The sequence below is a fragment of the Toxotes jaculatrix genome, chromosome 14, assembly GCF_017976425.1.
Source record: "Toxotes jaculatrix isolate fToxJac2 chromosome 14, fToxJac2.pri, whole genome shotgun sequence".
In the NCBI taxonomy this organism is placed as follows: Eukaryota; Metazoa; Chordata; class Actinopteri; family Toxotidae; genus Toxotes; species Toxotes jaculatrix.
The window spans coordinates 260,112-331,895 of record NC_054407.1 but is presented as its reverse complement, the minus strand read 5'-3'; the positions used below and the strand labels follow the sequence as shown (position 1 = coordinate 331,895).

General features: G+C 42.7%; 2 protein-coding genes, 2 non-coding genes and 1 pseudogene across 4 annotated transcripts; 2 read left to right on the top strand and 3 right to left on the bottom strand.

Moving 5' to 3' along the window:
• Nucleotides 1–14,422: 14,422 nt before the first annotated feature.
• On the bottom strand, nucleotides 14,423–20,212 carry LOC121193308 (NLR family CARD domain-containing protein 3-like). The gene is made up of 9 exons (XM_041055548.1): nucleotides 19,181–20,212; nucleotides 18,974–19,090; nucleotides 18,543–18,621; nucleotides 18,182–18,383; nucleotides 16,230–18,039; nucleotides 15,947–16,120; nucleotides 15,581–15,754; nucleotides 15,345–15,391; nucleotides 14,423–15,216 (listed from the first exon to the last, which is right to left on the bottom strand). Exons 1-9 carry the CDS (start codon nucleotides 19,267–19,269, stop codon nucleotides 14,657–14,659), a joined length of 3,252 nt encoding a protein of 1,083 aa, XP_040911482.1. The 5' UTR covers nucleotides 19,270–20,212; the 3' UTR covers nucleotides 14,423–14,656.
• A 15,734-nt stretch (nucleotides 20,213–35,946) lies between these two features.
• Nucleotides 35,947–36,098, top strand: LOC121193837 (annotated as a pseudogene).
• Nucleotides 36,099–36,474: 376 nt separating this feature from the next.
• Nucleotides 36,475–36,589, top strand: LOC121193838. The gene has a single exon (XR_005895323.1). It is a non-coding gene; the product is annotated as a U5 spliceosomal RNA (small nuclear RNA).
• Nucleotides 36,590–46,963: 10,374 nt separating this feature from the next.
• On the bottom strand, nucleotides 46,964–47,037 carry trnan-guu. Its single transcript has one exon. It is a non-coding gene; the product is annotated as a tRNA-Asn (tRNA).
• A 3,393-nt stretch (nucleotides 47,038–50,430) lies between these two features.
• LOC121193310 (NACHT, LRR and PYD domains-containing protein 14-like) lies at nucleotides 50,431–71,495 on the bottom strand. The gene is made up of 12 exons (XM_041055550.1): nucleotides 71,466–71,495; nucleotides 71,038–71,190; nucleotides 67,743–67,895; nucleotides 60,911–61,033; nucleotides 58,592–59,920; nucleotides 58,049–58,516; nucleotides 57,072–57,245; nucleotides 55,573–55,749; nucleotides 54,281–54,454; nucleotides 52,161–52,334; nucleotides 51,628–51,801; nucleotides 50,431–50,581 (listed from the first exon to the last, which is right to left on the bottom strand). Exons 2-12 carry the CDS (start codon nucleotides 71,169–71,171, stop codon nucleotides 50,554–50,556), a joined length of 3,108 nt encoding a protein of 1,035 aa, XP_040911484.1. The 5' UTR covers nucleotides 71,172–71,190; nucleotides 71,466–71,495; the 3' UTR covers nucleotides 50,431–50,553.
• Between the last annotated feature and the right edge of the window lie 289 nt (nucleotides 71,496–71,784).

Here is a 71,784-nt window from a genome sequence, read left to right as displayed (position 1 = left end):
TGTGTGGCTGGGGTGATAATTTTTGTATATTATTGGGGATCCCTCACCCCTCTCCTCGAGCTGGCCCCCTGGTAAGCCTCAGCCCTGATAGGGTCTCCCCCCTTTCCCCTCACGTCCCCTGTGTGCGAATGGTGTTTTATAGTATTTTAATACACTGTGTGTGAATGGTGTTTTATAATGTTTAAAGACATACTGAAGTTATTTTGAAATAAAGTATATTGATTATTGCTCTGGAACCACGTCTCTGCCTGTTGTAAAACGAACCTGGGTGCCTTAGAGTTGGTACAGTTGACTAAAACTATTTCCTTGGCCGAAATTCCCAAGGTAGCGTTGTCTGGCTTCGTAGGTTGCTCTTAGTTGGGTGTTGTAGTGATCGACACCATCCGCTATCTGCTACAACCCCATTATCATCTATCTCATCTCCCTCGCTCGCCACACTCAGATCAACAACTTCATTTTCTGTGCAGTAAAGTGGAAAAACACTTTTTTCACTGTTCCAGCACAGTTTAAGTGTTAGTGACCATTCATATCATGACTTGATGTGACTACAACCAACACAATGGAAAATCCTGTTTCTATCTCTAACACTGAAATATCATATTCAGTGTGCAGCTCACACTGTTGGTGGTTGGCGTCTTCAGACTCCCTGAAAGCTGACATACAGTATTAGTTGAAGAAGGTAGTATTTTTATTTTGGATGAAACACATCCAGATGTATCACTGTCCCTGTATAATGTGCTGACTTCAAAAAATTAAATTCCTAAACCATCACTGAAGTTAATTGTGCAGAAGTGACTGTTACATGTCCAGGCTCCACAGTATACCATGGACCTTCTGCACCCCCACACCATGAGCTGATCTCTTAGGTCAGGACTTTCTAAATGTACCTCGGACATGTTTTAAGACTCAGGAAGATTGTGCTTTCCAGTTTGCAGCCTCTAAACTTTGGAATAATCTCCCAGTAAGTCTGAGGCGTGTGGACTCTGTGGACTCTTTCACAAAGCAGATACAAATCCATCTGTTCAGACAGGTTTTTAGGTAACGTAGTATTTTATGTTTACACTTGTGTTCTATATCTGCTCCTCTCTTGTATTTTATCCTCTGTTCTTATTGTTTTATTTATTTGTTTCTCTCTCTTTGACTGTGAAGCAGTGTGTGACTAGATTAGAGCCTTTGTGGAGGCAGAGTGATGAGTTTGTGCTTTAAATGACAACTGGGATTGTGGCCAAAAACTTCTTACCTAAAAATACAAAACGCTGCTTCATCCTTGATAGACTTGATAATGAGCTCACAATGAAACTAATCTCACTTAAGGTCTCAATCATTGTTCTCCTTCAAATCTTATACCAACAGCCTGTAAAAGAAACAGTGTTCTCCTGTTGGCTTTTTAATTAGCTGTTGAATTGAATGTTTTATTAGTGATATGATTGTCAGTTGTTAATGTGAATCACAGTATGTTGCCTCTTAAATACAGTCACAGCAGTGTTTGTCCTTCAGAGCTGTGCAGAGGCTGAACTGGGCTGTGTCTCTTTTGTCAGAGTGAGGTGTAAAGGTGCTGTCATGAGTGTTTGTCTGCTGACTGCTGGTAGAAATGAGTGTAAAGTGTCTTTCTGTCTCCTGTCAGTCCATAATAAGTCCTCCTTCAAGGACTCCAGGACTGGTTTCAGAGGGTTCTTCATCTCTCTCTGCTCTCTGTGCTTTGCACCACCTACATTCCAACTTTGAGAAGAGTTTTTGTCCATCAGATCTTTGTTTTTTCATCAATACAGTAATGTGCTCTTTCCTCACACTCTGGTTTTCCTGTGACTTTGCAGTAGACATTATTTTCTGTGTTCACCTCTTTATTGAAAGTGAGGAGTGATATTCACTATCTCTCCATTGCCACAGACAGTTTTAGTTGTTGTTTCTGCAACAGATCAGCTGCTGCACAGAGAATCATTTTGACTCATGTTTCTTTTAGATCTGGTTCAACTTATCTTGTGCTGTTAGACCTTAAATCCACAGAGTCCTGCTGTATGTTGCTCTCTTCTCTGCATCACACTGAGATAACAGTTACACCTGTCACCTGAATCAAGTAGGAAGCTGATGGTGAAAGTTAAAGCTGACACTATATCATCATGTTCTGGGAGTAGAAGCTGTAAAATAACCAGGCTGGATGGAAGGAGGAAGCATTTTTTTCCCTCCAACATTATTTCATCATTATTTTCAGTTACTGGTATTTTCTCAGTCTGGGTCCAGAAACAAAACTTTCTTTGTTTACTACAATGACTTTAAGGTGATTCTTCATCTGTTTGTAAGTTTGTGTTTTAATTGTATTTCTTTTATTTCTCTCTCTTCTGTTGTGGGGCTCCTGTCTCCTGATCTCCTTCATCCTGGATCTTCTTCTTCAGATCCTAAAACAATGACTTATTTTTATGCTGGTGTGAGAGTTTACATGCAAGTGTGTTTGTTAACTGTGAATCACATTGTGGTTAAGTTTGTGTTTGGGAGATTTCCTCCATGTGTTTATGGATACAGATGAAGGTATCAGGTCATTCCATTATCTGATGATCTCTACCTGTTAAGCCATCCAAAGCAGCTCTGCAGTGTTTCCATCTGTGTTCATGTTGCTGTTTGAGGGTTAAGACTTGGTTTCAGGATTAGAATTAGATTTTGGTTATGGTTAGTTTATGGCTAGGGAATGCATTATGTCAGCAAGTGTCCTCACAAAGACATAAGTACAAGTGTGTGTTTGTGTGTGTGTGTGTTTGTCCTTTGATGCCTTTGATGTTTCCATCTCGGTTCATGTTGATGTAGTGTCAGTTAAACCTTGCTGAAAATCGTTGGTACATGTGCTGAGTTTGACACTGAGGAAACTTGATTTCTATTCAGCCCTAACTCATAATAATAATAATAAGCAATATCTATCTATGTATATGTGTGAGTGTGTGTGTTTGTCCTTTGATGCCTTTGATGTATCAACATTCTACAGTCTGATGTCACAGGCTGCAGTAAGTGGACACACAGCCAGAGACAAGTTCAGAAGTCAAACAGGAGAAGAAACAGTTGGACTGGACAGGACTTGCTCATGATTTAGGAAGAAAGAAGCACTCAGATATTTCTGCACAATTATTGACAAGGAAGGGAGGAGCTACTGCTGTTACAAGGACAAGAGGAAACTACAGGAAAGTCCAGATCACCTCCAAGGTTTTCAGTAAGTCAGTACATGTTAGTAGTTCATGTCAGTGTGTAGAAGTTAATTTTTTGAAATGTTTTGTCCAAATGATATGTTTGTGAAACTGTGACGGCAAGTAATCATACCCATAAGCCCAGTGGTTTGATTGTGTGCTTATCATTCATGGACAATATTGGTTTTTTTTAAAAATGCTGATCATGATTGTGAGATATTCTCATGGTTGCTCAACTTCTTAACTTTATTTTTTTTGGTGTGATGCACTGTAGTTTGTGTTAAAGGAAAGGATTTCTGTAGGAGTCTGTACTGTCTGCAACAAGATCCTTTCTAAAGAAATTCTAATGGAAATGATGGAGTTGGATGTCACAGCACAAAGTGGAGTGTGCTGTGTGTTATTTTAGGAAGTTACGTCAATGTACTGTAGGTCAGGTCTGTGATGTATTATGATACTTGATGGAGGACTTCACTTTAAGTGCTGTGAACAGGAAACAGTTTGATGTGTTGGTAAAATCTTCTTATTTCCAATGTGTGAATCACTTTCATCGTCTCTCAAGATTTGGCCCAAAAACAAAGAAGCACAGTTTAAGACTCAGGAGAAATAATCTCCCAGTCCAATGCAAACTAACCAGCACACACTGTTTCCACTTCTACAATCATCTACTTATTATTGTGCTTTAAAGTTTCAGCCTTCTTACATTTACCTATCACTGAGTCCACTTGTGTCTTATACTGAACGCTAGGTTCAAATCTGCTTTTGGCTTTGAGCCTTGATTTTTAGTTCATTTCCAGTGCAATACAATTATGTCCTGTAGTAAATCTCCAGAATGAGTCGTAGGACTTAAAGCTGGATCAGCTGTTGCATGAAGCCTTTCAGGCTGTGTTCATGTTCACCCTCTTTGGTTAAGGGACAGTAAAACAATCAGTGATTTCCTTCCTGCCTTGAAAACCTTAGTCCTGAAACTGGAATCTAAAATATGTTGATGTGTTTGAGGTGGCATGTGATGCATTTGGATGAGTGTTCATTTGCAGTGTTTTGAGTGTAGAAGGAAAACTGTTGATGAGTGTGGGGACAGAATAAGTTTGGAAGTTTAACTCTGCCACTTTAGACTCTCAGCTCTGATTCTTGTTTTCTGCTCCATGCAGCTCATCTACAGGACTGTATTAAGTAGTTGTTGAAGGATCTTAATTATTAAGCAGTGAAACTATTTCATATGAGGAAATGGTGCATTCATTTTTTTTAATGTTTCCTTTCTTCTGTTTCCTTGTCTTTTGATGATGGTCACTAAGATCCAAATCTTGTAGCTGTTCAGAATTCAGCCTCAGTCAGTGTGAGAGAGCTGATGTGTTTAAAGGTTCATAGACTGAAAAGGTTCTGAGAAGTTGACTGACAAAATTGACAAAATCTGACAAAATCATCTTGACATCTTGAGGAAAAGAAGGATGAAGGAAAAGTTCTCATTGCAGCAGCTGTAGAATTTTATTATTATGACCACAATTACACCATAAGAGCCAGTTTGACTCTGTCATTTACAGGCTCTGTGTTTCCAGTTCACCATTCACCACACAATGATGTACTTTATTTCTTCATGATGACTCTTGAAAGTTTTTGAAGAGAGAGGAGAAAATTTCTTCTGTCATTTTTCCCCTTTTTTTTCTCACAAAACTCGTTTTAAAGATTTTCGTGATTCGAAGAAAAACAAATTTTCTTTGTGGTTGGAGAAAATGACGAACTGTTCCATCATTTATCCAGAAGTTTCTATAGTAATGTGATCATTCAGCTGTCAGCTGTACCATCAGCCTCTGAGGCTGCTCTGCTCTCTGTGTCACACACTGCTACTGTACATGAAGACTGCTGTCAGCTCGGCTCAGCTCCACTCATCACTAACTTCATTTAGAGCAAACAGAGCTCTGCTGTAACAGGAAGCAGCAGAAAGTCAGAGGCTTCGCCGTGAGGAGCGCAGACCTCTCTGTCATGTCAGGTGTTTTCAGGAAGGGACGTCACTTCACAGACCTTCACAACTCGAGTCAGCATCAGACGGACAGACGAACAATAAACATCCACGGTAGCTGGAATTTCCCTCTCAGCTCCGGTGTTTCCTAGTGGAAAACGCCAGGACATGAAATGAAACGATCCCTTGCCTTGAAATCCAAAGAGGAAAGCGACGGCGGGGATCCACACGGTGTGTATCCAGAAGTAAAGCATGGTGTCCTTTAATCAGCTGCAAAAGCTCCGCGCTCTTCCCGACGAAGCTCCGTGTCCAGCGGTTCATTTCCAGAAGAGAAAGCGCTGCAGATGAAGCCGAGCGGAGGAAGAAATCCCAGTGTGAACGCTGCTGATGAACACAAGAGCTGGAGACTCTGTCTCTGCTTCTTCTGCTGCTTTCACACGGACATTAGCGACCCCTACCGGAACTGTTATCCAGAGAGGAAGAGACTGTGTCTGTGTGTGAGTCCTCTGTCTCTGTCTCTGTGTGTATGTTGCTACTAAAGCAGCGTTTCATGGTTCAGGACTGACAGCAGGACTAATGTGAACAAGTCCAACTCATTTCATTCAGCTCCACAACCATGATTTGTCACATGGAGTGAAGTGAAGCCAGTGAAGAGGAGGGGAATGGGAGGAGGAAGCAACACAAAGTGTTTGCTGGTCTCTGATGGGATCTTAGCCAGCAGTTTGTCTCTGTGTTATTCTGTCTCTGCACCGCTAAACATTCATACTCAGGTGGACAGTCACAGTGGACACTGTCCAGAGGAAGTAAAGGGACATTATCACTGTCCATCTGCCTGGTGTGTCTGTGTTTGTGTCCTTCCCTCGTCTTCTTGGCTTCAGCTGTTACAACAGTAATAAGAAACTTGCTTTCTTTTTGTCCCTTCAGCACAAACAATGTGTCTCAAGCTCTTATGACAAACCAAAAAGAAACTTCATTTCAAATAGTTTGAAATTACTAAGTTCATTGAAAAATAACTACTGAAGCTGAACTGTATAAATCTGTGTCTAATGTTTGTGTATTTACCTGTGAACCTCAGTGACTCACTGACCCAAAACACCTGAGGATACAGGGAAGGAAAAAGAGTTTAGAGTTAAACTGAATAGAAGTGAGTAGGTGACTCACAGAGTGAACACACAAACTTAGATGACGTCTACATATAGAGGCACTTTATGGTCTTCACTGACATTTCCCTTGTCTGGTCACGTGTCTTGTGATCTGCTCGTGAACTGACTGCAACGTTCCAGACACATGGCTCTTATTGTAGAAAAAACTTTTGTCAACACTGTAAAACTTATAGAGTTTTAACAAATTCAATGCTTGTGTCTTTTGTATAAGATGTAGTGAGCCAGTGTTTATGGCAGCAGGACTGTGGATGCGGATTGGACTCAAAATGAACTAGACTCCTCACATTCAAAGTAATAAAGGAACATGTCAGCTATTGCAACAGTGAGACTCATTGATGTGTTTTAATAGTCTTTGGACAACAAATGAGCTCAATGACACAGAGGAATAAGTCATATCAGGCTTTGGCTTCACAGGTAATGTGTGTTAGTGAGATCAGTTCATTGTTGGTTTTGGTCTTTTCATAGGAGAAAAAAAAAGCACAACATCATCATCAGCCTTATCCTTTACAGCAAAGCACAGCAGTGGATTTTGCTGAGTAATAAAATGTTGATGTGTAATGATCAGCTGGGCTGTGATGACCAAATAGTTTCATATATTCTGTTTGCATCATTTCACAGTGGTGTTTTAAGGCTGGTTTGACTCTTTATTCCTTATTGAACAACAGGATATTTGATCAAAGCGTTTCCTTGGTGACCTTCTGGAATGTGTGACATGAGTTCTGTTCTAGAATGTTCAGTCTGTGACTCAGCACTCTGAACTCTTCTTCAGACCTCACTCACTCTTCACCTTGAACTCAGTGTGTTCAGTTGTGCAGAGAGGATTACCCGTGTTTTAGTTCTCAGGTCGATCGTCAAACTCTTACTGGAGTTAAACAAACTAACAGAAACTAATGAATAACATTGTCTTCTTTAGTTCAAAGGTGCTGTTTGAAACATCCATCTATAATGGAGCTCTGCAGATCTGCTGGCAGATACAGAGCTACAAGGCTCACATAAGAACTTCTATCCTCCACAGCCCACACTAATATAAAACACCAGCTAAATTATTTGAAGAATTATCTTGACAGGCTCAAAGATGACGTATCTCCTTCATGTTTTTTTTAGATGGCAGTGGTGATGTAGCTCCTAAACCTTCAGCAGAAGAACCAGATCCCAGCTCAGGTCACTGCTGAAGAAACGATCAAGCTCATTTTGGAGGAGAGCAAATGTTGGCTGAGAGAGCGCTGAGTTACAGAAATTCAAACAGACAGTCCACCACTACACCTTTAACTCTGCACATGTCACACCAATCTGTCTGTAGGGAAATAAAGTGCAGGAGTAAAGATAAAGCTTCTGTTGTGTTTCTGTTTGTCCACTTCAGGAGTTTGAACTGGAGGATTTTGATGAGGAGGTTTCCAAACCTCTTCTGATGTTGGTAAGACTAGAATCCCAACAACACTTGAGATAGTTTGGAGTGAATTGTTACATGAGGAGGATTTTAATGTCTAAACATGTAAAAACTGCTCTTTATATCTAATGTCTTGTTTCAGGTGTGGACAGTGAACGTCAGCAATGAGGGACATTGAGGTTGAAGCCTGAATGCTCCTCACGTCCCCAGACGCCTTAGCTCCTAATTTTCAGTGAGTCACATCTGACACACGTTCTTTATTAACAGTGGATCTACAGTGGTTTTAATATCTCTGATATATTCTGAAGGGTTGTGAATTTGAATTTTATTGACTGTAACCCACAGACATCCTAAAGTCATCAGCACAGCTGGAAACTATGATCCTGAGGGAGAGGCAGCAGGAGGCAAGAGGTGGTGATGGAGGTGGATCCCAGAGTCCTGCAGGGATTCTGGGTGCTTCCTCCTCGCTCCCTCTTAAACAGGTCCTCCCAGACCCTCAGCAAACTGTCTGTAGGGGTTGCACAAGCCTCTTTGGATCATGTCTGTGTGGAACAGCAGGCCACCTTCTCCTGCTCCCTCAGGGATGACATGATCCTGTCTATCCTGACAGAGGTCAGACAGACCTACCCACACCATATCCTGATGGACTGGATAAAGAACCTTGCACCAGTGCTGCTGAGCAAAATTGTCGATGTTGCATCAGAACAAATTTGTGGGATGTTTCAGGCCCAGAGCCCCAAAGTGCCGACTCATCTGACACCTGTTGCTGAACCTCCTGCCACCACTGCTGAGGAGAAGCCACCATCCAGTCCAGAGATAAGCTCTGCTTTGGCTCCAGCTCCTGCTACTGCTCTGACCCCTCCTGCCATGTTGTGACCTCCACCAGCTCCTCGGACACTCCTTACTACAAGTCCTCTCATCACTGCCGTCCAGGATGGAGAAGGACCCAAAGTCCACCAGAGAACCAGACTCTGCAAAGGTTCAAGCTTCATCAGCTCGTGTGAGCCCTCCTCTTGAACCTGTGGTCACTGATCACTCAGAAGTCAAAATGACTAAGAGGGACAGAGTAAGGTGCTTCCTCCGTCGGCTCTTTCATCCACTGTGCTGCTGCTTTGTTTCCAGCAACACCAAAACTTAATGCATTAAAAAATAAAAGCAAATTAAAGCATTAGTAAATTGGGGTTGTGTTGCTTCTACAGTTTAAAGTGTGAACACTGTTCTGTGATATGGAATATTTTATTCATTCACAATTTAATGCTCAGAGCTGAATGAATTGCATTTAAATTACAGCACTAAGGTTTTATGTTGTTGTTTTTTCTTCTTAACCACCATCTACTTTGTGTAAATCTACATATATTGGTGCAGAACAATTTGAACTGCAAAACCCAAACTTTTACCCATAATAAGTTAGTAATAATAAATTACCCAGAAACAGACTCTGTCTAAAATGAATGTAAAAAGGGAAGTGGGCAAAATGTTTACTTTTTTAGTGTTTAGAACCTTTTATTTTGTAATTATAGTAATAACACAACTCAAAAATATCCAATTACATGTGAAGGTTCTACATCTGAAGTAAATGAAAAGTATTATCTGAAAAATGTATGACACATTGCTGCATTACTATTACATTACATACAATGTCCTGTTTTAGAAAACAATGCCTTGCTGCAGCATGTATCGCACAATCTGCAGCAGCTTCTCACAACAGGTGAGAGAGAGAAGAGGAAAGAGAAAAGATTTCCATCATCTGCCTGGCAATGGCAGCAATCCAGACTGAGCATAATGGAAAGTCGACAGTCTCAGTTTGGGCTTGGGTTCATGTCAAGTCCAACAATGATGTCCATTTGTGCAGGAAGCTCCTGGTGTGACACTGTGAGTTAGAAGCAGGTGGGTTTTTATTAAAATACTAAGGAAAGGATGAGTTTAAAATACAGACAATGATATCCAGGGATTTAGTCATATAGTACATATGGAGCTGCTTGAATTTAACCTCAATTCTGGAGAGAACAACATGTCTAATGGCATTTCATGAATCACAGTAATAAGATATATGTGTATATATGTGTGTGTGTGTGTGTAACGAAGCGGGAAAAGAAACAAATTATAAAACATTAAGAAACCACTATCAGGGGGCACTCCCTGTAATAACATGCCTGTTGTCCATGTTTGTTTTGGACAGCAGGGGGTTTAGGTTTTTCGTCCAGGTGTGATGTTGTTCTATGGGTCAGAGGGCATTGAAAAAAGACAGGAAGTGCATCTGCATCAGAAAACACAGAACCAAAGAAGAGTCCACAAACAGTCCATAAGGAGTTTGGGTTCCAAAAAGAACCTGTGCTGCCCCTTTAAGAGTGTCAGGGGGTTGTTTAGGTTGCTGCACTGTCTGTTCCTGCAGGTTTACTGTAGTTCCTTTCAGCCTTCATCAAAGTTATCTCCACTCACGTTCATTTTTTTCCTGCTGTACCTAGAAGGGACATAAGTCTTTTCACAGATCTTCCTATGTAAAACATCAAAACCTACCTGAAGACTCTGCAATGTTTTATTGAGAATGTGTTTAACTATCTGCCAAGTTTGAAGTCAGCTGCATTCTTACAAGGGCAGAATGGAACCCAAAAACTGACCCAGGGGCTGATCATGCCAAAGGACCAACAGTCCAAAACAGCATCATCAGCAGGATGAGGAGGAGGAGGAGGAGGAGGAGGAAGGACCTTTTGTAGGTGGATCATGTGCTGCTGGTTGTATAGGAGGAGCTGGGTCATTGGGAGCTTCCTGACACAAGGAACAAAACAGCAGATAAACAAAACACTACACAGACCATGATTAACATTTATAAGTATTTTTCAACATGATTCCTCTAAACTGGTGCAAAGAATAAAGAGCCTCGGTTTGTTTTAATCTTTTGAATCATATAAGCTCTAAATGAAATTTCTGGCTCGATGAGACGAGTTCTAAATTTTGACTTATGAGTAAAAAAACTCTTCCTTCTCTCCTATAATAAGGATAATAAACATCATTCATATTGTTTATTTTATAGTAAGTCTGTAAAAACACTAAGTTAAATCTGATTTAGTTAAAAACACATTAATCATGATTTTAACAAAAAACACAACAAATTGAAACAAGTTCTAAACTTGTAAACAACACACACACACACACACACACACACACACACAGATTGTGTGTGTGTGCCGGCGATCTCATTTGCATATCAACTTTTAAATGCCGGTAAAACTGCAACCACATAAGAGCAATAATGCATGAATTCCCGCAATAGTTCTCGCGATATTTCCCGCGAAAAAGGACGTGACGTCATCTTCCCAGGATTTTGTAGCTTTTTTTTTTTTTTTTTTTGTAACTTTATTTAATATCAAATGTACAAACATATTGGCAAGGATCATTGCACAACATTACAAGATAACAGACAAGCGTTGAAAGAGCATCCGTAGAAAAAGAAACAAAAAACAAAAAGAAAAAAGAAAAGGACGGGGCGGGGGGGTGGGGGGGGGGGGTGCTAAGGGCTTTCATTAAGGTTGAGTTCCTCTACTAATCCATTGTAGAGTTTCACTGCATTCTTCTTCTTCATACATTTTAATGATTTCAAATATTGACGTAGCTCTTTATGAAAGATATAAAATTGGGTTTGGAATTCAAATATTTACAAGAATGATAAATACATTAATAGCTAGATCATGGGATGGTTCATTTACAGATATACCATATAAAATATTAGCTTTTTTTAGAGCAGGGAAACAGGGTAGTTTAGGGAACAACCAATCATACAAATCTTCCCAGAAGGCATTAGAAAATTTACAATTATAAAATAAATGTTCAGTTGATTCTATATCCTCATCACAAAAGCAGCAGTTGTTGTGGTCTAAATTAAAGCGAATTCTTAAAAACTCAGAAGAGGGGTATACTCCATTAAGAATTTTAAAGTGAACTTCCTTTGCTTTTGGTGCAATGGGACACGAGAGTTCATTTGTCACTATGCTAAGGAAATGAGAGGGGTCAGTTGAGAGCGATGCACCGGTTTTGTCTACTCTTTGGTAGAGAGAGAGAGAGAGACATACGACGAAAACAAACAAGAAACAAGAAATTATCGCAGGTTGCAAAATTATTGAGCTCATTTTAATTTATCGTTCAATTGATTTATTGCTTATCGCGACAGGCCTAGAAGAGTGCTGAAGGTCAGTGGCAAGCACAGAGCGGTCGAGGTGCCAGTGCCTTCAGCTGTGAAGGACTATAACAAGTTCATGGGGGAGTGGACCTCTCAGATCAGCTGATTGGCTCCTACACCTCTTGGAGAAAAAGCAGGAAGTGGTACCTGACTGTGCTCCATCATTTTGTTGACATTGCTGTGACAAACAGCTATCTGCTGCACAAAGAGCTGTGTGGCAGACTGGAGCAGCCTTCCAGGAGCAGCTGACTGCGGAGCTTTGTGGAGTGCAATCTCAACCAGTCCGGGAGAGCACAGGACGTCAGCACATCCCTGTTGCCATCTGTGAGGGGGCATCAGGCTCAAAAAAAGCCACACAGGGGCGCAGGAAGTGCAGGCTGTGTGGGAAGTGCACTCAGTTCATGTGTGAGGCATGTGAAGTGCCTCTCTGTGTCATTGTGGACAGGAACTGTCACAAGTCTTTCCACAGCTCTTGAGTGCAGTAAAATGCTGTTGCACTATAAATAGTTTCATTGTATGTTCATGTTATCTTTCTGCAGATTGTGCCTTCCTGTATATATTTATGCCTCATTGTGTATTTTATTTGTGTTCTTCTCCTCCTGTTCTCCTGTTCTGAAATTTTAACACAGTAAAAAAGATTTTCATTTTTGTTGTTTATTGCACTTTATATCGATGACTATTGTCTCATTCAAAGCTATCTATGATCATAAGTAACTTAGAAACTTAGAAAATTGATTGCACTGTTGTAAACAGTTTATTTGGATGTTCATGGTTTCTTTTTTTTTGCAAATTGTGCACAATGAGCATTTTTTTTGTTTTTGTCTTAGTTTATAAATTTGAGTGTATCTCAAAAACTAACCAATGAATACACTCAAAATAAAGTTATTGTGGTTTTTTACATTTCTAATTTTGAGGGATACAGCTAAGACATCTCTGTATTTAGAAAAATATGTGGAGAAAAAAAACTTTTAATTTTTTTTGTGGTTTATTGCAGTTTTGGCACTTTATTCAGTTAGTATGGACATAAATTCATAGATATTCTTAAAATCTGGGATATAAGGGTTGTATTGATGTATACCAGATTAAAATGGCACCACAGCAGGTAAAAATGTAAAATATGTTCTGGCGGATTTGGTTCTATGGCAGGTTGGCTTTTAAAAATGATTACAACCCTGAAACAATGTTCCCCATAAACTGCATTAATAACACAACCAAGGTGCTTAATCAAAAGGTAATGTAATTACTCTGTTTGACTGCTTTGGTGCTGCAAAGATACAGTGTTCATGGAGGTGGAAACCATTAATAGAGACCAAAAACAAAAAATGTACCAGGCTGTAAAGTTGGCTATTTTAACATGGGGATCAATGGAGAATTGCTCACTTCTGGAGCCAGCCCCCAGCGGCAGCTGAGGAACTGCAGCAATATTTTTACTTGATTTTCATTATACTATACTTTTATTTTGTTTTCACTAAACTTATTTATTTTAGATTTTTTTTCTCTTACTATACATTCTGTGCAATTTTCCTCTTTTCTTCATTTCCAACTGGGAGTTGTAAGTAACAGTAAGAATTTCCCTACGGGGATTAATAAAGTTTTCTGATTCTGAACGCGGAAGTGATCCTCACTGCTGAAACCTACAACTGCCCCCTTGTTCACTCCCAGTCCAGGAGCACTGCACTGCAGCACAAGTACACAGGTGAAGTACTCTCAGCTCCATGATTAAATCTCAGGTTAACGTTCTCTCTTACTTTAATGAGGTCTGCAGCTGGATTCAGGTTCTGTGTCGGAACCGGATCAGTCCATCCATCCTCTGCTCCCTCATGACGTCAGAGAAACATAAACACGCAGCAGTTCAACACCAACAGGAAACTGGTGATCAGGTAACACACTGACACCTGGTGGCCACAGGTGAGCAGTATGTGCAGCCTCCACACTGCGAGGCCACAGAGTGAAACAAACCTGAGCGACTGAATGAATGAATGAATGAAGGTGCATGAGTTCACCAACCTGTCACACTGAGCAGGTGAACTCCTCACTGAAGCTCAGCACAGGTACGACATACACCTGCTGCTAATCAGAACTGATGACATCAGCAGGAAGCTGAGGGCTGGTCACAGTTTGAATAATTATCAACCAGACACGCACTGTAAAAAATCTCTGTGAGGAAGAGAGGGCAGTGGGAGTACACTGTGAACATGAAAGCAAAAAAATATGACCAAGGATCACTGTAAACACTGAGCACTGGTGAGAAAAAATAAAAACCAGTGGATGTACTGTAAAATCACCAACCAGTGACCAAGTGAATACACTGTAAAAAAAAAAAAAAGAAAAAAAAGAAAAAAGGAAAAAGTATGAAAAGACAAAAGTCGAGGCTCAGACTCTTCAGTGCAGTCAGGAGTTAGACATCTGAGCTGAAACAACCAACCTGAAAACCTGTGGAGTCATCGAACGCCTTGAGACAGACAGCCACAGGACCATTTTCACTGTCTTTGTCTTTTCAAACTGTGGCAGCATTGTAACTTGAACTGAATCAGTTCAGTCGTCCTCAGATAAAGACAAAAAGACAAAACACTGATATTCACACTGATGCTTTTACTGTGAAAAGATAAAATAAGTAACAGAATCTTAAAAAGTAAAAGTCACCAACATTTGATCCTGTAATAATCACAGCTTCAGTCTGGAAGAGGAAAAGAGTTTAACTAATAAACTGCTTTAATACATGAAAGTGTGTGTGAGAGACTGAGACAGACATGGACAGACTGCTCTATCTGTGAAACAGTTTCTCTAACAGGAGGAGACTCTCTGCTACACTCAACACAGAGACGCTGAGGAACCAGACGACCAGAACCCTAACCCAGGATACAGAGGTTCAGTGAAAGTGGTGTTGAAGGTGTAGAGGTGGATCAGTGAGTCAGAGGAGACTCTGTAGAAGGACAGAGAGCCAGCAGGACAGTCCACATACACTGCTACTCTGTCAGAGACAGAGGATGAGGAGGAGGAGGAGGAGGAGGACAACGAGGACGAAGAGACAGTTGTCACTGTGTTATTGTGCCAAACAGAGTAACCATAAACATCAGGGCAGTACAGACTCCAGGACTGATCGTTCCTTCCAAACAAACAGTCTTTACTGCGTCCTTTCCTTCTGATTCCTCTGTAACTCACTGATAAATAACACTCTCCTCTCCACTCAACCTCCCAGTAACAGCGACCAGTCAGACCATTACTACACAGCAGCTGAGCCCAGTGCTCAAATCTGTCTGGATGATCAGGATATGACTGATCCTCCTCCACACGCGTCGCCTTCCTGTTGTTGTCAGACAGTTTGATCTTTCTGTTTACTGTGTTTGTGTCGATGGTGAGTTCACAGAAATCTGATGGAGAGAAGAAGACACAACACAGCTGCAGTTATTGATCTATCACCTGATCATTGATCGACACTGTGAAGATGGTTGAATGTGAGCTGCTTTGTTTTCAGGAATCAAATGAAAACCACACTTACACTTCCTCAGACCTGGTCTCAACCATCGGACTCCACCAGGCTCCACCCTGAAAGGAGGAGGGGGGTCAGACCAACACGCTCTCTCAGCAAACATGGACATTACATGGCTCTCTCACACACACTCTTTGATTATTCTGCTCATTCAGCAAAGACACAAAAGACCTGGAGGACAAAATGTCTCCAGCTCTTCCTCCTCTATCACACACTGTCTGTGGCTGCAGCAGGTCTCTCCATACCTGAGGGTGTCCAGTCTCCAGTGTGGATCCTTCAGTCCAGCAGCCAGTAGCTTCACTCCTGAGTCTCCTGGATGATTGTAGCTCAGGTCCAGCTCTCTCAGATGGGAGGGGTTGGAGCTCAGAGCTGAGGCCAGAGAAGCACAGCCTTCCTCTGTGATCAGACAGCCTGACAGCCTGCAGACACACATGAGACTGATCCTCATATCCTGGACTGAGATTAGAAGGCTGAATAATAGATTGAATACATTTCAGTGACTGATTAAATTACACAGGGGACAGTTTGTCTGTTTGACATTCAGAAAGCAGAGTAAACCAAAAACATTTTAACTGTGTTGAAGTGTTACCATAAGTGTGCTAAATCCTGACCTGAGAGTCTCCAGGGTACAGTGTGGACTCTTCAGTCCAGCAGACAGAAGCTTCACGCCTGAATCCTGCAGGTCGTTGTCACTCAGGTCCAGGTGTCTCAGACTACAGGACTGGGAGCTGAGAACTGAGGACAGAGCTTCACAGCTTCTCTCTGAGAGGTTACAGCTGCTCAGTCTGAAGAGGTGATGAGAAGGAATTAAAGGAGAGAGGAATTTATTTTCCTACCTGTTTAAAAAACAGTTTTTATACAGTGATGAATAAATCCAACTATGGACACACTTACAGAGCTTTGTTAGAGGCTTTGACAACTGGCAGCAGCCTCAGAAGAGCCTCCTGTGAAGCAGAGTATTTCTTCAGCTCAAACACGTCCAGATCTTTTTCTGATGACAGTAAGATGAAGACCAGAGCGGACCATTGAGCAGGAGACAGTTCATCTGTGGACAGACGTCCTGAACTCAGGGACTGTTGGATCTGCTCCACCAGAGAACGATCATTCAGTTCATTCAGACAGTGGAACAGGTTGATGCTTTGCTCTGCAGAGGGAGTCTCTTCAATCTTCTTCTTGATGTACTGGACTGTTTCCTGACTGGACTGTGAGACACTTCCTGTCTGTGTCAGCAGACCTCGTAGGAGACTCTGATTGGTCTGCAGTGAAAGACCCAGGAGGAAGCGGAGGAACAGGTCCAGGTGTCCATTTGGACTCTGTAAGGCCTCGTCCACAGCCCTCTGGTAGAAGGCTGCAGATTTACCTGTTATCATTGCGAATCTTTGGGAGGTTGTTTTCTTTTTTGACAGCAGATTGACTCCAGAGCTGATGAAGGACAGATGGACATGAAGAGCAGCCAGAAACTCCTGAACACTCAGATGGACGAAGCAGAACACCCTGTCCTGGTACAGTCCTCTCTCCTCTTTAAAGACCTGTGTGAACACTCCTGAGTACACTGAGGCAGATCTGATATCGATGCCACACTCTGTCAGGTCTGACTCATAGAAGATCAGGTTTCCTTTCTGCAGCTGCTCAAAAGCCAGTTTTCCCAGAGACTCCATCATCTTCCTGGTCTCTGGACTCCAGTGTGGATCTGTCTCAGCTCCTCCATCATACTTAACACTTTTCAGTTTGGACTGAACCACCAGGAAGTGGATGTACATCTCAGTCAGGGTCTTGGGCAGCAACCCTACCGCTCTGGTTTCCAACACATCCTCCAGAACTGTAGCAGTGATCCAGCAGAAGACCGGGATGTGGCACATGATGTGGAGGCTTCGTGAAGTCTTGATGTGGGAGATGATCCTTCTGACCTGCTCCTCCTCTCTGAACCTCTTCCTGAAGTAGTCCTCCTTCTGTGGGTCAGTGAACCCTCTGACCTCTGTCACCATGTCAACACACTCAGGAGGGATCTGATTGGCTGCTGCGGGTCGTGTGGTTATCCAGAGGCGAGCAGAGGGAAGCAGTTTCCCCCTGATGAGGTTTGTCAGCAGCACATCCACTGAGGTGGACTCTGTAACATCAGTCAGGATCTCAGTGTTGTGGAAGTCCAGAGGAGGTCGACACTCATCCAGACCGTCAAAGATGAACAGAACCTGGACGTCTTCAAACCTGCAGAGTCCTGCTTCTTTGGTTTCAGGAAAGAAGTGATGAACAAGTTCCACCAAGCTGAACTTTTTCTCTTTCAGCACATTCAGCTCTCTGAACGTGAATGGAAATGTGAAGTGTATGTCCTGGTTAGCTTTGTCTTCAGCCCAGTCCAGAGTGAACTTCTGTGTTAAGACTGTTTTCCCAATGCCAGCCACTCCCTTTGTCATCACTGTTCTGATTGGTCCGTCTCGTCCAGGTGAGGCTTTAAAGATGTCTTCTTGTCTGATGGTAGTTTCTGGTCTGGCTGGTTTCCTGGACGCTGTTTGAATCTGTCTGACCTCATGTTCATCATTGACCTCTCCAGTCCCTCCCTCTGTGATGTAGAGCTCTGTGTAGATCTGATTCAGGAGGGTTGGCTGTCCCGCTTTAGAGATCCCCTCAAACACACACTGGAACTTCTTCTTCAGAGCAGATTTAAGTTTATGTTGACAAACTGCAGCATCATGTCCTGAATGAAAACCTAGTGTAAGACAGAAAATCAGTAAGTTATTTAAAAAGGACACACATGAACATATGTCCTTCCATGTGTTGAGACGTTAGTAAATGTCCCATTTGTCCATCATGTTGAATCTTTAGAGAAATCCTCTTACTGCTGTGCAGACAGTCAGCCAGCTCCTCCAGCTTCATTCTCCTCAGGAAGTTCACTGTGATCTTCACCAAAGCCTCTCTGCTGCTCCTCCTCTGCTCTTCGTCCTCACCGTCCAACACCTCCTCATCCTCCCTCTGACTCTCATCTGGACTCAGAACCTTCTGGATCTCCTTCAGCTCCTTCTTCACAAAAGTCACAATGTTGTCCTCCAGCAGCTGGAACAGAAAACTATATGAATGACACAACCAAAATAAAACCATGGAGCCAAGCATCACATCCATGTTGGACACTCTGACAATCTACTGGTCTAAAAAGTGCAGCATGGACATTATTGTGAACACAACAGATGTTCAAGTTCTTGTCCATGTACAGACCATAAATATGGAGTCCAGCTGTGTTGGATGCTGCTGGGCAGACTGAGCACTGGGAACCTCTGAGCTCTCCTGGTCCACTCTGTGGAGGAATCAGGAAGAATTAGCTCACATTTATGTCTGTCCACACTGAGACACACACAAAGTCAAAGTGTCATAAGTGGATGTGTTCAGCAAATCAGACCTGGACCAGTAAACCTTTACCCTATACTGGTAAAGGTTCACTGGTCCTGCTGATCCCACTCAGAATCAACAGCTCAGGCTGGGTTAGGGTCACTTTGGTTTAGTCCCAACAGCTCTCACCAAGCCTCCATAGAAATCCCCCTCCCTCACACACTGCTGAGGTGCCCTGAAGCAAGGCATCGACAAGCAGCTGCTCCAGTGGAGCTGATCAGGGTTTGCTTGTATCAGACTGGTCATACTGGGCAGCTTACCTCTGATCAGCAGAAGGGCGCTGTCCTTTAAAATCAAATAAAAGATCCTTCGACTCATTACTCTTTAAAGACAGACAGCTGGGTCCAGGTCCAGGTCCAGGTCCAGCAGAGTCTGGTCTGTGAGTGTGAATAATGATGGTGCAGTGATGTGAGTGCTGAGCTCTGACATGGAGAAGAGTCATGGACAGTTAGAGATCCTCATCTCACCTTTGAGCTTCGGCCTGGGTCTCATGGTCCCACCACTGACTGGTTTTACGGGGACAGACTCCCTTGTCTCTGTCCTCACACTGATCCATGCTGCTGAACTCACATCCACATCAGCTCACACACACCTCACTTGGAGAGGAAACACAGATCATTCATCTGCACATCAACTGAAATGACTGAAACTGATCAGCTCTTCTTTCCTGTGTCAGGTCAGTGTCACCTGACTGCAGCCAGAGGAAGCTGCTGTCCTTCTACTGTCGGTCCACCAGGTGGCACTGATTTCATCTACAAAACGACTGTATGAAACAAGCTACAGCTGATTATTCCACACAACAACTGGGACTAAATAAATGTTATTCCAGGGGCGCTCTCAGTCGGGGCCCCTGGCAGTTTCCTGCTTTGTCTAATGGTAAAGTCTGAACCTGTGAACAACCACAGAGATATCATCACCTGCCAGAGCCAAATTCATCGGGTAGAGTTTGTCCTAACGGGACCAGGAGGTCTCTGACTCACTGAACATCTTACAGAGGCCCCATCAGTCCTCTGAGCTCAGTCCCGTGCAGTCCATCTGATGACAGACAAAATCAGAGCTGGTCTCCCACCGCTGTCCGGCCGAGCTCAGGCCTCATTTAGCGGCTCACGCAGCGGGAGAGCAGCGGCTCAGGTCCGCCTCCTCCACAGGCTGATTCAGGCAGGAAAAGCTGCCTCCGGTCATCGGTGAGCGGAGCCACAGACTCACAAAGGCTCCGTGTTCAGCTACTGAGCAGCAGCTCACTCTGCTTCTACTCTGACTCCACCGCTTCTACTGCAAATATCCACACGACCTGGAGGCTTCGAGCTGACTTTACAAAAACAACACAACACACGGTAAAAAAACAACACCACGATAAAAATAGAGAAACAACAAAAACTCGAGCGTCAGATAATTCATGTAACAACAGGTTAACGAATAAAACTGATGGCTTTTACTTTCAGGTGGAGGAAATCAACTGCGCCACAGTTGAAAGAAAGTGAAACTAAACTGGACGAGCAGGAAACTGCGGTCAAGCAGTTTTGGACAGAAAAAAAATGAACCCTTGCTCAAAGTTCAACACTGATGCGTGTATTTGAACAATGATAGGTACTTTGACAGCTAATTACTCTGAAAGTACACAGTGGAAGTACTTCATATGACTTATGGTAGTAGTACAGTAAGTCCTGCATCTAAAAATATCAAAGTCATTGACTACTTATGGACAGAAAAAAATTAACCCTTGCTCGAAGTTCAACACTGATGCATATATTTGAACAATGATAGGCAGTTTGACAGCTGATTACTCTGAAAGTACACAGTGGAAGTACTTCATATGACTTATGGTAGTAGTACAGTAAGTCCTGCATCTAAAAATATCAAAGCCATTGACTACTTATGGACAGAAAAAAATGAACCCTTGCTCAAAGTTGAACACTGATGCATATATTTGAACAATGATAGGCAGTTTGACAGCTGATTACTCTGAAAGTACACAGTGGAAGTACTTCATATGACCTATGGTAGTAGTACGGTAAGTACTGCATCTAAAAATATCATAGTCATCTGCGCCACAAACTTCGGTCAAAGTGAAAGTAAAATTTCAGGAACCGTGGGATACAGTGTTGGGAATTCCGCAGGGGCGTAGCAAACTTTTCAGAAGTGTGGGGGGTATGTCCAGCTGTACCTGGCACTAGGAAACCTCAGTGAACACTGAAAAGTAATACGATGAAATAAATGTAAACAATATCTAATTGACACAGGCTACTGTTGTTTTAACAGAGCACAGAAGCAAAAAGCTGTCATGATTGGTAATTATTTACATTACAGTCTGCATAGAATATTAATCCAACATGTATCTGTAGCAGAGTGGAACATTAAACATAGTAATGTGTTAGAAATGGATATGTTATGATTAGTCAAGTTGTCTAGGCCTGGACCCAAAAGCAGACGAAGAGAGACTTAGCGGTGAAAAACAGTTTATTCTCAAGGTTCAAACTAAATCAAAGAGAAGACAGAGGACAGGAGGAATTCCAGGGCGGCGTGGCGGAGACGGATGAAGCAGTGAGGTTGAGACGCTGGATGGGGAAACCGGTGGAGTCTGCACGAGATGAGAGCACGGTGGTTAGTAGGTTCAGGTAATAATAATCCTCTAGAAAATCAGGTTAAGGCTATACAAGAGCAAATCACTAGGTGCACAGAGTACTAGTCACCACGTGAGATGACGGAACGATCTGGTGAGGGTTGACAGAAAAGCCGAGCCTCTTATACTCTAGTTGGGGAAGTAGATTGCCGCCAGACTGCACACAGGTGAGAGGAATCATCCTGATGAGGAGGAGGGAGGAGGGAGGAGCCACCCTGGAATCCGCACACCCACACAGAACACACACACATACACCAACATGGCCACAGGAAGACAGAAAGGACAAAACAGCAAGCAAACTATGAGGCAGCAGAGCTGCCTCATGACAGGATCATTGTAAACAATAAACAGCAGCAGGTGGGTGGAGCCAGGACCATAGACAGAGAACATGCAGCTCCGGAGCCAGAGATACCTGCAGAAAGGTACAGAGACAGAGAGACCAGAGAGAAACAAACACAGGACTACGGGAGAGAGAGGACACAGAGTTAATGACATGGAATAAAGGTTAATAAATGTGAGAGTGGGTCTGAGGACAGAAAGAGAGAAGAGGTGTGCAGAGGATCATGGGAAGTCCTTAACTGTAACAGTGTCTATAGAAATAATTGTGACCAACTTTAGACATAATAACTAAAACTGTAACTACAACTAATTATAAGCTTTGTCAAATAAAAAGGTTTTAAGTCTAATTTTAAAATTACAGAGTGTGTCTGCTTCCTGAACCCTTCATATTTACTGCTTGTTAATTGTTTAGTTTGCTCAGCTGTTCATTTATTTATAACTAAGTAGTGTGGCCCAGTATAAATAATACAGTCATTGTAATGTTGTAGTTTCACCACAAGAGGGAGTTGGTGGTTTGGAGTCGCTCCTGGTCAGTGGACGTTGACACGTGATTGTGTTGCTCCGGTCATTGTATTTGTATTTAATAATAATTTTTTTTAAAAGTCATGGGAAGTATTCACCCTGACTCTTTTTCCAACTCCTTCCTTCAAACTTTCATTTTCTTCTCCAGTCAAAAAAAAGGAAAAATGAATTAGCCTTATTATGTATATAGGTTTAGTGCATCTTAGTACATAAGTCCCAAAGTGTTTAGCTCAATATTTCAAGCATTTAAAACATTTCTAAATGTAATAATTCTGTTGATTGAGACCAAATTGGCATAACTTCCATGACAGAGGTAAAAGGCTTTAGGAGGGTCTACAGACAATATTCCATCCCAACATGTTCTTCCCACAGTTCATATGTCAGTATAATGACAGAAAGTACACAACAGAAAATACCAATCAAAAGTACAATTGATTTTTTAGTTTTTTCTGACCTAATTTAATTTTTAGTTTATCTAAAGATTTTTCTTGTTTGATAAATTTCCCATTTTCCTTTAAATTAATGTTTAAAATTATAACTTACATTTATTAACTGATGAATAAGTTCAAACTTGCATTAGGTGTTATGTGAGAGCATGTCACACTGACTCCAGCCACTAGAGGTCAGGAGTGCACAGATTTAAAGTGCTCTGATTATGTCAGTTTCTGAGTCTCACAGTCTGAATTAATGTGAGTGATTTACAACCCAAACTTTCACATCTCCTGAGCTCTGGAGCCTGAAACCAGTGGAACACACATTCATTTAGCTGTCAGATGAATAAACTATGCAACATGTATGAATATTACAATGAACATTTCAATATGAAGAGTAGGAAGAATAAGTTTGGATGGAACACTGTCAGAGGGTTTGGGTTTGGGTGGGGTAGACCCTCCTAAAGACCTATTATATTATAAAGTGTTCAGAGGTGAACATGTTACAATACAACTCAATTCATTCATTCATCAGTAGGAGTAGTAGCAGCTTTAATAATACTTTGGTAGTTGTGTCAGAAACAGCAGTGCTAAATATTAAACAGGATCTACAAAACATATTAATAATCTAAATAAATCATCTATTAAATACCTTAAAAACCTGCAACAGTTATAAAGAGTTTGGATTTTTAACAGTAGCAGCTGCTGTGTCAGATGTGATCAAATTATTAACACCTCATAGGCGGAGAAGTAGTTATACTTTATGTGTTTAGTTAATTTCATTTGACTAAATCCTTTTATCAGCCAAAATAATGAAGGTTTTTTTTTTCTAAAATGTAAAATGTATTAACAGTCTTACAGAGGTGGCATTGTTTGGCTTCTTTTTCTACATTGAGTCCATATTTTTATCTCTTTCTGTGGTGAACTTGTCATAATGACTGTGTAGAAGAAGCAAAGAGCTGTAAGAGGCTCTGTAGACACTGTTCCATTGAAATCCTTTTTCTGCTGTAGTGAACACATCACTGACTTCAGAAGATGTGAAAAGTATTATCTAAATAAAGAGCTTAAGCAGAGTCTAGTGGCAATATTCAGTTCTGGTTTTTCATCCATCACTGTGCTCACTTTTTCTCTGAAGTTTCCACAGACAGTTGAACCTGTTCAGCTCGTTGGAGTCTTATCTTCACCTAAACAGGGAGACTCAACTATTCTGAGCATCTAAACCTCGTAGACAGTCAGTCAGATTATCTATCACACACTCAGAGGAAAGATCCAGTGAAGCTGTTTAATTCTCTCTTGTCTCTCTTCTCAGATACACCATCACACACCAGCCTGATTCAGCATCACATGGATGTGGGGGATGCTCAGTATATTAACCACGTTCCTACTGGCTGCTGGTAGGAAAGAGTCAACAGATGGAAGAGGAGAGAGACGACATGTTAGAACATGGGATAGCTGAACCAGTGCTCTGCTGCGTCTGTCCATATCTGATGGTAGATAAGGCTGATGGTCAGATAGATAGATAGATTTATAGATAGATAGATAGACAGATAGATAGATAGACAGACGTCAGCTGGCTGCAGTGTCATGTACTAATAACCTCTTCATTCATTTGTTTTCATTTCCAGGTACAGAAAGGTCCCATTTTCTTCTTTGGTGTCTTGAACAGGTGAGGAATCCCCTGAAGATGAGTTCATGCAGCTCCCACGCTGTCTGTGAGAAGCAGTGTTGGAGCTGGTCTGAGGATGAATGAATGAATGAACTCGCTCAGCTCTCAGACTGCTTCTCACAGACAGAGTGGGAGCTCTTCAAACATGAGGACCTGTCTGAACACACAGAATCTGTTCTGAACTACATCAGGTTCTGTGTGGAAAATGTGACAACAAAAAGACTCATCCAGGACTTCTCCAATCAGAAAGCCTGGATGAACAGCCACATCCGGTCACTCCTCAGAGTCCCCGACTCCGCCTTCAGGTCAGGTGATAGGGCATGGTACAGCACTGCTAGAGCTGACCTGAAGAGGGGGATTGATGCACCACACCTTACTCTTTTACTCTTCATTCTCTAAGTCTTTTTCTTCCAAGTATTCAGGTCTTCTGCTGAGAAGAAATTCACAAAGTCAATCAAATACAGGAGATCAGAGAAGTTGAATCCAGAAAGTTTTATTCCTCAAAAACAGAGAAGAGTGAGTTTCTACTGCAGAAAAAACTGACTTTTACCATCTGTGCGTCACTTATTATATTGTAAATTGTAGGTCTGTTTCATACCAAGGGGCATGTCTGACCTTGCCCCTTTTTCCATTTCATTCAGAGTGTAATAGTATCTGTGACTTTACTGTAAACATTACATACAAACATTATGGCACATAACTTCATGCGCCACTCAAGAAAGCCTTTGTTAATTTGAATATCATAGAAGTGTTCCTGAAAGAAAAAAAGAACAAATACTGTATGTTGCTTATATGCAAAAGAGAGAGTTAAACTTACATATCATTATTGGAGTATGGGTCTTTCAAAGATGGGAAAAGTGAAACAATCCCAAGGGCATGGAACTCTTTTGTTGCTTTACTAACAGCTCTCCTGCAAGCGGGATTTTTTTTTATGTACATTTTTTTATAAAAGGATACAGGATTAAGTTGAAGGCTCTTATCCTTCTTTTCCATGCATGTGAGCGACAATAATATTAACCAGTAACCGTGTGGTGGAATATTTCAAACTTCCAGTCTCTTCATACTCTTTAATCACAGTCATCTCTGCTGGTTTTGAAGTAAGAATTTGCTCCACATTCTAAAAAAGAAAACATTATAAACATATTTACAACTACACCTAGATCTATGTTGTAAGCAAATACATTCATCTAATACCTGTACATATTACTTGCATTTTTTAGGAATTATGTCTAATAAATGATTAAAATCTAGTTGTATACAAGTTGGAAAACCATCCAGACCATCCATCCAGCATCCAGAATCACTTGTGTCTCTGCTTAAAGTGCTTGAGACTGACAGTGTATCTGTCAGACTTGGAGAGGAGGAGCCTTCACACCCTTGCTGCAGGACACTTACATCTGAAGATCACACACACACAAGTGTAAGGCAAATAAAATCTAAAGTCCAGCACATTAAAACTATATCACAGACCTGGCTGGATATTACCTGTCTCAAGACAAAACATTACCATTACCTATAACTCTGCTTACCACAAGTAGTGAGGGTCACATATTCTGTCAGGTCTGAACGATCTGCCAGGTTCAAAATACACGTTTCTCACCGCTGTTCAAAACGGCAAGGCTACAGTTTATAAGCTCAACTGTTAGCATGCTAGCCAAAACTGACTTTTCTGCTGCGTCTGCGCCGTTGAGGCGGAAATTATTCTCTTAAAACACCGACATGCGGTTGCATTGTTGGATGGTTATTTCCAAAAGAGTATTAATTACCTTCAAGATGCGCGTCGTCATTAATTTGTGAAGCTTATCAAACAGTTTGTCATTACCGTCATACAGACACATCACACGCCACAGACAGTATGGCCGACATTAACGTTTGAGTGAAAGCTAACAGCTCCACAATGGCAGCTAAGGACAGTTAGCTAACTAATGCTGCGGGAGCTACTTGCTCTAAATAATGGAGTAAAAGCAATGGGGTTACGTTCAACATCAGTTCGCAATCATTAGCGGTACTATGTAAGTAGATAAAGTGAGAACAATGACAAAATATCACGCATTTAAAGTACTTTTTGATAAAAAATCATGCTCTTACCAGCCTTGTGACGACGTTCCTTGTGCTGCTCATACCGCGATAAAATGCGTCGTGAACTCCAGGGACAGAATTAAAACCAGATCCTGAACACCAGGGAAGAAACTCCAAAATTCAACTCGGCCTGGGTGTACACCTTAACACAAACTGTAGTCAGAGTTATAAAATAAACTCCAGAAATGTAACTCTTTCACACTTTTTTGCCTGACTCCAGATTTTAGTACTTAGTGAATTTGCTGTGTGTTAGTACATGTAGTTGTGTACAGTTCAGCTGCTGCTGTCCTTGGTGCTGAATTCACCAACTCAGCTGAATGGTCCTGAGTGCTTATTGTTGTAATTCATTTGGTATTTTTGAAAAGATTGAATATCATTAGTATGGGTTATGTTTTGGTTAGTGTTAGGCTTTCAGTTATGATGGTTAAGGTTAGATTAAGTTAGGTTAAGGGGCAAGGGAATGACTTATGGCAACATGTGTCCTCACAACTATATTAAGACAGAAATGTGTGTGTGTGAGTGTGTGTGTGTGTGTGTGTGTGTGTGTGTGAGAGAGAGAGAGAGAGAGAGAGAGAGTGTGTGTGTGTGTGTTTGTCCTTTGATGCCTTTGATGTATCAACATTCTACAGTCTGATGTCACAGGCTGCAGTAAGTGGACACACAGCCAGAGACAAGTTCAGAAGTCAAACAGGAGCAGAAACAGTTGGACTGGACAGGACTTGCTCATGATTTAGGAAGAAAGAAGCACTCAGATATTTCTGCACAATTATTGACAAGGAAGGGAGGAGCTACTGCTGTTACAAGGACAAGAGGAAACTACAGGAAAGTCCAGATCACCTCCAAGGTTTTCAGTAAGTCAGTACATGTTAGTAGTTCATGTCAGTGTTTAGTTTAGAAGTTAATGTTTTGAAATGTTTTGTCCAAATAATATGTTTGTGAAATTGGGACAAGAAGTAATCATACCCATAAGTCCAGTTTGATTGTGTGCTTATCATTCATGGACAATATTGAGTGTTTTTTTTAATGCTGATCATGACTGTGAGATATTCTCATGGTTGCTCAACTTGACTTTGGTGTGATGCACTGTAGTTTGTGTTAAAGGACAGGATTTCTAGGAAGTCTGTACTGTCTGCAACAAGATGCTTTCTAAAGAAATTCTAATGGAAATGATGGAGCATAAAATCCACAGTCCCTGTCCTGTGGAAAAGTTGACTTCCAGAGTTGAAAAGAAGCAAACATGAGGCTTCAACAGTCTGAGTAGATCAAGTTTCTATCTTCCAGGTATTTTTAGTCCAAAATTCTCCTCTTTGTCTTTCTACACCTAATGTTTCCTTGCAAAGCTGTGGTGGAGAGATGGAAACACAGAGAGGAAATTCTGCACTAAAAGACAAACATTTGAAGATACACACTTGATTTTGTTGAACAATGGTGATGAATTTTGGAACTGGGCATTTTCCATTAGCACATAAGCTGTGATGGCATGCATTTCCATTACAGCCTCACAGGAGTTAGCAGGGTAGCTGTGCCAAATTGCACTGTGTTGGTCCTGCTTGGTAGCAGAGCTGACCATTGCCAACCTATGACATTCTCTTCCCTTTAGCTGTGTCTGCAGTCGCTACACTCCTGTGTGTCTATGCTGTAGACTAGAGAGAAAGCTCTGTTCTTAATTCTCTGTTTTCAGCTCTCAAGACTTTTGCAGCTTCTGCCTGAACCTCTGTGATCTGGGGTTTACTTTCACTCCTCTGTTCCAGTTTGTACTTTCAGATATCAGCCTTATTTCACTGTTTACTGATCATTTTCAGCCACATCACAGCTGTTATGTTACTACTAATGCAAAGTAAACTTTTTGCTGTTTCTTTTAAACTAGGAAAAGGTTGTAAGAAAATGAAATGTGTTTCTCAGTGAGTTAGCATCACTCTATTAGTGGTTCAGATGAACAAATCAGTTTGCTGTGCAGTAAAGTGGAAGAAACACTTGCAGCGTTCCAGCACAGCTTTAGTGATAGTGGCTGTTCACAGCATGGCTTAATGTGAGTACACCTCCACAATGGAAAACACTATTTGTTAGAACGAGGAGTATATTGATTTTAGATGTCACATTTCCAGCCCACTCACCTTCCCAGTTTAGTATAAGGAAGCTGGCATATTTGTTTGGAAAGCTTGCTCTGTGGTTTTGGAAGCCACGCCTCCTTGTCTCTTGTGGCCCCAGTCAAGTTCACTACATCCCAAACAATATGTTCCCTTTTGAAACCAAAATGAAAGTTTTGCATTCATGGTGATATATACATTGACAATTGGAAACTTTTCTGTAAGTACATAGGGTCATTGGTAAATCTTTGGTCTGGACCTGCTGCTTTCCGTGGCAGGTCCACACACACACACACATCTTGTTTATATGTAACAGAGCCCACAGCCATTTTGAAGAATGAGACAATCAGAAAATACATGTGGCCTTTGAGGAATTTGTATGCCTGCTCCAAATGCTATGCTAGGTCTATGTGGAGCAGCTTGTGTGATACATTATGTTTCTGTTTGTTTTCTATGAGACTGTGAATATTATTAGCTGACTGGATGAATAGAACACAAGAGAGATTTATTTGTGCAGATAGATGAGACCTTAATGTGTCGACTAACCCTTATTTTAAGATGCATACACACTTTGTTCTGCAAGTAGTTATAGTTTATGTCAGAGCAGCAACAGGTAAAACAATGAAGAATCCTACAGATCCTGATTTTCTGTAAGTCCTATATTCTCCATGATGGTGTGTGTGTGTTTGTGTGTGTGTGTGTGTGTGTGTGTGTGTGTGTGTGAGGTGTTTAGGGAACTGACAAAATCATCTTCATCATCATCATCTTGAGGAAAAAAAGGATGAAGGAAAAGTTCTCACTGCAGCAGCTGTAGAATTTTATTATGACCACAATTACACCACAAGAGCCAGTTTGACTCTGTCATTTCCAGGCTCTGTGTTTCCAGTTCACCATTCACCACACAATGATGTACTTTATTTCTTCATGATGACTCTTGAAAGTTTTTGAAGAGAGAGGAGAAAATTTCTTCTGTCATTTTTACCTTTTTTTTAAAAATCAAAACTCATTTTAAAAACACATTTTCTTTGTGGTCGGAGAAAATGATGAACTGTTCCATCATTTATCCAGAAGTTTCTATAGTAATGTGATCATTATTCTGTGACTGTGACAGGAGGAGTTCAGTGAATTGATGTGACTCGTCTGTGCTCTTTCACTGCTCATTTTAATGAAGTATATATTCCCTCTCTGTATTATGATATTGGATTGTAACTCAGCTTTACCACAACACTGTCATTGTACACCTGTATGTTTTGTTCACCGTGTTGATCCATCTGTCTTCCTGTATTCATTCTCTCACTCCCTCACTCACTACAACCACATACACTAAATACACTAAACTGTAGTAAACTGTGGAAAAGCAAATCCATTATGTGTGAAACATAATGTGGCTGGATGATGTTCAGAGGAAACAGATTTTCTGAATGAATGAGGTAATGAAGTTTATTAACAGCAGTGGAGGTGGGAGACTGGGGTTTGTATCCAGAGTCCACTCTGTGGTTAGGTTTGGTATTTACAGCTATTTAACAATACACACAAGCTAACTTGCATACGGCCTAATACAAATGTCACACACACACATTTCATCAGAGAGACCAGCTCTCAGAAATAAGTCCAGCAGTGGAGACAGTCCAACAGGCTCCACATGTTTCTGCACTACTCTACTACTGTGCTGAGAGGAGACTGTACTGAAGCTGTCAGCTGTACCATCAGCCTCTGAGGCTGCTCTGCTCTCTGTGTCACACACTGCTACTGTACATGAAGACTTCTGTCAGCTCGGCTCAGCTCCACTCATCACTAACTTCATTTAGAGCAAACAGAGCTCTGCTGTAACAGGAAGCAGCAGAAAGTCAGAGGCTTCGCCGTGAGGAGCGCAGACCTCGCTGTCATGTCAGGTGTTTTCAGGAAGGGACGTCACTTCACATACCTTCACAACTCGAGTCAGCATCAGACGGACACACGCACAATAAACATCCACGGTAGCTGGAATTTCCCTCTCAGCTCCGGTGTTTCCTGGTGGAAAACGCCAGGACATGAAATGAAAAGAGTGAAACGATCCTTTGCCTTGAAATCCAAAGAGGAAAGCGACGGCGGAGATCCACACGGTGTGTATCCAGAAGTAAAGCATGGTGTCCTTTAATCAGCTGCAAAAGCTCCGCGCTCTTCCCGACGAAGCTCCGTGTCCAGCGGTTCATTTCCAGAAGAGAAAGCGCTGCAGATGAAGCCGAGCGGAGGAAGAAATCCCAGTGTGAACGCTGCTGATGAACACAAGAGCTGGAGACTCTGTCGCTGCTTCTTCTGCTGCTTTCACACGGACATTAGCGACATCTACCGGAACTATTATCCAGAGAGGAAGAGACTGTGTCTGTGTGTGAGTCCTCTGTCTCTGTGTGTGTGTGTGCTCAGTGTGTTGCTACTAAAGCAGCGTTTCATGGTTCAGGACTGACAGCAGGACTAATGTGGACAAGTCCAACTCATTTCATTCAGCTCCACAACCACGATTTGTCACATGGAGTGAAGTGAAGCCAGTGAAGAGGAGGGGAATGGGAGGAGGAAGCAACACAAAGTGTTTGCTGGTCTCTGATGGGATCTTAGCCAGCAGTTTGTCTCTGTGTTATTCTGTCTCTGCACCGTTAAACATTCATACTCAGGTGGACAGTCACAGTGGACACTGTCTAATGTCCAGAGGAAAAAAAAAGTTCAAAGTGAAGACAGTCTAGTTGGTCTCATTGGATAAAGCCAGTTATCTGTGTGCAAACAAGCGTGACAGCAGATTTATTCCACTTAGTTCTGTCAGAGCCACTGAAGCTGTTTCTTTACTTTTTATTCTTCCCTCCAGCTGCAGTGAGAACATCTACAGAAGAAACATTATTATTATTTACTGTCCAACACAGTAAAGTGTAAGTGATGGACATTTACTCAACACAACTTTTTATTTCCACTGTCACAGGATAGAAAGAACAAAGAACTTCACTAAGAGCCTTGTTTCATAATTCATTTTCAGCCCAAAGTGTTTCTGTCCTCCAGCAAACCTTTGGATGTCAGTGTGTCAAGCTGATGTTGGTGAATCTGAGGCTGTGTTGACTGAGAGAAGAAGCTGTGAGATCTTTTAGACCCTGAGGACTCACTCTGGACTGATTTGATAGATGCTCCACAAATAAAAGTGCTTCTCCACTCAACTAACTACTACTCCTCATAGGGACTGTCTGCAGGAACTGAAGCTGCTTTTGGTCAAAGAGATATTCATGTGTTCACTGTTCACTCAGGACCACTCAGCTGGGTTGGTGAATTCAGCACCAAGGACAGCAGCAGCTGAACTGTACACAACTACTAACAGATAGAAGGAGTGTGTACAACATTCATGTTAATATATCTGTTGAAATCCTTTTGGAAGTAGCATAAAGTGGCCTCCAGGCTGATGGCAGTAACCTGCTGCAATTAGCCAATAATGAGCCCATTAGCCTCTATAATGAAGTTCACACATTATTATTTGCAACACAGGATGAAGACAATTAGTTTTAAAAAAGAATCATTTGAAGGTTTATGAGAGTTGCTACTTTATTTTTAATCCTGTTGCTGTAGATTTTCCTCAACTCCAAAGCTCTCAGTCAGCACCATGGAAAGAGGCAGGGACGACTGCTGTTCTCTCTACAGTACAAAACAATTATCACTGTTTACACTTTTTATTTTTCTCATATGGTTCCATTTTTTTAGTGTTACTTCAAATTGATGAAATCACAGTTGCACAATCATCTCTCTATCATCTCTTATTTCCATCCTATCCTTTTTTTTCCCAGATCCCAAGTCCAGTTCTCCACTGACTCTACTGTTGCAGGGTGTAGACAGATATATTCCTCCTTCTGTCCACATGCTGCAGTTCAGCTGCTACTTTTCATCTGCGAGAGTGGAGCTTCAGTGTGATGGTGTAATGCATTCACACATGGTTCACACTGTAAATGTGTGAACCCTGGTCCATGAGTGAATTTGCTGTTGGGATGATCAGAGGGTTTGTAGAGTTATTATGCTTCTTCCTCTTTGCATCATGATTTTCCACAGACTCTTGTCAGTTACAAAACAAGTAGAAAGTCTGAAAGTGCAAACGTGACTTTCTATCCATCCAGTATCAGGATACAGATGAGAAAAGATGTGTATTGATTTAAGCTCTGACTCTGACAGCACATTACACAGCTCTCTCTCCACTCTGAGCTGTGACCTCCAGCAGTGGATGATTCACAGTAAAGTTGCAGACACTCTGTGATACTTGTTCTCTGATGCTAATGACTCTTGGAGCTCTACTTTCCTCTGCTGTTGGTCTCTGTCCTGAATAAAGAGCTCCTCCGCCTATTTCTGGTGACTCCATCCCAGTGGTTTCCATTGTTTCATCATGTAACACCCGTGAAAGTTTCCCTCATTTACCTGGTTTTAATAACACGTTGCCTCTGACTGAGAGCCAAGCGACTGTAGAGCAGAGCATCACTTTCTGGTTCAGATCCAGTTTAAAGTGTGTTGGTCTCTGTCACTGGGCCTTTACTCCACAGAGAGAACTGGATCTCATCATTAATGGAAACAATCCTAAATATCCTGGCAGAGAGAGAAGTGAGTCTCCATCTTCTCTTTCCACTTCACTTATTCTCCTTTACAGGAGTTCACTCTGCTGTGAACAGAGACACCAGCTGCACTGTCTGTTCATAGAAGAGTTAAAGGAGGAAGAAAGATGATCCACAGCCAGTCAACACAGAATAATGGGATCTTTGTAGGGACTGTTGGTGTCAGTGTTCAACCATCTGGAACAACAACAACAAATCAGAAAAAAAAAAAACATCCTCTGAGGTGATGGATCATCAGTTCAAAGCTGCAATTAGGAATAAATGTCACAATAAAAACAAATGTGTACAGTGATTGGTGAGATCTGAAAAGACCAAATGAATATCACTGTACTGTCAACTTTCAAACATGCTGTTTCATTAGCCAGCTGGAAATCAATAAATAATTATTTATCAGCACAAAACAAGATGTAAACACAGAGCCAGTTTCACTTGATAGCCAACATGCTGAAGCTGAGGAAAACTTCAAATACCTTGGTACAGTTCTGGACTCCCTGGTGAGCTTCTCTGAAAATACAGACAATGTTTTCAAAAGATGCTCACAGCAACTTTATTTTCAGAGAAAACTCTGTGGCCTCGGTGTTAGTCTGCAGATTTTAGAACTGATGTTGAAAACTATTGTTGAAAGCGTTTTAACTTTTCAACACTGAAAATTATTCACAACCTCACTGACAAGAAAAACTCTATATACTGAAACACTGACATTGATACAATTGACAGTTTTATTGCTTCATGATGCATCTGCTTCATTGATCTGATGTATTTCTCTGTGAGTCACATTGTACTATAATCTGTGCAGATGTTCCAACTAACATTCAGTATCTTCATCCACAGAAACTCCTCCACTGGCTCACAGAAGACACAGAGACAAAGACACTGGACACTGGACACTGGACACTGAGACACTGATTCACTTCTTCTCCTCAGAGCTGCTGAACTGTACATGGTGTTTAAATCAACTGTCAAACAGCTTTATTTAGCAGACAAATCAGAGCCATAGTGGAGCCGTCTGTAGCAGTTAGTCTGAAGAGTCCTACAGCTCAGCAGCCTGAGGAGCTCAGAGGGAAGAAAGAGAGGCAGAGGAGGAGTTCAGCTGCTTGCTGAAGATGCTTTGACTCCACTAGTAGTTTATAATGGGGTCAAAGGTCATTCTGGAGGGCAGTGACCCTTCAATATCAGTTTGTTAAATCATCAGACAGATGAAAAAAGGCTCTAGTTTTGCTGCTGTCAGGTGTTGAAATGCTTCAAGGTAACTCAGCCTTCCCACAAAATTGGTTTCACTTTGCAGAGAGATTCTTATTAAACCAATGTTTAGAAAAATCAACACATAATATTGACACCAGCAGCCCTTTGATAAACAGCTATTATGTCCAATGGAGCCTCCATATTCAATCTGTTCTTCACCAGAAAGAAAATAATTCTGATCATGGTATAATTCTTCATCGTTCTTTCATCATCTTTTGTCCCAGCAACATAGGTGCAAAGTAGATGTCATTCATTTATCATTCTGCTCTCAGGTGTATAACCACAGATGGTTATTATACAAACAATCAGTTGGCCTCATCCATTGATCCTCTCTGAGGGAGCTACTGCTTTGTTTTTCCTCCACACACCCTCCACAGTGTATTCCTCTCAAATCAAGAAATGTAAACTGTGTAACTAAGAAGCAGCTGTGAGCGAGGTTACCAGTCCACTGTACATGATGACAATAAAAAAAGAAATAACTACTGAATGAACTTATTTCTTCAATATGACAGATGATGCTTGTAAAATATACAGTTGTAAGAAGCAAAGGAAACAAGAGAAGCTTTTACAAAAACAAGGTTCATGCAGCATTTTCACTTTGCACTCATCAAACACACATTCACAGATGACTACATGAATACATGACTTTATGTGTGTACAGGTCTTTGACAGAGGCACAGGTACTGACATAGGTCTGAGATGCTAAGAGAGAGAGAGGTTAGGGCGAGGGAATGCATTATGCCAGAGAGTGTCCTCACAAAGATATAAGTACCAGTATGTGTGAGTGTGTGTGTGTGTGTTTGTCCTTTGATGCCTTTGATGTATCAACATTCTACAGTCTGATGTCACAGGCTGCAGTAAGTGGACACACAGCCAGAGACAAGTTCAGAAGTCAAACAGGAGCAGAAACAGTTGGACTGGACAGGACTTGCTCATGATTTAGGAAGAAAGAAGCACTCAGATATTTCTGCACAATTATTGACAAGGAAGGGAGGAGCTACTGCTGTTACAAGGACAAGAGGAAACTACAGGAAAGTCCAGATCACCTCCAAGGTTTTCAGTAAGTCAATACATGTTAGTAGTTCATGTCAGTGTTTAGTTCATTTAGTGAAATGTTTTGTTCAGATGATTTGTTTGTTAACTTGATGTGATATTTAAGCACACAAGAACATGATGTTCAGCCAAAAAGTGTTTGGGCACGCGCACAAAAAGTAGCTGTTTTAAATATTTCCATCTTACATCTTACGTCTTACTAAGTGTTGGACAGGAATGGACCTATAAGTCATCAGACACAGTAACAGCCTTTATCAGATGATGGATAGTCAGAGAATTCTCATCAGGTGGATAAGGTGATTTTTGATTGCTTCTTGTACTTGGATTTGTAGAGAAATCCAGATGATTATTGTCCCTATTAAACATTGGATTTGTTAGTGGCGTTTTAGCATGTATAAAGAGACTTTTTATATGGGTTGGTGTTGCTTACGGCCATACCACCCTCGTCTGATCTCGAAAGATAAGTAGAGTAGGGCCTGGTTAGAACTTGGATGGGACACCACCTGGGAATACTAGGTGCTATAAGCCTTTTATCTCCAGTTTTGATTCACAATAAACAAAAAAATATCATCCCTAAACTAGGGTGGTTCATCTCCATCTTGTGACGTGGCTTTGTTGATTTAGAGTCATATGTCAACTTATTAAACCCATTTTTAGGAGAGGGAGCTGAAAAGGGAGCTTGCTCCGCTCACTCCATGCATCGACCTGGCATTGCAGTGCCGCTGGGAACGGTGCACCTTTCTCTTGTTTTGTAGAAAATCAAGCTCTGACACACATGTTTAGTTAGGAGTCAAACTTTTACAGTGGCTGAAGGAAAATGCGGCTAAGTTTTTATCAAGTGAATTGTGTACAACCAGTCAGTTGATTTACTGATGTCACCCAGGGAACCCCGCTCAACAACACAGTGCACTTCAGCTACGATGACTGGTCGCGGACTCCCTGAAGACGCCTGATCATTTCCCAGACTTTGTAGTCTCCATGTAAAAGTCAGGCCTGGATTTTTCAGGCTGGGTGGGGGAGGCTGGGATTTAGCACGTGGCAAGCCAAGGGAGGCGCACCGCGACGATGGTAGCTGGGACGACTAGGGTCCTCAGCTGCTCTCTGAGACAGGCCTGTTCTGACTCTTGTTTCTCTTCATAACGCACAAGTCTTTCACCTTTTACTAAAGACTTCCATGGAGAGGAACACCAATAAGTTGAACTTATTTTTGGCTGGCTTGGCCTTATGGCTGAGCCTTTTGAGTTGGTGAAAAGTCAAACATCTTTATAGAGCGCCACAAGTGTGAGCTCCCCTGTCCGACTTTGTTCTTTCTTTGCAGAAGAAATGTGTGCTAGATGTTGTCATTTCACTGGTATAGTTTATTTTTAGGCTTTGGTGGGGATGCTGGCGTCTTTGAGACCAGAAAAGTGTAGCACGTGGGCCTTTGCTGTCACATTCTGCTCTGCCCTCTCCTGCCCTGCTGCTCAGCCACACCCCCTCATCAGCGCAACTACTTCCACCTGCTGCTATCACAGTCACATTGCTCAGCCACACCCCCTAATCAGCCCAACTACTTCCACCTGCCCACCAATCAACCCAGTATATATGCAGCCTTATCCCCTCACTCTTTGCCAGATTGTCTTCGCTCACATGCCTGACTCTCCAGCATTCATTTCCGGACTGCTTACCTGTTATCGACCTGTTTTGCTCCTGACCTTGCTTCGCGTCTCTGCCCCGGTAACCCACCAGCCTTCTGTCTTCGACTACGAGTACTGCCTGCCTGTTCTCCGTTCTTCACCTGTCTGTGGCTGCTCGGCTCCCAGCTTCACCTCCCCGGCTCATCCCCTCTGTCCTCAGCTCCTCCGGATTCACGCCAAGCCCTTATTCTAACCACCTTCCAGCAAGACTTCACCAGCAGTGAGTTAGAGACATTTCTCTTCCCTGAACTCGTGGAGCCAGTGAAGAACTGTTGGACTATTACCTGCTCACGATCCTCCCATACTCCCTGTCTGCCCTGTTGGTCCTGTGGATAAGTGCTTGCCTAGCACACGGGAGACCCGAGTTCGAATCCTGCTGTACTCACTTGCACTGCATCCTCTGGTTTATGTGCTTGCTGAATAAAGACTGTTTATGCTGATTTGTGCTGCAATTGGGTTCACTCTATACCTGTTACATTTGCTGTCTTTCCCAAGAGACAGCTTGACTAGTGGCTTTACAACTGCAGCTCATACTTTCCTGGCTGTGTTGCTGTGCTGACCCCTGCGAATTTGAATGTGAATGTGACCTGTTAAAAGCTCCAGCTTCAGTAAATAGATTTTTAACCTCCAACACTTTGCTCTGAAGAGTCAGTGACAGGCAGCTGAGTGGAACCAAGCAGAGAGGAGAAGTCAGTTATTGTGACGTTCGCCTCCACACTTCACACACTCCTCACACAACCACAAAGCAGGTGGAGAATGTGTAACAGTGTGTGTATATGTGTCCTTTCACAGACACAAATATTATCACTGTTATATTTGGAGGAACAAGGTGGTGACGAGTGATCTCACAGACACAGAGAGCAGCAGTGTGGACAGTCTGTAGGAGGGTGTGCATGTGTTTGCCTGAGAAACAACAAGAGAATTTTACTGTTTGAGTGTGTTTCTGACTTTAGGAGCATGTAGAAAGTTTGTGTTTTATCTTTGATGTGTTCGTCTTTGCTAAATGACCCATTTGCTTCTATAGTCTCTGTATGTGGATGATACTGACATGAAAAGTAAAGCTGAAGGTGAAATGAAGGAGATGCAGAGAGACAGTACAGGAAGGAGTGAGTCTACATAGAGACAGATGAAAGGAGGGAGAGAAACAGGTGGAGGAAGGAGAAGCTTGAAGTGGTGAGTTTTCAATACACCGAATAAAAACACAGCTTTCCCTCATACTTTATATTTTTAAATGCACATCAAAACATTTGAGATTTTTAAATCAGCTCATGAGTCATTTTAAAATTCATTCCTGATGTCAGGAGTACTAGCTTTTTCTGGGGCTTTTATTTTCCATGGTCCAGAATAAACTTTAAAGATTAAACTAAGATACATGAATGAAACTTCACTCCATCTCTGTGTTTCTCTGTTAGTGTTGATGAAATCAGTACAGCAGGTGTCTCTGCCTGTTTCTAGTTCTGCTTCCTTCATTGGAGCAGAGCTGTTTTCATCCTTCATGTCTCCACCTGTCTGATCCTATTAGATCACAACACGTCTGCTGAGCTGATCAGCTCTGTAGCCCAGCAGATGGTGAGCTGATGACCCTTCATGATGGAGAAAATGAACATTTATTCAGCTGATAATAGAAATGAGATTGGTTTTTACTTCTGTCAAGGGAATTTATAGAATCTGTTTTGTTTGTGATCAAACTGAGATTTTATTTATTTTAAAATTTCAATAACTGTAAACAGCTTCTGAACAAATGAAGCTTATACTTTTCCTGTAGTCCTCAGTTTAAATGAAGGACACATCCTCACCTGATGTGAAGTCAGGGTTTATTCTGTGGGACAGCCAGAGGGATGGTGTGTGTCCCGTCAGTGTCCAGTAGCTGATCCACAGCTGGACAGCTGTCCTCCCTCCCAGCCTGTCTTCTGTCAGAGGGCTGGAGCTGCTCTCTTGTGTCCTGTCAGAGTTTGGACCTCAGTTCTCTCTGTCTCTTCTCCACCAGACTCTCCAGACAGCAACCACACACAGACTGTCCTCCATCTTCTGTCCTTCAAACCAGGACAAAGCTCCATGTCTAACTCAAAGAACTTGAGATGAATAATCAAGTGATCCAAAGAAAAGTCCCTTAGTCTTTCAAGATAAATGTAAAATGAAGAATCAGCTTTGTTTTCATGGTTTCTTTCACTGACTGAACACTCAGGACAAGTATCAGGTAGTTTTCAGAAACTATGATGAATCACTGTTGGACTTTAAAGTTTCTCTCCTCCATTGCTCTCTCTCAGCTCCTTCTTTTCTCTTTGTCCACCCACTTTCTCTTCCTCTCGTTCCTCTCTTTGTTATTCAGAGACACTTGTATTTTCTGTGTGAAGTTTTCAGCTCCTGTCTGTTAGAAGTGTCAGGTAATATTCTGCATGTTTTCACCTTGCAGTAGAACTGCAGTGGAAACAGTTTTCAGCAGCTGGACTGAAGTAGAACCATCATCTCTGTCTCTTCCTCCACATTCAATCGTGCTCTCACATGTTTGACTTTCTGTCTTTTTGTAATCGTTGCTGCTTTGCTCTGATTTTAACATGATGCAGTTCATGTCTGGTGTCTGATTGTTTGTTGTCTCATGTTTTGCACCATCCTGAACCAACTCGTTGATCTTGAATTGCAGGTACAATATAACGCTAATGAGCTGTGACAGTGTTTAATGGTGTGTGGGATGGTTCAGTTTTCCAACAAATGCAGAGACTACTCACTATGTTCCTGTTGCCACAGGTGTGACTTTGGGGACGACATGGTACGCCATCTTTTATGCCAACACCAAAGAGGCATATTCTGCAACCCCCCTCCCCCCCCTGGGCAGGGCTGACCACAACATTGTTCATCTACAGCCTGTGTACAAACCTATAGTACACAGGCTGCCTGTGGAGTCCCGTGTGGTGAAGAGGTGGACCACTGAGAGCGAGGAGGCTCTGAGGGACTGCTTCAACACCACTGTGTGGGCTGAGCTCGTTGACCCCCACGGGGAGGACCTCAACACCATTACAGACACCATAACGGATTACATAAACTTCTGCTGTGAAAACACTGTGCCCTCCAAAAGGGTACGGTGTTTCACAAACAACAAGCCGTGGATTACCCCTGACATTAAAGCTCTACTGAAGGAGAAGAAGAGAGCTTTCAGGTCAGGGGACAAGGAGGAGCTCAAGGAGACACAGAAAGAGCTGAGAAGGAAGATCAGGGAGGGCAAGGCCAGGTACAAGAGGAAGATGGAGGAGCAGCTGAAGCAGCAAAACATCAGTGGGGTGTGGAGGAGCCTAAAGACCATCTCAGGCTTCAAAACACCCCACTCCCAGGCTGAGGGGGGCCTGCAGTGGGTGAACGACTTGAACCAACACTTCAACCGGTTTGACCAGCCACCCACTACTCCCCCCACGCAGCTGCCCCACACCTTGTCAACTGGACAATGCCCCACACCCGCAGCCCTTCACACCTCCAGCTCAACTGGACAATGCCCCACTCCTGCAGCCCTTCACACCTCTCACTCACACCTCACTATTTCCCCACCGGCCTATGGACTCAGTAACCCCCCCAGCCCACCCCCGTCCTTCACACCTGCCCAGGTGAGGAGAGAGCTGAGGAGGATCAAAGCACGAAAGGCAGCTGAACCAGACGGCATCAGCTCCAGGCTCCTGAAATCCTGTGCAGAGGAACTGTGTGGGATTATGGGGCAAGTCTTCAACCTGAGCCTGAAGCTGAGGATGGTACCACAGCTATGGAAGACCTCCTGTGTTGTACCAGTGCCCAAAACACCACATGCTAGGGATCCTAGCAGCTTCAGGCCAGTGGCTCTCACATCACACCTAATGAAGACACTGGAGAGACTGGTCCTGGGCCACCTCCGAGCTGAGGTGAGCTCAGAAATGGATCCTCTGCAGTTCGCCTACCGACCCGGGATCGGAGCGGAGGACGCTGTGATCTTCCTGCTGCACCGTGCCCTGAATCACCTGGAGAAGCCTGGCAGCGCTGTGAGGATTCTGTTCTTTGATTTCTCCAGCGCATTCAACACTATCCAGCCTGTGCTTCTGAGGGACAAGCTGGTGCGGTCTGGAGTGGACTCACAGCTGGCAGAGTGGGTCCTGGACTACCTCACAAACAGGCCCCAGTTTGTGAGAGCTCGGGACTGTGTGTCTGACCCCCTGACCTGCAGTGTGGGTGTTCCTCAAGGGACGGTGCTTGCGCCCTTCCTCTTCACCCTCTACACTGCAGACTTCAGACACAACACAGACGGCTGTGTCCTGCTCAAGTTCTCTGACGACTCTGCTATCGTCGGCCTGATCAGCGATGACGATGATGCAGAGTACAGAGGAGTGACGCAGGACTTCGTGGACTGGTGTCGGCCAAACCACCTCCTCATCAATGCAGGGAAGACCAAGGAGATGGTGGTGGATTTCCGCAGACACCGGTCTGCCCCCTCACCGGTGAACATCCAGGGAATGGACATTGTGAGAGTGGACTCTTACAAGTACCTGGGTGTTCACCTAAACCACAAACTGGACTGGACTGACAACACAGATGCACTGTACAGGAAGGGGCAGAGCAGGCTCTACCTCCTGAGGAGACTGCGGTCTTTTGGCGTGCAGGGGACACTCATAAAGACCTTTTATGACTCTGTGGTGGCTTCAGCCATCTTGTACGGTGTAGTCTGCTGGAGCAGCAGCATAACTGAGAAGGAGAGGAAGAAGCTGGACAAAATCATCAGGAAGTCCAGCTCTGTCCTGGGCTGTCCTCTGGACTCAGTGCGTGAGGTTGGAGACAGAAGGGTCCTAGCAAAACTGTCATCTATGCTGGACCATGAGTCCCACCCCCTGCAGGACGTCCTGTCAGCTCTGCAGAGCAGCTTCAGTGACAGACTGCTCCACCCTCGGTGTGTGAAGGAGAGATTTAGAAGATCTTTCCTTCCTGCTGCTGTCAGACTCTATAACGAACATTGCTAACACACATACTGATTACCATACATCAATGTGCAATAACCCAGTTATTAGTGTGCAATATTTGTGTACTATAGTCACTCAACTCAACAATCTCCATCTCATATTTATTTATTTATGTAGGTATATTTTTTTTATTTTTTTTACAGCAGCTATTTTCTTGTTTCTTAGTTATTCTACCTTATTTAAATCTTGTTCTGGCCATATTGGCCTCTTACTTATATCCCACTCTCACTTACTGTACTTTATCCCTGCTGTTGCTAAATGCAATTTCCCCACTGAGGGACTAATAAAGGATTCTCTTATCTTCTCTTATCTTATCTTATCACCAGGACTTGTGATGTGGAATCCTCTTTTGATTTGATTTAACATGGAGGATGCACAGCGCAAAACTGGAGTGATATTGATCACAGTGAGGTGAAAGCCTACATTGGACTCCTGATTTTGGCTGGAGTGTACCGGTCCAAGGGGGAATCCACCTCCAGTCTCTGGGATGACCACAGTGGACGTGCCATCTTCCGGGCCACAATGAATCACACCAAATTCAGGGTAATCAACTCCACCCTTCGATTTGATGACAAGCTGAACAAGCCTTTCCCGTCTCAGAGAGGACAAGCTTACACCCATCCACTCAATCTGGGAAATGTGGATACATCGCCTCTCCATGCTTTTCAACCCTGGGAGAGATGTGTGTGTTGATGAGCAGCATGTCCCTTTCAAAGGCCAGTGCAACTTTCGCCAGTATATGCCAAACACTACTAACAGGACTACAGGATGATGCTGTCCGTGCAGATATCAAGCCATACCTGCAGGATCCCACTGTACAAGATGAAGTGTTGTTGGAAAAAATGAGTGCAGCTTACAGTGTGGAAATGGAGAGGAAAAATAAACTGCCATCTGTTACCAAACAAAAATCAGTGAAAGTAGCCATGGTACAAGAGGGTGAAAGTAACAAAGTGGAGCAGGCTAGTAATCCAAAGAAAAGCCACCCAGTTAAGCCCAATCTAATAACGGAGACGCTTGATGCTAGTAACAAACTGATCTGTGAAGCTCTTCAGAACCTCACAACCCATGTAGCCAGTCTCACCCAAGTTAAGATGAACAGGGAGGATGACAACCCCCCTAAAAACAAACAGAGTAACTCTGGTGCCAACACAGTCTCACAAAACGACGCTTGGTCAGGGCCCTTCGGCGTCAGTTTCTGGCGCAGCAGGTCGCCCTTAGCGCCTTAATCCGACGCAGAGGGCTGTTTCGTGTGTTTCAAATCAAGGAAAACATGAAGCTTTATGTATGGCACCAGGGGAAAAAGAATATAAAGGATAACTTTAGGAGTTACCGGCTTTGGTTTGGTGGTATGGTAACAAATACAACTACACCTCATGTAGATAAATGTTTGGCAGTGAGATTGTGCTATTTCACTTTGTTAACCAGGCTAACGTGTTAGGACAAACAGAACAATTTTTTTTCTAATTCTGATACAGCTAGTTACAGTCAGAAGACTCATCCCCCTGTTGATGCTCCCAACACGAACTCTGAGGTGGTCTTTGCTCCAGACTGTTGGTATGTAATTTATTTGTTCTCCATAAGCCCAAAGCATAATGTTCAGACATTTGGACTTGTATCTATATGGTGTATGTGATACAGAGTTAAGATGTAAACTCAATCTTTGTATTTGAATACAAATGTAGCCCCGGTGAGAAAAAACCGAGGGGGGTTAAATAGAGCTGTCCAATAAGAAAGTAAAGGACATAATAATATTAAACTGAGATGAGATGAATGTTGTTTTAATAACAATAAATAAAGTTGTTGTCATAACAATTTATAGAAAAGATCTCTATAACCTTTTAATATAATAAATTAAAATATATTAATAGATTTCTGTTAAAAGGGTTAAAAATGCATTTTAAGTTCATGTGGAACATAAATAGTTAAATATCGCGAGATGTGCATCCTGGGAGTTCATGTGGATTTGTCCTATTGTTTATTGGTCAAGTGTGTGGTCAGTTAGGTTTACCTGTTGATGATTGGAGAAGAATGAGGAAGAGGGGAGAACGGAAAAAAAAGGAGAAGAAGAAGAAGCCATGAGGGAGCTGGCAGCGAGGTTAGCATGAGAGAAGAACGCCATGTAATGAGCAGAGTGAATTGTGAGTTTAAGAAGAAATACCACACGGTTTCTCGATACCTGAGAGTTTATTGAGGCTACTGTTAGTGTGGTTTCTCTGAGGACATCGTTGAAGAATTTCGGAGTTGAACTGTTTGCCTGGCTGCACTTCGGTGGTGTGGTTGAGAACTTCTGCATTTGAACTGAGCTGAGGACTTTTTTTCATCTGAACTGTGAGTGTTCCTGCTGTTTTTTCTGTGCGGAGGAGCTGAGGACTTCTTTTTCTGAACTCTGAGGATTTCTTCTTCTGAACTGTGAGTGTTCCTGCTGGTTCTTCGGAGCGGAGGAGCTGAGGACCTCTCCATCTGAGTGGGACGGACATCTTCTCCTGAATCGTCAGCCGTGGTTTCTGTTTTTTTCTTCTCGACGGGAGAAGAGGATCTTCATCGGCTGCAACGCACCCGAGCTTCAAACAGGCTTGCAACGGGGGTTCCCTGGTGTAGTGAGTGTGTGTGTGAGTGTGCTGTGGGCCCACGTTATTATTCAAAGTATTTTGGTTATTGAGTGTTTATTGTTAAAGTATTGAATTATTAAGCTATCCGGCTACAGTAGAGTAAATAACGAGGGATTATAAGTATACAACTACTCGGTGAGGTGTTTTTGATTTAATTCAGAGGTTGATATTTTATTTCTGTTTCCCCCAAGGGGTCTGATACATATTTTTTCGGGGTGAATATATATTCTTTCTTATTTGATTCCGAGGGTAACTTTTGTATTGCCGGGGTAAATTTAAGTAAAGCATATCTTGATAACGTTGTCTGGTGTCAGTTAATATTTAGGTTCAGAGGTAAGTGGCCTCGAGCCTTATTGAGTATTATTAAGAGTAATAAGGGATTACTTCGATCAGGTAAACCTTCGGGTAGCTACCTTAACACGAACGAACCCAAAACCCACCCCGTTGGTCTAGTGTGCAGCGGGGTGTTACACAAATTTGCCAGAATTTTAGCACAGCACTTATACCTTTCACAGCTACTCCATACCGTACACTTATTTTTGACTTTTTTGTACAATTTTTTAAAAAAAGGCTTCCTACGAGATCTCCAGCAATCACTTAGCGATGCCAAAGGAGATGAAGTGGAAGCACCAACCCCAAGAGCTTCTCTTCTGGCTTCATCAACCTGGAGCACACGAAAAAGTCTCTTTGCAGAGAGCTGGAGGGCAGAGAGACCACGTCTGGTTAACACCGCAGTGGCACAAGAAAATGTGGAAACCCACATCTGCCAATAGTGTTGGAGTAATACAGCTGATGTCTGTGGTCGTGACTGTCAACCACGCCCCTTCTTCTGTGATGAATGTGATGCCAGCATGCACACCAGACACTCCCTCCACAACAGAGATGCCAATACCGCAGGATTCTTTCAGCCATTGCCCCCAACAACTTTTGTATTGGATAAGGCCCTTTGCCCCTGTGGTAAGTTCTGGTTTGTGAATGTACAAAATATATTTCCTTGCTGGTCTTGCTGAACACATCATGTTGAAAATTATAACTTCCTTAAGATGTCTTTAATGCTTCTCAGCAGTGTGTGTCATGTCCATTAAGTCTTTCTTTCTCATGTTAAGTTCAGTCTTTAAGTGGATTCAGAAATCTATAAATGTTTTATTTCCCAGTCAATGTCGATACAAAAGAATCTTAATTTTCTTTTTCTGATTCTTTGTGGTCTGATCTGTACGTGTGTTTTCTTGAGGTCACCCTGTGTCTCTCATATGTGAATGGACAAAAGCACAAAATAAACACTCAGCAAACAAAATAACATTCTTCATGTTTGAGTCACGTCTTCCAGAGATACAAAAATTTAGAAATCATATATTACAAGTACAATGAGCAGTAATAACCACAGTACATCTTATACAAAAGACACATGCAGTGAATTTGTTAAAACTCTAAAAGTTTTACAGTGTTGACAAAAGTCTTTTCTACAATAAGAGCCATGTGTCTGGAACGTTGCAGTCAGTTCACGAGCAGATCACGAGACACGTGACCAGACAAGGGAAATGTCAGTGAAGACCATAAAGTGCCACTATATGTAGACGTCATCTAAGTTTGTGTGTTCACTCTGTGAGTCACCTGCTCACTTCTATTCAGTTTAACTCTAAACTCTTTTTCTTTCCCTGTGTCCTCAGGTGTTTTGGGTCAGTGAGTCACTGAGGTTCACAGGTGAATCCACAAAAATTAGACACAGATTTATACAGTTCAGCTTCAGTAGTCAGTTTTCAATGCATTTAGTCATTTCAAACTATTTGAAATGAAGCTTCTTTTTTGTTTGTCATAAGAGCTTGAGACACATTGTGCTGAAGGGACAAAAAGAAAACAAGTTTCTTATTACTGTTGTAACGGCTGAAGCCAAGAACACGAGGGAACAACCTAGACTCAGACTTGACAAAGGACAAACTGACAAAGAGACAGTGGAACAACAAGACATATATACACAGAGGATAATTGGTCACAGATAATGGTGGGAAACAAGACAAAGACAGGAAGTAGACTAGGAACAGATACACAAGCAACAGGGCTTCAAAATAAGTTTAACTTTATACTTTATTGATCCCTCCTGGGGAAATGACTCTCTGCATTTTACCCACACAAAGTGAACAAAACACACACATGCACTAGAGACGCTGTGGCAGGGGGCTTCCCTAGAAGGAGCCCGGGTAGATTGGTGCCTTGCTCAGGGGCACCACAGCCATAGTCGCAGCGGGAGGGGGGCACATCTCCTTCACCACCACCCATATCCATTGCAATCACTGGGCGGTCCAAAGCCACACTCTTAACTTGCTGCGCCATGGCAGACCCCAAAAACACTTCTCCCTCCGTCCCTGGGTGGGCTCGAACCACCAACCTTTCGGTTAACAGCCGAACGCGCTAACCGATTGCGCCACAGAGACTGACATTAGGAAACACCAACAAAACCAACCAGAACAGGTACACTAGAATCACGATTTCAATCTTTTTATGTCAAACAAGAAATACTTTGTTAACTTTATTTCCTGGTCTTTTGAGGATTGAATATTGGAAACATAAATGTGTTACAGCAGTGATCACAAATCTTTTAAATCTAAGGCTCAGAGGTTGACTGGAGAGAAGGAACTCGTCTGAGGCTGGCAGACTGGGAGGCTGGTTGGAGCTCTGGGCTGTCCACAAAGCTTCAGAGCCATTCAGGAAGTGACTCTGTAACCATGGCTTCATTGAAACTTCTTTGTGCAGACCCAGGCAATCTGATTAATGAGCATATTTTAATAAGAAAAGTCACTGTCTTACAGAGTCTGTTCAGCCAGGAAACATAACTCAGAAAAAAACAAAAGTGTCCATGTAGGGAAAATTCAAAAATATAAAGTTAAGGCAACTAAGACGTCTTACTGAAACCAAAACAGCAAAAGAGGTGAATCCAAAGAAACATGAGGAACTGAACACAGGGGAGTGAACACAGGAGCAAACTCAGGAGCAGCATCTACCAGCTTGTGTATGATCATCCTGCATTCACTGTTTGGAGACTCCTGGATGTTTGCCGTGGCACCCTCACCACGCTCTGTGTCCTTCCTGCTCGTCTGGTCACCTGGAGGATTTACACCACACTCATCCTTCCCTGCCTCTCTGCAGCACAGGCCCACAGGGGTTTAGGATGTAGAGCGTGGTAGAGAAAGAAGCAGCATCAGACAAGCAGGTTTTTCTTCTTTAAATGTGTCCATTAACAAAATATACAAACTGAATGTTAGCCACAAACAGGTTTCCTGATGAAGCCAGTCTCAGCAGCAGAGGACTCCATCCTGACCTCTCTCTCTCTCTCTAGCCAAACAATTCTGCTCTTACACCTGCAAAATGTCCTCATCCCCCCCGACAACACCACTACCAGAGTGACGGAGGCCCCCAGACATTCACACAGTATTTTAAAAACAAGTATTCACCTTTACTCTTACCAAACATTTGTATATACAAACTGTACATGACAATGACAAAATACTTAATAATCTAAAGAAATACCAAACTTAAACTTCCCATCTAATCACTCCTCTCTCTCTGCCCTCAACACTTGGTACAACCTAACAGGGTAACTGGCAGCTGCTGGAGTCCTGTGGCTGCATCCTCCTGTGTACAGAAGCCAGAAGCCAGAAGCTGACCTGAAAGAGAAAGAGGTTTGCAGGTTTCCAAAGTAATAGCACACAAATGAGTTTTCACTCGGTTTTCCACTGAGTGAGGGGGATGTTTTCCAGATGGTCTTGCATTAACGGTTGATTTTTTTTATGATTATAAACCCAGTCGTCTGTTTTTAAAGGTAACTCTAAATTGTTAGAAGTCACTACATCCTTTCTCTGCTCAGATCAGACAGGCTCTGTCCCTCATCCACTGTGTCTCCTCTGTGTCCCCTGCCCTGATCTGTCTCGTTTGTCCCTGTGTGGTGCTCTCCACCTGTTCGTGTGTCTTGTGTGTGTGTGTTCAGGCCTGTGTGTGGTGACCTGGATTCTCTTTCCACCAACTCACCTACACACCTGACTGTCACCACGTCATCAACCCACCTCCAGACTGTTCTGATCAGGTCCTTGGTGGCTGTCTTGAAGTCTCTGGACTGCTTTGGACTTTGGTTGAACATTGTTTGGACTGTGTTTGGACTCTTTGTCATGATCAGACCTGTAGCAGCTCCTTTTGTTCTGTTTCTGGAATATTGAGGACTCTTGTTTTGCTTTCTTGAATTTTGTTCAGTATTTCCTGTTTTACTTTGAAGTCCTGGCCATAGTGTATCCCAGTTTGCTTGCTGTCTTTCTTTCCCACCTTTGTTGATTGTCTGCCATTGTCAGTGTATTTAAGTGTATTTAAGTCTCCTTGCTTCCTCTGTCTGTCAGTTAGTCAGTTGTCTGAGTCTGTTCCAGTATTTGTGCTCTGTGTGGCTCCTGGTTCCTGTGTGGACACTGACTTTGTGTCCTGATCTCACAGACTTTATACCAGTCATGTTTTTGTTATTAAAGCTGCTGTTTGATATTTCCTGCTAGGAGAGGACAAGATGGCCGACAATAAAAATGGTCCCCATGAGAATAATAGTTAATTAATCTAATTAGAGTCATTTGTCCACTTCTTCCCAGATACTGCCCACTCACTGGTTGCTATGGTGACTAGACTGGTTTCTCTGTAAATATGCAGAGAAACCAGTGTGTCTGCCCAGCAGATAACAGGGTATAGGAACAGAAGTTCACTTCAACATGGCAGTCTATGGGAGTTTTGCTGAGTATGGAGGACATTTACTTAAAAACTGTGGGTCATTAAACAATGAGAGTAACACTGGGTGAGAGAGGACAACTTTCTATACATTGTCATATATAATTTGTCCCTGAAGGTTGGTAATTGTGAGAATTAAGAAGCTGAAAGAAGCTTTTAGTGAAAATTTTAATAGATGTCAGACAGTGTGGGTGATGTCAGTCACTGCAGCTCTGAACATTTCATACAATACACACCCATTATAAAATCTGAGAGTGAAAAAAATATAAAACTTAAACTGATTTCATAAAAACCATAAAATGTATAAAATACTGATATATTGATTTAACTCAATATAATCTAAAGTCGGGCGGCATGGTTGGCATGGCGGCAGTGGTTCGCACTATTGCCTCACAGCAAGAGGGTTCCAGGTTCGAACCCCGGTCTGGACCCTTCTGTGTGGACTTTGTATGTTCTCCCTGTGCCTGCGGGGGTTCTCTCCGGGTACTCGGGCTTCCTCCCACAATCCCAAAAACATGCATGCTACTCTAAATTGCCCGTGGGTGTCAGTGTGTCTGTCTTTGTGTGTCAGCCCTGCGATTGACTGGCGACCAGTTCAGGGTGTACCCCGCCTCTTGCCCATAGTCAGCTGGGATAGGCTCCAGTTACCCCGCGACCCTGACGGATTAAGCTGTAGAATGAATAATCTGAAGTCTTGTGACTTATTTAAGGTTTCAAAAATTAGCTGAAATTCTCTATCACACCACATGATCAAGATGATTAATCTCTGCGTTCAGCATCTGTGAATTAATAAAAAAAGACAGAGTCCAGGTGGAGGGAGGAGGGTGGAGGAGGTGGAGGAGTCTCAGTGTGTCTGCAGAGACTGTGTAGAAGGACAGAGCAGCAGCAGAGCAGTCCAGATACACTGATGATTCTCTTTCAGATCCAGAGGAACACACAGGGATGATGGTGGACTTGACAGTGGAGCTGTTCTCAGAGCAGTTCAGACTGCAGCACTGAGAGTCTTCTCCACTTCTTCTGGTTCCTCTGTCAGTCACTGCTGGATGAAGCTCTCCTCTCCACTCTACCTCCCAGTAACATGGACCAATCAGAGCCTCTCTCTACACACACACACACAAACTGCTGCTGCTTCAACCTCTCTGGATCATCAGGACACAGCTCGTCCTCTCTCAACACACACACCGTCCTCTTCACTCTCACATTTGGAAAGCTCGCTCCCTCCAGCTGTTGAGAGATGGAGACAGACAACAGAGGTGATAAATCAGTGTTTACAGAGACTCACTTCATCAGCTGTCAGTCACTGATGCAGCACATCCAGTATAAAGAGCAGCAGGGATTTCAGTCCTGTTCAGAGCAGAAGTGGAGCAGCTGTGTAGTGTAGCAGCTTCCTCTCAGCTCTCATGTTAACGTATTGGAGTGAAGACACTGAGCTGGAAGCTCACACACCTGCAGAGACTTTTAGCATCAAGTCTGTTTACTCTGAACATTTCACTCAAGTCCACAGTGGAAATAAACTGCTGAGTCATGAAGCTTCATTACTGCACAAACAGTTTAGTGATGGATTCACTGCTGTTACATGTCAACTCATGTTCCATTTAAAGAAAGAGTCTCTGTGTGTTGATGAACATCTGATCTGCTTCTGAAATATCAGCTGACAAATAAACATGGAGGCTGTCACTGAAAGTATCTGACAGATGGACAGATATACAGATGTGATCACTGGACTTCAGCAGAGGTTCTGCTCTGTATCAGACCACATGCTGACAAAATGTCATGATGCGTCTCTGAAATCAGAGCCAGTGATTTGCAGGCTGCAGTCAGACTGATCTCAGAGCTGTGACAAAGATCAAACTCATCAATTCTTTAGTGTTGAAATGAGAGAACAAACAGTTTCAGATCAGATTTGATGCTACGACACTTTGATGAATGAGGACCACTGTCTCTACACATCTTGTGAGGCTGTCAGCTGTAATCCAGCTCTACTTCCTGTAGACATGAACACAACAACAACAGTCGTCTTCACATCAACTCAAACACACAATCACAATCAGGCTTGTGGCTGATCTGATTGGCTGACTGCTGACTGTCCCTCTGAATTTCTGTCCAATCCTGAAGCCTGTCCCCGTTCCCCTCTCACAGCTTCAATGAGGAAAGCAGCCACTGAGAAGGCTGGAGGTTTACAGGAGACACTGGATCTTTGCTTTGATACAAACTGTGTTTAGGACAATACTGATGAAAGCAGCATGGACTGACTCCAACCCTCTACTGACCTCAGAGTCTGCAGTCTACAGTCTGGACTCTTCACAAGATCAGACAGATCCTTCAGGTCTGAATCCTGCAGCTTGTTTTCACTCAGGTACAGGTGTCTCAGATGGGAGGGGTTGGACTTCAGAGCTGAGGCCAGAGAAGCACAGCTGATCTCTGACAAACTGCAGAAACTCAATCTGAATAAAGAATAAATCATGTGGATAAAAATCATTTCTAATCCAATCAGATATGTCCTAATCAATAAGCTTTGTGAGTACATACAATTTTGTAGTCATCTGACTGTGACAAATACGTGTCTGAGTTCTGAAGGTTTCATTGAAGTCAACAGACATTATTCATGACAACTGACTGAAATGAAGTGAAACTGAAGGAATAATTCTTAGTCTGAGAAAAGAAAAAGTCACAACATAGAACAAAAGCTAAATCTCTTTCATTCATTCATTCAGGATGAATGGATTCAAGTTCTGGATGAAGATAAACCAGGTTCAGTCGTGGATTAAAGATCTAAGATCTAAAACAGTAACAGTGAACTGACCTCAGAGTCTCCAGTCTACAGTGTGGACTCTCCAGAAAACCACACAGCAGCTTCACTCCTGAATCCTGCAGCTTGTTGTCACTGAAATCCAGATGTCTCAGATGGGAGGGGTTGGACTTCAGAGCTGAGGCCAGAGAAGCACAGCTGATCTCTGACAAACTGCAGAAACTCAATCTGAATAAAGAATAAATCATGTGGATAAAAATCATTTCTAATCCAATCAGATATGTCCTAATCAATGAGCTTTAACTAACATGAGTAGAGGGACTTTGTTCTTCTCTTATTGTGGATCATCATAATGTCAGCCTTCTACACACATCATCCAAATGTCACCACAACATTCATAACATGCTTGCATACCATACTGTTACTACTAATACTTCTAGTAGTAACAATAATAACTAGAACATGTCTGCAGAAACAAGTGGATGTGAGGGAGCATCATCCAGGAGCAGCTGAAGGACTTTGTGTGATGTTATTTGTGGCCCTGATAGTCCTACTAACATGTTATGCAGTGATATTGGTGATAATGTAACCATTGAAGGCTTTAACTGTATCACACAGGTTCACAGACACACTGAGTCATGTTTAAACCATTAAAGAGGACATTATATGGACTTTATTCATGTCCTGGAGACTTATCCTCACCCTGACCAGAGTCACTACAGGTATCAAGACCTTGTTAATATCATTAGTAACAGCTGTGTTGATCTGACTTAAAGCTGCTGTTTGATATTTCCTGCTAGGAGATAACAAGATGGCCGACAATAAAAAATGGTCCCCATGAGACTAAGAGTTAATTAATCCAATTAGAGTCAGTTGTCCTCCTCTGTCCAGATACTGTTGAATCATTGGTTGCTATGGTGACTAGACCCCTGGACCAGAATGTAAATACACAGAGAAACCAGTCTGTATGCCCAGCAGACAACAGGGTATAGGACAAAACTTGTCATCAAAAATGCCCTGATAGTTTGAAAATGAAAAGTCCTGTCAACAAAACCTTTTCACCATGAGCATCACAAGGCTTCAGTGAAGATACTTTGTATTTTATATGTCCGTACTGTTTATGGTGTAGGAGCTGTCACAGTTTAAATACTCCCATCATCTCTGTTCATAACAAGGACTGAAGAGCTCTGTGTAACAAGGCAGTCTATGGGAGTTGTGGTCAGTTCTCTCTGCACTTGAAGCAGACTGACTTAAAACTGTGGGTCATGTCACAGTAAGAGTAACACTGGGTGACAGAGGACACATTTCTCTACTTTTTGATGTATAAATTATCCCTGAGGGTTGGTAAATGTGAAACTGAAATGAGGTTGAAAGAAGTTTTCTGAGAGATTTTTCAGTGATGGCAGTCAGAGTGTGGGAGATGTCACACACTCCAGCTCTGAACATTCCACACAACACACACCCATTATAACATCTGAGACAGTCAAAGAAAGATCAACTGGGATTTTGTAGAAATCAGACTAGAAATCAAAATACTAATTTAACCTGAGATAGTCTCAAGTCTGATGAACCACTGAACAACTTTTCAACCATGTTTCTCTGTGATAGTGTGACAAAGTTTTATTTCTCCAAATATGAGTGGGTTTGATCATTTTCTCTCAACTTCCTATTGATTTTCAAAGGGAAACTTTTCAGTTTTTTGAGACTTCTGTCAAACTGAAAGTTCTGGTGTACACTCTGCCTGGGTTTTTTCAAAGCTGTGGGACGAGTAATGTGCCAGAATTTGTACAGAAGAATTAGAAAATGCATTTCCTGATGATAATGTGTGTGAATGCTGAAAACTGAAGGAAACTGGAATCTGAAACCTGAAAGTAACTGGAGAAGCAGTGATGAAAATGGCTAAAAAATGATAGTAACTGAGATGATTTGGTTTGGAAACTTGGGAAAGAATAAAGTTTTTGTATTATAATGTCAGATTAACTCCATTTATCTATTTCCTAGTCCAATTGCTTAAGTAGTTACACTGTGTGAAAAAGCACAAATTTGTCTACAGTTTGATGTAGAACTGTATGTGAGAAGTGACAGATGTGGGAATAAAAAGAGCTGAAGACAAACCAGGTTCAGTTGTGGATTAAAGATCTAAGATCTACAACAGTGAAAGACAGTGAACTGACCTCAGGGTCTCCAGTCTACAGTATGGACTCTCCAGAGAACCACACAGCAGCTTCACTCCTGAATCCTGCAGCTTGTTGTAACTCAGGTCCAGGTGTCTCAGATGGGAGGGGTTGGACTTCAGAGCTGAGGCCAGAGAAGCACAGCTGATTTCTGACAAACTGCAGCACCTCAATCTGAATAAAGAATAAATCATGTGGAAATAAATCATTTCTAATCCAATCAGATATGTCCTAATCAATGAGCTTTCACTAACATGAGTAGAGGGACTTTGTCCTTCTCTTATTGTGGATCATCATAATGTCAGCCTTTTACACACATCATCCAAATGTCACCACAACATTCATACAACTATTCATGTCAACACAGATTCATAACATGCTGCTGAGCTCAGTCAAGTCTGGAATTAGAAGATAAAGATCAAATCAGACATGTTGGACTAAAAACTGACTTTGATTCACCACTGAAATGGATCAAACTTCAAATGTTCAGTCCTGATCCAGGAAAAATGTCTTGCTTGGTCCTGGTCTCTATCCTGCAGATCAGCTCAGGAAATCCACAACTAAACACATATTCAACTGAACAACAACTATTTGATCCCAAATTACAGATGGATTTAATGGAAAACTTTAGAAAATGCTCATCAGCAAAGTCATATACATACAATTTAACACTACTACTGATAATAATAATAATAATAATAATAATAAATTTTATTTTTTGGTGTCTTTCCAAGCACTCAGAGACACTTTACAATACAACAAGATTTGCAGTTAATGGACTGAAACATGTCAAACCAACAGTGTGGTCCTTGCTCCTTATACACACACACACACAATGAAAAACTGACATTAGTCCTGACACATCATCGTTTTTTTTCAGCAAGTGTTTTTCAATTGATTTGTACAAATATTAGTTCTGAGGATCTTCTGTATATTATTGTGATAAAAATGGACTTTGAACAACTCACACTGGACATTTTCTACACTTCATTTAGAAAACATTAGTCTGCTGACTGTGACAAATACGAGTGTGTGAGTTCTGAAGGTTTCATTGAAGTCAACAGACATTATTCATGACAACTGACTGAAATGAAGTGAAACTGAAGGAATAATTCTTAGTCTGAGAGAAGAAAAAGTCACAATATGGAACAACAGCTATTTCAAATCTCATTCATTCATTCATTCATTCATTCATTCAAGATGAATGGATTCAAGTTCTGGATGAAGATAAACCAGGTTCAGTTGTGGATTAAAGATCTAAGATCTACAACAGTAACAGACAGTGAACTGACCTCAGAGTCTCCAGTCTACAGTGTGGACTCTCCAGAAAACCACACAGCAGCTTCACTCCTGAATCCTGCAGCTTGTTGTTGTTACTCAGGTCCAGGTGTTTCAGATGGGAGGGGTTGGACTTCAGAGCTGAGGCCAGAGAAGCACAGCTGATCTCTGACAAACTGCAGGAACTCAATCTGAATAAAGAATAAATCATGTGGATAAAAATCATTTCTAATCCAATCAGATATGTCCTAATCAATGAGCTTTCACTAAGATGAGTAGAGGGACTTTGTCCTTCTCTTATTGTGGATCATCATAATGTCAGCCTTCTACACACATCATACAAATGTCACCACAACATTCATACAACTATTCATGTCAACACAGATTCATAACATGTTTGCATACCAAACTGGTACCACTAATACTTCTTGTAGTAACAATAATAAGTAGAACATTTCTGCAGAAACTGTGAATGTGTCTTCTGTGTGGTGCATATACAGGATAATCAGCTGTGAGATGCTGGATTTTTGTACAAGTGGATGTGAGGGAGCATCATCCAGGAGCAGCTGAAGGACTTTGTGTGATGTTATTTGTGGCACTGATAGTCCTACTAACGTGTTATACAGTGATATTGGTGATAATATAACCAGTACAATCACTGATGTCTTTAACTGTATCACACAGGTTCACACACACACTGAGTCATGTTTGAACCACTAAAGAAGACATTATATGGACTTTCATTCATGTCCTGGAGGCATATCCTCACCCTGATTGTCACTACAGATTGTCACCATTGTCACTACAGGTATCAAGACCTTGTTAATATCATTAGTCACAGCTCATAAGACTAAGACTTAATTAATCCATTTAGACCCAGTCTTATGACTCTCAGTTTTATGGCTCCAAATATGAGTGGGTTTGATCATTTTCTCTCAACTTCCTATTGATTTTCAAAGGGAAACTTTTCAGTTTTTTGAGACTCCTGTCAAACTGAAAGTTCTGGTGTACACTCTGCCTGTGTTTTTTCAAAGCTGTGGGACGAGTAATGTGCCAGAATTTGTACAGAAGAATTAGAAAATGCATTTCCTGATGATAATGTGTGTGAAAGTTAAAAACTGAAGGAAACTGGAATCTGAAACCTGAAAGTAACTGGAGAAGCAATGATGAAAATGGCTAAAAAATGATAGTAACTGAGATGATTTGGTTTGGAAACTTGGGAAAGAAGATAGTTTTTGTATTATAATTTTCTTAACATTTAAAATGGAAAGAAAAAAAGTGTTTGTTTTATTATACACTCTGCCTAAGGTGAGTGGAGCTTACCTGCAAACTCTATTTCTTAGTCCAATTGCTTAAGTAGTTACATTGTGTGAAAAAGCACAAATTTGTCCACAGTTTGATGTGTAGAACTGTGTGTAAGAATTGACAGATGTGAGAGTAAAACGAACTGAAGATAAACCAGGTTGTGGATTAAAGATCTAAGATCTACAACAGTAACAGACAGTGAACTGACCTCAGAGTCTCCAGTCTACAGTGTGGACTCTCCAGAAAACCACACAGCAGCTTCACTCCTGAATCTTGCAGCTCATTGTAGCTCAGGTCCAGGTGTCTCAGATGGGAGGGGTTGGACTTCAGAGCTGAGGCCAGAGAAGCACAGCTGATCTCTGACAACCTGCAGGAACTCAGTCTGAATAAAGAATAAGACATGTTGGACACAAATCCTCTTCATCATTGAAGGTTTTACATGACCTTCTTCTTCCTGAACTTTGTGTCATTGAGCAACATTAAAGGACAAATTCACATTTCTTGACTTCAACCAACAGTCAGATGTCACACATTGATTTAAAGCAGTGCTTCTCAATTATTTTCTGTTACGCCCCCCCCCCCCCCAGGAAGAAGAAAACATTTCATGTGCTATGTAGGCTTTGTTATATTTCCTCGTCTTAGCTTTCGGGTAACTTTCGTTTGTTTCATTGTCTCCGTCTCTGGTGCGATGTCGGGGTCACACGCACCCCCGACATCGCACCCGCCCTCCCAGGGGGGCACGCCCCACTATTTGAGGACTGATTTCAAGAGTCTTTGGTGTCAGTCATCCTTCATGTGGCCTACACTGACTCTGTGTGTGTCAAGTGGTCCCATTATTATATTTTCAGTAGAGTTTAATCACCTGAATCATATATTTGATTTATCAAGTTTACATAAAAACAAAAAGACTCAAAATAGCATGAACAGGTTAACAAAATAATGTAGAATCAGAAAAAAGCACAATTAATAATAAATAAACAGAAAAACTTAACAGCAATAATCACAACCAACTGAAAAATCTACATTTGAAAAACATTTAAAACATCTCCAGAAAAACACATAGGTGACCTAAAGATTATAAAAGTAATAATAATGAGAATAATTTGATACTGTGTATATTTGAAAAAAAAACTAAACTACTAATCTACAGTGACTGATAATGTTAAAGATCATGTCTGGACTTACACAGCCTTTCTGCAGTTCCCCACAGCTGGGATCAGTCTCCGTCGTCCCTCCTCTGATGTGTTGTACTTCTTCACGTCCAACTCATCCAGAACCTCCTCTGACATCTGCAGAACATAGGCCAGAGCTGAACAGTGGATCTCAGAGAGTCTCTTTTCTGATCTGTTCTCTGACTTCAGGAACTCTTGGATCTCCTGATGTACTGAGCGGTCCTTCATCTCCATCAGACAGAGGAAGATGTTGATGCTTCTGTCAGGAGAGATATCATCTGTGTTCATCTCCTTCAGGTTGTTGTTGGCTCTCTGGATGATTTCTGGTCTGTTCTCTGTCTGACCCAGAAGGCCTCCTAAGAGTCTCTGGTTGGACTCCAGAGACAGGCCATGAAGGAAGCGAACAAACAGGTCCAGGTGGCCATTTTTACTTTGGAGGGATTTCTCCATGGCATCACTGAGGAGGACATCAAGTGATGGGTAGCTGCTATCGTCATTTACAAAATATTTCGTATAAGTCTTCTTGAGAAAAAACTCTGGCTTTGAGTCCCAGTGTCTGTCATCTTGTCCCAGGAAAGTCTTCAGCTCTCTTGTCTCCCTCTCTGTGTAACAGTGGAACATGTAGACTGCAGCCAGAAACTCCTGAATGCTCAGATGAACAAAGCAGTAGACTGTTTTCTGGAAGATCACACTCTCTCTTTTAAAGATCTCTGTACAAACTCCTGAGTAAACCAAGGCCTCTGTGACATCAAGACCACACTTCTCCAGGTCTTCTTGGTAGAACATGATGTTTCCTTTCTCCAGATGTTCAAACGCCAGCCTCCCCAGCTTCAGAAGAACTTCCCTGTCAGCTTTCATCAGTTCCTGTGGACTCGTCTCATGTACCTCATCATACTTGTGCTTCTTCCTCTTTGTCTGAACCAGCAGGAAGTGTGAGTACAGGTCAGTCAGGGTCTTGGGCAGCTCTCCTGTCTGCTCTGTGGTCAACATGTGCTCCAGAACTGTAGCAGAGATCCAGCAAAAGACTGGGATCTGACACATGATGTGGAGGCTCCTGGATGTCTTGATGTGTGAGATGATTCTTCTGGACAGCTCTTCATCACTGGATCTCCTCCTGAAGTACTCCTCCTTCTGGGCGTCAGTGAAGCCTCGTACTTCTGTTACCCTGTCAACACATGCAGGAGAGATTTGATTGGCTGCCGCAGGTCGGGAAGTTATCCAGACCAGAGCCAAGGGAAGCAGATTCCCCTGGATGAGGTTTGTCAGCAGCACGTTGACAGATGACTTCTGTGAGACATCAGACACGACCTCCCTGTTGTTGAAATCCAGTGAAAGTCTGCTTTCATCCAGGCCATCAAAGATGAACAACACTTTACAGACAGCGAGCTTCTCTGCTGTGACCTTCTTTAATGTTGGATGGAAAACATGGAGCAGCATGAGAAGACTGTACTGCTCATCTTTGATCAGGTTCAGCTCCCTGAATGAAAGCAGAACCAGCAGACTGACGTCTTGGTTTTCAGAGCCCTCTGCCCAGTCCAGAGTGAACTTCTGCACTGAGAAGGTTTTTCCAACGCCAGCGACGCCGTTCGTCAGAACGACTCTGATGCGTCTCTGTTGCTCAGGTAAGGCTTTAAAGATATCGTGGCACTTGATTGGAGTGTCATGGGGGGTCTCCATCCTGGAAGCTGTCTCCATCTGCCTCACCTCAGGTTGTGTATTAACCTCTTCACTCTGTCCCTCTGTGATGTAGAGCTCAGTGTAGATCGTGTTGAGGAGGGTTTCACTTCCTGTTCCATCAGTTCCTTCAGTCACACGTTCACATCTCCTCCTCAGACTGATCTTATGTTCATCTAAAACCTCCTGCAGACCACTATCTGCTGAAAATCTGCTGACACAGAAGAAATAATGTCAGACTAAAGAAAGAGAATCTGAGAATCGGCTCATTTCTTTCATCAGCTGCATAAAAACTAAAGACAAGCAAAGAAAAGCTTTTTCATTTTGTGATATTTATAATCATCTTAAATGCCAAAGCTGTATGATAGAACAAATGACTCCATCAAACCACAGGTCCTGTTTTCAGAGACGATGACATGAGCAGACAGATGTACAGTCTTACTTTGTACAGTGCTGCTCTGACTGACTGTCTGCAGTCCAGCTCTTGTTCTGGATCTTTCTCTCAGATTTTATATCTTATACATTTTCCAACAAACATTTGAACTTACTGAGATGGATGGATGGATGTTTTGGGTGGATTACTGTGACATTGTTGGGATTCTTTCAGGCTCTGACAATGTATTTTATCTTGATGATGTATTGAGTCCTATCAGCTCGTTGTCATTTTGGCCATTTAACTCATGAAGACCCTGTAGGGTCAAAGCGTTTCCTTTTTCAGTCTGATCAAACGTTTTTGGGAGCTACAATCCAGTGTGAGGACATTCTGCTCCTTTCCAACAGTCATTAAATCCCAGAAACCTGACAAATGATTTTAGCAGCACGACCTGTGCTGAGACTAAATGTTTTGTTGACCGTTGTGAACAAAAATCCAGATTTGGTTCACAATGTCTAGAAGCTGTTAAAAGCTCAGACGTGAAAATTGTTAAAGTGTTTCCTCCAACATGGAGACACTGTGTTTCTTCCTTGTCCTTCTTTTCAATGACGGGTTCATGTTCATACACCAACTCTCACACTGACTGAGACTGATAAAACAGTAACATGAGAAAGCTCTGCTTTATAAATCTGGTGAGTGTGTATGCATATTTCTGTCTTTGTGTGGACACAGTTTTATGGATCTGGCCCCTGGTGTCTCCCTGTTTACTTCAAATATGTCTGAGAACTGAATCATCCTCAGGTCAGTTTACACTAGAAACAGTCTCACTTTGTGTCTGAGGGTCCAGGTTCATGACTGAAGGCTGGAGGATTTAACGGTTTGGACCAGTCACTCTTCATAGACAGACAGCTGGATCCTGGAGACTCTGCTCTCAGCCTGTGGTCCTGACCTCTGAAAACACAAACACATTTTATTGATATTAAATCAAACACTGATAAATTCTCTGAGGACAAAGCCATTCTGGGAACTCTCAGCTGACGTCCTGCATCAACATCACCAACTAGACGTTAGTGGTAACGTAATGTGTCACTTCCTGTTTCTTGCTTTGGCACTGTGGTGTACTGTAGTGTAGTGTAAGTTGTACACAATTGTAACACAAACACAAAACTCCAAATTGTAACACAATTTTTTTGGTACACTGTGGTTAATTTCCTAATTATAACGTACCTATACTTATAACGTTCACTTTAGTCGAGCATCGGTTCTGTACGGCTCCTTGGAGATTTAACATCTCCAACAAATGATGTGGTCTTCATAAACAGTTAGAAAACTTTTTGTGGAAAACCTGGTCTGATTAGGAGAGATAGCATTCATCCCACTTTGGATGGTTCAGCAATCCTACACGTTTTCCTGAAGTTTTTCTAGAGCTGTCACCCTCCCACAATTACTACTATTCCTATTCCCCTTATCCCATAGAGACTGTGTCTGCTCACGAAACAAAGAAAACTGTATAAACCAAAAAAAGACAAGAGGTGTTATTCATAAAACGCTCAAACAAATTATTACAATTAAGTTGTCTCAATCTAAAAACACCACAATTAGATGTGGGCTATTAAACATTAGATCTCTCTTGTCTAAATCTCTATTAGTAAATGATTTGATAATGAATCAGCAGATTGATTCATTCTGTCTTACTGAGACCTGGCTGCAGGAGGAAGAGTATGTCAGTCTAAATGAGTCAACCCCTGCTAGTCATATTAATTATCACACTCCTCGAGGCACAGGCCATTGAGAGCCTTACATATAAGGCCCTCAATGGCCAGGCTCCTTCATATCTCAAAGAGCTGATAGTACCATATGATCCCAACAGATTGCCTCGTTCCCAGAATGCAGGTTTGCTTATGGTTCCCAAAATCTCTAAAAGTAGAATGGGAGGCCAAGCCTTTAGCTATCAGGCCCCTCTCCTGTGGAACCAACTGCCAGTTTGGGTTCGGGAAGCAGACACCCTCTCTAATTTTAAAATTAAGCTTAAAACCTTTTTGTTCGACAAAGCTTATAATTAGTTGTAGTTACAGTTTTAGTTATTATGACTAAACCTATAGTTAGTCACAATTATTACTATAGACACTCTTACAGTTAAGCCTCAGGTTGTGTTAATTTCTTCATCATCATCATCATTATCTTCCGCTTATCTGGGTCCAGGTCGCGGGGGCAGCAGTCTAAGCAGGGATGCCCAGACTTCCCTCTCCCTGGACACTTCTTCCAGCTCTTCCGGGGGAACCCTGAGGCATTCCCAAGCCAGCCTAGAGACATAGTCCCTCCAGCATGTCCTAGGTCTTTCCCGGGGCCTCCTCCCGGTGAGACATGCCCGGAACACCTCCCTAGGGAGGCGTCCATGGGGCATCCTGAATAGATGCCCGAGCCACCTCAACTGGCCCCTCTCGATGTGGAGGAGCAGCGGCTGTACTCCAAGCTCCTCCCGGATGACCGAGTTCCTCACCCTATCTCTCAGCCACCCTGCGGAGGAAACTCATTTCGGCTGCTTCTATCCGAGACCTTGTCCTTTCGGTCATGACCCAAAGCTCAGGTCCATAGGTGAGAGTAGGAACATAGATCGACCGGTAAATTGAGAGCGTCGCCTTTCAGCTCAGCTCCTTCTTCACCACGACGGACAGGTACATCGACCACATTACTGCGAAAGCTGCACCAATCCGCCTGTCAATCTCACGCTCCGTCCTTCCCCCACTCATGAACAAGACCCCAAGATACTTAATCTTCTCCACTTGAGGAAGGAACTCTCCTTCAGCCCGGAGAGGGCAAGCCACCCTTTTCAGGTTGAGAACCATGGCTTCGGACTTGAAGGTGCTGATTCTCATCCCAGCTGCTTCACACTCGGCTGCAAACCACAGCACATGCTGAAGGTCTTGGCTTGACGGAGCCAACAGGACAACATCATCTGCAAAAAGCAGGGATGAAATCCTGTGGTCCCCAAACCGGACTCCCTCCGGCCCCTGGCTGCGCCTAGAAATCCTGTCCATAAAAATTATGAACAGAACCGGTGACAAAGGGCAGCCCTGTCGGAGTCCAACATGCACTGGAAACAGGTCTGACTTACTGCCAGCAATGCGAACCAAGGTCCTGCTCTGGTCGTACAGAGACCTGACAGCCCTTAGCAGAGGGCCCCGGACTCCATACTCCCAGAGCACCCTCCACAGGACGCCACAAGGTACACAGTCTAACACCTTCTCCAGATCCACAAAACACATGTGGACTGGTTGGGCGAACTCCCATGAACCCTCGAGCACCCTATAGAGACTATAGAGCTGGTCCAGTGTTCCAGGACGAAAACAGCATTGTTCCTCCTGGATCCGAGGTTCGACTATCAGCCGAATCCTCCTCTCCAGCACCCTGGCATAGACTTTCCCAGGGAGGCTGAGGAGTGTGATCCCCCTATAGTTGGAGCACACTCTCCGGTCCTCCTTCTTGAAAAGAGGGACCACCACCCCTGTCTGCCACTCCAGGGGTACTGTCCCCAACTGCCACGCTATGTTACAGAGGCGTGTCAGCCAAGACAGCCCTGCAACATCCAGAGACTTGAGGTACTCAGGACGGACCTCATCCACCCCCGGTGCCTTGCCACCAAGGAGCTTTTTGACCACCTCAGTGACTTCAGCTTGAGTGATGGATGAATCTGCCCCCGAACCTCCATCCCCTGTTTCCTCAACAGAAATCGTAACAGTGGGATTGAGGAGATCTTCAAAGTATTCTTTCCACCGTCCAATAATGTCCCCAGTCAAGGTCAACAGCTCTCCACTTCCACTATAAATAGTGTTGGTAGAGCACTGCTTCCCTCTCCTGAGGTGCCGGACGGTTTGCCAGAATCTCTTGTGAGGCCGACCGATAGTCATCCTCCATGGCCTCACCGAACCTCTCCCAGATCTGAGTTTTTGCCTTTACAACCTCCCGGGCTGTGGCCCTCTTGGCCTGTCGGTACTTGTCAGCTGCCTCAGGAGCCCCACAAGCCAACCAGGCCAGATAGGACTCCTTCTTCAGCTTGACGGCATCCCTTACTTCTGATGTCCACCACTAGGTTCGGGGATTACCGCCACGACAGGCACCGAAGACCTTATGACCACAGCTCCGGACGGCCGCATCAACAATAGAGGCAGAGAACATGGTCCACTCAGACTCAATGTCCCCAGCCTCTCTCGGTATCTGGTTGAAGCTCTTCCGGAGGTGGGAGTTGAAGACCCCCCTGACAGAGCACTCAGCCAGATGTTCCCAACAGACCCTCACAATACGTTTGGGCCTGCCGAGCCTGTTAGGCCTCCTCCCCTGCCAGCGTATCCAACTCACCACCAGGTGGTGATCAGTTGACAGCTCAGCCCCTCTCTTTACCCGAGTGTCCAAGACATACGGCCGAAGGTCAAATGACACAACCACGAAGTTGATCATTGACCTTTGGCCTAGGGTGTCCTGGTGCCATGTGCACTGATGGACACCCTTATGCCTGAACATGGTGTTCATTATGGACAAACTGTGACTAGCATAGAAGTCCAATAACAGAACACCATTCGGTTTCTGATCGGGGAGGCCGTTCCTCCCAGTCATGCCCCTCCAGGTGTCACTGTCACTGCCCACATGGGCGTTGAAGTGCCCCAGCAGAATGACAGGGTCCCCGGTCGGAGCACCGCCCAGTACCCCTCCCAGGGACTCCAAGAAGGTCTGGTACTCTTCACTGCTGTTCGGCCCATAGGCCGAGACAACACTCTCCCCAACCCGAAGGCGCGGGGAAGCGACCCTCTCATTCACCGGGGAAAACTCCAAGACATGGCGGCTGAGCTGGGGAGCTATAAGCAAGCCCACACCAGCCTCCCGCCTCTCACCACGGGCAACTCCAGAATAGAAGAGAGTCCAGCCTCTCTCAAGGATTGGGTTCCAGAGCCCAGACTGGGCGTGGAGGTGAGCCCGACTATTTCTAGTCGGTACCTCTCAACCTCCCGCACAAGCTCAGGCTCCATCCCCCCAGTGAGGTGACATTCCATGTCCCGAGCGCCAGTTTCTGTGCCCTGAGATCGGGTCGCAGAGGCCCCTGCCTTCGACCACTGCTCAATTCACACTGCACCGGCCCCCTACGTTTCCTCCTGCAGGTGGTGGGTCCACGGGAGGACTGCCCCATGTCATTCCTTCGGGCATTGCCCGGCCGGGCCCCATAGGGAGAGGTCCGGCCACCAGGTGCTCGCGTGCGTGCCTCAACCCCAGGCCTGGCTCTAGGCTGAGGCCCCAGCTGCGCCATACCGGGCGACGTAGCTGGCCTTGTTTTAAATATAGTCATTGGAGACTTCTGTTAATTTCTTGTTAAACATTTTTGTGTTCCCGGTCAAAAATGACCATTCCATTAAGATTCATCATAAACTGTAAAAATATACATATTATCACTACTTGTTCTGTTTGATTTTTTAAATCAATTTAAATTCTTGTGAACATTACAAGTCTTGAACTTCTAGTTATTTATGGCCTGTATACCTCACTGATCTGAGCTTATACATCTTGAATTCGAGTTCTAAAAAACATAAATTTATTTATTTATTTTGAATATTGTTGTTCCACTTTCTGACTGATTGATGAAATTATCTGAAAGTGACCTTTCTCTGTGGCCTTCCAGAAACAGAAAACCTGCAAAAGTGATGATTCGCAATTTTCAAATTTGGTATGTTATTTTGTTGGATGCCCTTCCTGACATAACCCTCTACACAGGGAAAACATACAAACTCCACACAGGAGCACCTATACTGGGGCTGGAACCCAGAACCCTCTTGCCACGAAGCAACAGTTCCAACTACTACACCACCGCACCGCCCCTTTCTGGATTTTTTTGAATGTAAGAAATAATGAGATGAAACATAATATACTGTTTATTACATACTTTGGGTCAAAGTAAGCTCTAATCCATCCCCACTGTCAGTTTCCTGGCCTCTCTCCTCCTCACCAGTGTGGTGATCAAATATATAGTCAAGAGCCTGACTTACTGTATATCCAGCTGACATGGTACTGCCATACAATGAACTGTGAGCAAGACCTCCAAAAAGTATTATATACCAAAGTTCAATATTATTGAAACTATGTTGCGGCACGGTGGTGCAGTGGTTAGCTCTGTTGCCTCCCAGCAAAAGGGTTCCAGGTTCAAACCTCTGTGTGGAGCTCTCCCTGCGTCTGCGTGGGCTTTCTCCGTTTACTCCGTCCTCCTCTCACAATCCCAAAAACATGTACATTAGGTTAATTGGCTACTCTAAAGTGCCCCAAGGTGTGCTTGAGTGGTTGTCTGTCTTTGTCTATCTGTGTGTGTGTGTGTGTGTGTGTGAGTGTGTGTGTGTGTGTGTGTGTGTGAGTGTGAGTGTGTGTGAGTGTGTGTGAGTGTGTGTGAGTGTGTGTGAGTGTGTGTGAGTGTGTGTGAGTGTGTGTGAGTGTGCGTGTGTGCGTGCGTGCGTGCGTGCGTGCGTGCGTGCGTGCGTGCGTGCGTGCGTGCGTGCGTGCGTGCGCGCGTGTGTGCGTATGCATGTGTCCATCTGACAAATGAGGATGTACCTGAGCTCTATTTTTTACACTAATTGTAGTCTCCCCCATTCATTTCTAATCACCGGTCACTTGTAACTGGAAACACCAAGAGTTTACAAAAGTTGAATAAAACACACAATATTGTATGCAAATTAATATAATCTATTTTGTGTGTTGAAATCCTCTTTGGGGACAAAGTCGATGAGTCTTACGTCAGTCTGATCAAATTAACTATATTTTTCAGTGATAAAACTTGAATCGGCCAAATTTGTTGCTCTATGATGTGCCAACAGAAGCAGGAAGAACTTACTTTCTGCCGACTCTACAGCAGTTACTTCAACTATCAGCTCCTAAGGGGACTGTTTTGGATGGCCTTGACAGGCCTTAAGTGTTGGTAGTACTTCTTACTCCTTCCTTTTGTTTTTGAAATCATGTCACTTTGGTTCTGGTCTCTTGAGTTTTGGTTTTTCCTGTTTTATTTTGAAACCCTGGTCCCTGTTCATAATTTATTTCCTGTCTTTATCTGCTTTCTCTCAGTTGTCGATTGGCTTCCCTTCCTGATTTGTGTCACCTGTTGTAAATGACCTCCTGTGTATTTAAGTCTTGTTGCTCCCCCTGTTCCTTTGTCAGTTAGTCTGTGTCTCAGCTCATATTTGCACCTGTGGTTCACCTCCTGGAGTCTCTGTTCTCGTCCTGGAGCCTTCTGTTAGTTGTCTTATCTGTTTCCCTACCTGTGCACTGTCCTGGATTTGCCTCCTGTTTCCACTTTCCTCTGTTATTTTGTTCTGTCACCAGTGAGGACTTTTTGGATTAGAGTTTCTGTTTCTGAAGGTTTTTCTCCATTTGGATGATTTTTAGTTGTTGAACTTTTGTTTCCTGCCCCTAGACTTTTTCCAGAGAGTTTGAGTTAAATAAAAGAACTTTTAATTTACTCATTTGTCCGTCCTGGGGCTTCTGCATTTGGGTCCTCTTCCTCATGTGTGTGGCTAAACAGCAGCATCACACAACAGTTACAGACAGTGACGACGACTGCAGGACCTCAACACAGTAAACGCTGTTATAGCCCACAGTTTGGAAGTTCACAGGTTTGTAGCAGTTCTCTTACTTTGTGTCTGACGGTCCAGGTTCATGACTGAAGTATGGAGGATCTCTCTGTTTGGACCAGTCACTCTTCATAGACAGACAGCTGGATCCTGGAGACTCTGCTCTGTCCTCCTTTTCCTCCACACAAACACTCATTTTCTGGACTTTAGGCGGTCTGAGAGGGAAACCAGTAAAACAGAGTGTGAGCTCAGACACACGAAAAATCAGGACAGACAAGTCTGATCAAGAGTCACATGCAAGAACAGGAATAGCACACACAGTCTAACAGAGTAGATCGTCCCAACTTTGTGTCAAACTGTTCATTCTGACTGAGAGAACATGAAGAACTACATTTGATATTCTTTCCTCCTTTTCTGTCTCTTCATCCTGACTCTTCTTCCCTACAGTCCACAGAAACAAAACTGACCAAGAGACAGTAAAGTAATTGTAACTGTCAAAGAGAAATGTTTATTAAATATTGTAATATCAGAAGTTCATTAATATCTAATTTCATGCGGCTTAAAAGGTTGATTAAAAAAGGCTAATAAATAATATGTTAAAAAGATATTAGAGTACAAAATATATTTAAAATGTATAAGGTTAATCCCACTTCTGCTGTCAACCTTAATGATGCGACACCAAACCGTGATCCCCCCTCTCCAAGCAACTCTCCAAGCAACTCCCATTTTTCCGTTCAATCAATTCAGGATTATGAGGTGCTTGGGGAGCTACTCAAGCTGGATCCTCACAAATCAGCTGGATTGGATACTCTAGACCCCTTCTTCCTGAAGGTAGCAGCACGCACTATTGCAGCACCTGTCACTCATCTGTTTAACCTCTCCTTGCAAACCTGTGAACTCCCCCAAGACTGGAAATCTGCAGCTGTCACCCCTCTCTTTAAGGGAGGTGACAATCTAGACCCCATCTAGGCCTGTCTCCATCTTGCCTTGCCTCTCCAAAGTCTTTGAGAAATTAGTCAACAAACAGCTTACCCACCACCTGGAATCCCACACTATTCTTACCCCTATGCAGTCTGGCTTCAGATCTGGTCATGGGTGTATCTCCGCAACACTTAAGGTGCTAAACAACATCATATGTGCCATCGATAGAAAAGAATACTATGTGGCTGTGTTTGTTGATCTCAGTAAACCATAACATCCTACTTGACAAGCTCAAAGACATAGGTCATTCGGAGGACTATTTGGCATGGTTCAGAAGCTACATCTCTGGTCTATGCAATTAGTGCAAGCTAGGGGTTACCAGTCTGACCCCCTGCCTCTATCCATGGGTGTCCCTCAGGGGTCTATATTAGGTCCAACCCTATTCAAAAGCTATATAAATGACATTGTTCATGCTGCTGGTAACTCTCTTATCCATATATATGCTGATGACACCATCTTGTACACATCCAGTCCAACCCTGAACGCTGCCCTGACCTCTTTGCAACATAGTTTTAATAGTCTCCAACACACTTTTTCCAACCTTCACCTTCTTTTAAACACAAACAAAACCAAACTCATGATCTTCAACTGTCATTTACCCCAGACCCCCTGTCACCTTAATATCTTCTCCTTGGATGGTACAGTATTACAGTTGGTCTGTTCTTACAAGTATTTAGGTATCTGGCTTGACAGTTCACTTTCCTTCGACATTCACATCACCACATTGCTCTCTAATGTCAAATCAAGAATCAGCTTTCTTTACTGTAATAAATCATCCTTCACTCACTCAGCAAAGCACACCCCGGTCAGAATGACAATCCTCCCTATTCTAGATTACGGCGACATAATCTACAGATCCGCCTCCAAAAATCTTCTCAATAAACTGGATGTCATCTATCATTCTGCAATCCGCTTTGTCACCGGTGCCCCTTTTAACACCCATCATTGTGATCTATACTCTCTCATTAACTGGCCATCGCTCCACACCCACAGGTTGTTGCATTGGTATCAGTTCATCTACAAAACTATCATCGGCAAAACCCCTCCATACCTTCAATCACTAATCAACATCTCCAACAACACCCACAATCTACGCTCAAGTAACTTCATCACCTTGATCACTCCAAAAGTCCAAACTTCCTTCAGTTGTTCCTCACTCCATTTTGCTGCCCCTAGTGACTGGAATGAGCTACAAAAAACAAACTCCGTACCTTCATCCCGTTATCTACTTTCAATAACTCATTACAATCTGATCAGTGCACCTGCTTCTAATTTGCTTGTGAGCTCCTTGTTGTATGTATTGTATGTTGTTGTATGTATATATTTGTGAGAAGGACTTCATGTTTTTATTTGTTTATGGGTGTTCAAGATTTCAATTATTGTTTATTGTGTAACATGCCTCTTGCTGCTGTCTCTTGGCCAGGTTGTTGTTGAAAATGAGAACTGGTTCTCAACTGACTTACCTGGTTAGATAAAGGTTAAATAAATAAAAAGAAGCGTTTGTGATCCATGACTCAACTTTACTGACAGACAATGGACAAGTACAGTTTACAGAGTTACATGTGCACAAATATCAGTGATGGTGAAGATAATCTTGTGTGTAATTAAAGGATAATTCTGGTATTATTCTACATTGTGGTTCTTTACTACAAACTCATGAAAAGACCAAAACCAATAGTGTTAGTTCATCTCTCAGCACTGTCTGACTGTGAACAAATGTCATTGGAGCTTAGCCGATTTGTTCAAAATTAAAAAAAACAAGTCCTCACAAATATACAGTTTATTCTTCAAAAAGGTTCACTGATTTCCTAAAACAGCTGCTCTCTGTAGTTTTCATCAAGCAAACAGGAGGAATCAGCGCATTTGTTGGGTACTATTTTGATCAGTGGATTGACCCACATTTGGTGCTGTAGTGAGTATTTAAGGCAGCAGGACAGTGTGTGTGGGACTGAGTCAGAATAAACTGCAGTGTGTATGTGTTCATGCACATGAAGGAACATGTCACCCAGTGTAATAGTGTGGTTCACTGAGTTTTAATATTTTCTGGCTCAGAGGAATCAGATCTATCAGGCTGTGATACACATTCTATGTGGGTTTGACTCTGCACATGGGATTTATTGGTAAAATATGGAAAAATATGGAAAATCAGTTAAAGTAAAAATGTTCTTTAGTCAGAAACAAAGAAAACAAAGAAACAAGCAGCCTCAGCAGTCAGTATTAAGACACCGATGAGCCAGAAGAACCAGGAAGAACTGATTTTCTGTTGACACTACGGCAGCTGTTACAGGCAGAGACGACAACTGCAGGACCTTAACACACTAAACACTGTTATAGCCCAAAGTTTGGAGGTTCTTAAGTTTGTAGCAGTTCTCTTACTTTGTGTCTGAGGGTCCAGGTTCATTACTGAAGTATGGAGGATCTCTCTGTTTGGATATTTTTCTCTTCATAGACAGACAGCTGGATCCTGGACACTCTGCTCTGTCCTCTTCTTCTTCCACACAAACACTCATCTTCTGGACTTCAGTCAGTCTGAGAAGGAAACCAGTAAAACAGACTGTGAGCTCAGACACACAAAGAATCAGGACACACAAGTCTGATCAGAGAGAACAGGTAATAAGACACACACACACACACACACACATACACACGCACACACACACACACACACACACACACACACACACACACACACACACACACACACACACACAGACTGAGTACACAGTGAAGTAAAAACAGGCAGCTCTCCACCTGGTCAGTTCTCTTTGACAGTAAAATAATAATAATGTTGTATTAACACTCACCCTGCCTCAGCCTTCAGTTTTCCTCCTCCTGCTCTGTTTAGTTCAAATGGCGTCTGAACTGACTGAACACTTTCAGTTTCACCTGCTCCTCCCCTCTGCATTTACAGGAAGTCACATGGTTTGTCTATATGTGTTTCTGTGTGTGTGTGTGTGTGTGTGTGTGTGTGTGTGTGTGTGTGTGTGTGTGTTGATAATTAATGTGCTTTTAACTAAATCAGATTTTACAGACTTATTATAAAATAAACAATATAAATGATGTTTATTATCATTATTATAGGAGAGAAGATCCCAGCTGATCCAGTGGATCTGGATCTGTCTG

What these genes read in the sequence shown, in the direction of transcription:
- LOC121193310 (XM_041055550.1), bottom strand. Translation starts at nt 71,171, where the DNA reads ATGAGTGTTTGTGTGGAAGAAGAAGAGGACAGAGCAGAGTGTCCAGGA. An exon ending in TTCCTGGGACAAGATGACAG is followed by an intron (nt 58,517 to 58,591) that starts ACACTGGGACTC and finishes CGATAGCAGCTA; the next exon opens with CCCATCACTTGATGTCCTCC. An exon ending in TGTAGACTGGAGACCCTGAG is followed by an intron (nt 52,335 to 54,280) that starts GTCAGTTCACTG and finishes TTCTTTATTCAG; the next exon opens with ATTGAGTTTCTGCAGTTTGT.
- LOC121193308 (XM_041055548.1), bottom strand. Translation starts at nt 19,269, where the DNA reads ATGGATCAGTGTGAGGACAGAGACAAGGGAGTCTGTCCCCGTAAAACC. An exon ending in AGCTGGACTCCATATTTATG is followed by an intron (nt 18,384 to 18,542) that starts GTCTGTACATGG and finishes TTTCTGTTCCAG; the next exon opens with CTGCTGGAGGACAACATTGT. An exon ending in AAAGCCTCTAACAAAGCTCT is followed by an intron (nt 16,121 to 16,229) that starts GTAAGTGTGTCC and finishes TCACCTCTTCAG; the next exon opens with ACTGAGCAGCTGTAACCTCT.